General features: G+C 40.1%; 3 protein-coding genes across 4 annotated transcripts in view; 1 reads left to right on the top strand and 2 right to left on the bottom strand.

The window, feature by feature from the left end:
* Positions 1-26,423: 26,423 nt before the first annotated feature.
* On the top strand, positions 26,424-35,034 carry LOC135466836 (sodium-dependent glucose transporter 1-like). The gene is made up of 4 exons (XM_064744557.1): positions 26,424-26,516; positions 28,375-28,588; positions 29,066-29,351; positions 31,522-35,034. The coding sequence occupies exons 2-4, from the start codon at positions 28,448-28,450 to the stop codon at positions 33,345-33,347; spliced, it is 2,253 nt and encodes a 750-aa protein (XP_064600627.1). The 5' UTR covers positions 26,424-26,516; positions 28,375-28,447; the 3' UTR covers positions 33,348-35,034.
* Positions 35,035-37,735: 2,701 nt separating this feature from the next.
* Positions 37,736-64,276, bottom strand: LOC135466752 (kinesin-like protein KIF3B). 2 transcript variants are annotated; one of them, XM_064744413.1, is made up of 25 exons: positions 64,197-64,276; positions 62,356-62,439; positions 61,684-61,784; positions 61,114-61,221; positions 60,720-60,844; positions 59,740-59,864; positions 59,327-59,410; positions 58,888-58,967; positions 58,611-58,680; positions 57,743-57,835; positions 57,315-57,447; positions 56,743-56,830; positions 55,800-55,895; positions 55,000-55,079; positions 54,652-54,782; positions 49,272-49,364; positions 48,757-48,861; positions 48,359-48,478; positions 47,839-47,957; positions 46,921-47,034; positions 43,931-44,033; positions 43,370-43,509; positions 42,484-42,519; positions 41,290-41,355; positions 37,736-40,931 (listed from the first exon to the last, which is right to left on the bottom strand). In XM_064744413.1, exons 2-25 carry the CDS (start codon positions 62,356-62,358, stop codon positions 40,862-40,864), a joined length of 2,283 nt encoding a protein of 760 aa, XP_064600483.1. In that variant the 5' UTR covers positions 62,359-62,439; positions 64,197-64,276; the 3' UTR covers positions 37,736-40,861. The 2 variants fall into 2 exon arrangements, with proteins under 2 accessions (XP_064600483.1, XP_064600484.1); XM_064744414.1 differs by lacking the exon at positions 42,484-42,519.
* A 7,012-nt stretch (positions 64,277-71,288) lies between these two features.
* LOC135468174 (SAM pointed domain-containing Ets transcription factor-like) overlaps positions 71,289-72,089 on the bottom strand; it is a 2,897-nt gene continuing 2,096 nt past the window's right edge. The window contains exon 5 of the mRNA XM_064746263.1: positions 71,289-72,089. This exon is cut by the window's right edge and continues 311 nt beyond it. The gene's annotated coding sequence lies outside the window, so the exon portion shown is untranslated.

Here is a 72,089-nt window from a genome sequence, read left to right as displayed (position 1 = left end):
TATAATATATTCCTCATCGTCCCAAACATTCAAAGCTTCACACGGATGCTAATGTTTTAAGACATAAAGATCAAAACATAGACGCACATCGCATTTCTAGTTATCATAGTTTAATATTATACAATGTTTTGGAAGGGCAGATGGTTGGATTTTTTTTCTGATGAAAGATAAAGAAATTACAGTTTGACTGCTTATTACTAAAGCCGACTCGCTCCAGTGAGTGGGTATTTGATGATAAATGTACCAGAAAATCCGAATAGAATCCGAAGCTTGCACCTTCAAACATCATTATCAATTCCTTACATTTCATATTACACGGCAAAAACGCTCTTGACAAAGAACAAAGTCTGTGCTAATAACATGCTCTGTAAACGACCACTAACTATTAATATTTTTAGATGAATGGGAAAGGGGCCGGGTACCGTCATTTGATTTGGGATGATGTATGTGCCGAAGAGATTCTATGTGACTGACCGATCGTGTCGCTGGTCACGTGGTTTCCATCTCGAGCTAATCGCCACGTCATTTCTCGCCGGATTAGATCAAACTGTCTTAATCCCGGCCAGTAATTCAACTTCAGCTGATTAGGTTGTGAATACATTTTCTCGGTACGTGCTTTTTCTGAACCATTATATAGAGCCAGCAAACTGTATACCTGCATGAAACAGAGTGGCCTGTGAAAAAGAAGACTATGGCCAAAGCTGTTGGCTTAACATCAGCGTTGGTTATGGAAATGCTTCCCTTTCGTTGTCATCGGCTGTATCCATAGAAGACTCTTTAATCGCCCCTCTTGTTTACAGCCTCGCTGTCTAATTCCTGTGTCAGTTTTTCAAGCGAAAGAGTAAGAAAAATTGATGCAAAAAGCATAAGTAATTGGGGGTGGCTTTTTAGGAAGAAATGTACGGCTGCGAGTTATGCTGCTGGCGATGGATCTGTCACTTTTGTTCGTTGCCTATGAGCAGAAAGTAACAAGGCCTCTGACTTTGCGGTTGATGCGCAGACACAAAACAGCACGAGTTAATGGCGCAAGGGAACGATGACTGACATCAAAAGACGGGATGAAGTTAACGGTGATCCTTCCAGCCCCTGACTTTTGCCGAACACAACTTTTTCCGATTCATTGCTAGAAATGGCTCGGCGTATACGCCGATGCAGAATAGATGCTCATGTTCGCAATTTCCATAGCGTGATAACCGCATCAAAACTTTTATCTTTTATTTCCCTTGCCTTTTGTTACTCTGTGCCGAGTTAAGCAGAACTCGTACAGCGACAAGTGCCTGGTATTATATAGCTGAAGTAGCCTAACAAACTTACACTTCTTCTCAAGCTCTCTCCGATGTTCGCTAACGCGCCAAACACTTCAAATCAACTGCACATAAATTGAGTTAACTCCGAGGATTTGATATCAGAAACTTGAAATGGTATAACAGTTATATACAGGCTGCGATATAAGGATTTTTCCTTCAGCCATCTGATATCAGATTCGCGAGACGTTTGAATCCAGAATCTATATCAAGCGTGCATTTTAAGCAATTTCCTACATGTGAAAAATAATTTAAGAATAAATACTTTGCGATGAAATTTTAGGAACGCCGCGGTTTTGTTTAGCCTCAGTTTGAAGAAGTGCGTTGATGCGAAATTTTTGAATGCAAAATTAACAGCATGTATATAATGGACATAGTATGTATATGTATGTATGTATGTTTGGGGTTACAATTTTTCGGTCAGATGTCATTAGGTATACTTGATGCAAAGTTCCTTATAAAGTATACTTACCCCAAATACTCTCAGATCATATAGCAGACCTACCAAATGATATGGTTGCTGTATGGGTAATTTACGTGTAAAATACGCGTGCTAACCTGTAGAAAAAAATTTTGCAGCCTCATCACTTGATGCACTGGATAATCATCAATTCTCATTGCTTATATGTATACTCCCTGCATGGTACACTTGACAACACGGTTGTACACGTTAGCATACTGAGTGAATGTACACGCCTTAATCTCCATTACTTTCACAAACTGCCCATGCATATCTTTCCTACATCATATATAATTTTCCTGTATATATATACATCCATATTACTTCATCCAAGTATTTTCTAACTACACCCAGTTTCCTCATTGGTGTAGTACTCCCATACTGTTTATCTGTCAATATTACTTATTCTTGTACCATATAATACTTTGCTGGTTTCATCTCCGGTCGTACGTGGGTAGGTCTGCCAGCAACCTGCTCTGCCCGGTTTCCTCCCACCATCATGATGGCCGCCGTCGTATAAGTGGAATATTCTTGAGTACGACGTAAAACACCAATTAAATAAATAAAATAAGTAATTATAATACTTTTATAAATTCCCAATTTCCTGTTTGGTATAAAAATACTTTCATGCTACAGTGTACCCATCCATGTTATAGCTTATCCACTGTTATACTTTCACAACTTCCCATTTTCCTCCTTTATCAAAGTTACGGCATCCTTATATATTACTATATGCAGTAAATAGTACTTTTGTAACCTCCTTGGAAATATCTGCACGCCATACGGCATCGCTTCGTATTGCCCAATTTCATCTTTCGTAATATTTCCATTCGCTGGATAGGCCTATATCTTATTCACTATAACTTTCATAAATACGAGATGATCTTGTCCCCTCCTTGGTACTATTTCCATACTGTGCCTGGCCCAATTTCCTGCATGTTAATTTTTTATGCAACAGATTATTACGTTGTCTACCGTTACCTTAATGTATAAACACGTATATGACAACATCAGATGACGGTCGGTGTATGTACTGTACTCTGATTTCCGTGCAATACGCCATCCTTACACATATCTTGTCTAAACAATTTTTGAATCTGAGCCAAGATGCATCTTCCCATTATTATGAATACGTCATGATAATATTTCCCTTCATTTAACGTCATTTGTTTTACTTGAAGCACTTTTTTGCTTGTAGTATATATATTTCTTACAAAATCACTCTGAGAATAACATATACTGTACATGATATAACTTGATGTTAATTTGACTAAAACACACATTTCAACGGTTGTATTTCACATATATTATGTATGAACAGATGCTAGTTATCATAGTGTGCAACAATCAAATAATTATATTATGTGTGAACAGATGCTAGTTATCATAGTGTGCAACAATCAAATAACTAAATAAATAAATTAATAAACAAATAAATAACATACTGCATGTTGTTCTTGGTTTAGCATGGCTGACCTAGGATTGTACTTTTATTATTACCATGCAAGATATGAACACATAGATTAGATCTGCAGACGAAATTTGTCTTAAAAAGTACTGAAACATTTTAGACAATTCTTTTAAAACCATAGGTTAAACAGGTTTACAGAATGGTAATATTCAGTTAATGATCAATATAATAATAAATACGTGACATATAGTAGACAGGAAAACACAACTATTAAAAATGAAATTGCTTTGACACCCCAATACTACTTAGATCACTTTAATCGTCATACAACAGGCACCGCCCCCCCCCCCCCCCCCTCACATCCTCTACCTCAAATTGACAGCAAATATCTAAACAACACAATCTTGTGCACGGCAGTGTAACAAAACTCCTACATCACAATGTAAGTAACATGCCTGACAGTTGTAGAAATCCTACTTTGTATTTAATATACAGCTTCAACAAAAAATCTCAACATCCTGATAACCACTGTGTTTGGAACACCAATTTTGTATTTCATACAATGCATTGTGCACCTGCATGAACATATTCTTCACAATGACATTGTTGACACGCCTAAAAGACAATAGCCTAATTTCCCCGGGTTATGCGTTGGGTGGGAAAAGGTACCCCGCTGTATAGGTCAAGGCTGGTTGACATTTCACAACTTTTAATGCAATCGTAATTAATTCTAACTTTTGGTTTTTTCATTTCAAAACGAAATGCGACGCTAGTAAAAATGTGTACGTTATCCTTAAAGTCTGTATGTTAATTTTCATTCAGATTAAGTGTTAAAGAGAATAATTGTCAAGCGTTGTCACGAACAGTTATAAATACATAAAATGAACAAAATCCATTGCGCATTTGAATACAGATTATGGATAGTGTAATGGTTGGTGTGTTTTCATGGCCGTTAAGTGTGGGCCTACATCTGTATACGGGGTTCTACGAGGTGTTAACAGATGGTTGCCCGGATGTTAGCTGGTTTGTCTGGACACACTCGTTTGGGCAATGGAGGGAGCGAAATCTCGGTCAAACAGCCCGAGTTATTTTCTGCAATCATCAGTTTGGAAAAGTGACTTTTCCGGAGATTTAGCGATGCGTATTAGGGGGGACAACCGGCACAAATTGAGCAGGAGGTGAGGCAGAAAACAGGCGGTGTGAAGCTAACACCGCCCAGCCGTTTGTCACCGCAACGCCTCTAAAACAAATGGCAAATGTGATTATGCTTAACATTTTATATGTTCTGGCCGCGACACTAACAGTTTGGATGGACATGCTCCTACAACGATAAACAACGATCAGGGGTTTGAAATTGAAAGCCAAGCTTTAATTGCTGCCTTAGCGACAATTGTAGCATGTAATTGGCAATGTCCTAACGCAGATTATTTAAAAATGACTCTATCAAGTGAATTTAAACTTTCAAAATGTTCATCATAGTTTAAAGGCGAATTATATAGCATGATACTCGTTAAAGAACCAACAGATATATATGACAAAGAGTTAGTGAAAAACATATTTGTTGTTGGACGATAATGCTTTATAGTAGGGTGGATCGATTTGCTTGATTTTGATCCTATAGATATTTATTATGCACCCCTCATCGAATCTGGGAATGGGTATACTGGAATCAGCCTGTGCGTCAGACTGTGCTGATTTTGATGAACTCACCATTTTGTCTATCATCTGGATTTGTACTTCCTTAAGTGGTGAGCCTATGTCCATAAAACTTAGCATACATCTTCATTTAAACTTGTCGTCTATCACTCTAGATCCTGATCAACCTCTCAACTTACAGCATCATCCGAAACAGCGATCTAGAGACAGTTTGCTTCATAAATGGGTGCTGCGACAACGACGCATTAAGAATAACTACAAATAATACATATATAAAATTATATGAGGTTAGAAGATAAGTATTATTGTCATGCAAGATATGTTTATTTAATTTTTATTTTTCTATTTTACTTATTTGACTGTTGTTAACGCCATAATCAAGAACTTTGAAAATCACGGCTTACTTTCACCCGAAAACAGTGAAAGAATGGAACCTTTAACAAAGACTCAGAGCCCAATACGCAATGAAAATGGGAAAGGACACCCCACTCACTGTTTATTGTTCATATATCTCGCCATGAAACACCAAATACCTACACATAACATATACACGATGTTACTTGGAAGGACACCTCAATGCCCAATATTCATTATTCATATGCAATGACTGGTGCAAAAGGCAACTTAACTCATGTTCATTGTTCATACATCAATAAAAGGTGAAAAAGGCACCTCAGCCCAAAAGACGTCATTCAATGTCCATTTTTCATATGGAACGAAAAAAGGAAAGAACACCTCTCCCATGCATTGCTCATGGTTAATACATCAGTGAATGGTGGAAGGAGCATCTCATTCATTGTACAATGTCCATACAGCAGTGAATGGTGGAAAGAGCATCTCATCCACTGTATAATGTCCATGCAGCAGTGAATGGTGGAAGGAGCCTCTCATCCATTGTATAATGTCCATACAGCAGTGAATGGTGGAAGGAACCTCTCATCCATTGTACAATGTCCATATAGCAGTGAATGGTGGAAGGAGCATCTCATCCATTGTACAATGTCCATACAGCAGTGAATGGTGGAACGTGCCTCTCATCCATTGTACAATGTCCATACAGCAGTGAATGGTGGAAGGAGCATCTCATCCATTGTATAATGTCCATACAGCAGTGAATGGTGGAAGGAGCATCTCATCCATTGTATAATGTCCATACAGCAGTGAATGGTGGAAGGAGCCTATCATCCATTGTATAATGTCCATACAGCAGTGAATGGTGGAAAGAGCATCTCATCCATTGTACAATGTCCATAGAGCAATGAATGGTGGAAAGAGCATCTCATCCATTGTATAATGTCCATACAGCAGTGAATGGTGGAAGGAGCATCTCATCCATTGTACAATGTCCATACTGCAGTGAATGGTGGAAGGAGCATCTCATCCATTGTACAATGTCCATACTGCAGTGAATGGTGGAAAGAGCATCTCATTCATTGTACAATGTCCATACAGCAGTGAATGGTGGAAGGAGCATCTCATCCATTGTACAATGTCCATATAGCAGTGAATGGTGGAAGGAGCATCTCATCCATTGTACAATGTCCATGCAGCAGTGAATGGTGGAAGGAGCCTCTCATCCATTGTACAATGTCCATACTGCAGTGAATGGTGGAACGTGCCTCTCATCCATTGTATAATGTCCATACAGCAGTGAATGGTGGAAGGAGCATCTCATCCATTGTACAATGTCCATGCAGCAGTGAATGGTGGAAAGAGCATCTCATCCATTGTATAATGTCCATATAGCAGTGAATGGTGGAAGGAGCATCTCATCCATTGTACAATGTCCATGCAGCAGTGAATGGTGGAAGGAGCCTCTCATCCATTGTACAATGTCCATACAGCAGTGAATGGTGGAACGTGCCTCTCATCCATTGTATAATGTCCATACAGCAGTGAATGGTGGAAGGAGCATCTCATCCATTGTACAATGTCCATACAGCAGTGAATGGTGGAAGGAGCCTCTCATCCATTGTACAATATCCATACAGCAGTGAATGGTGGAAGGAGTATCTCATCCATTGTATAATGTCCATGCAGCAGTGAATGGTGGAAAGAGCATCTCATCCATTGTATAATGTCCATATAGCAGTGAATGGTGGAAGGAGCATCTCATCCATTGTACAATGTCCATGCAGCAGTGAATGGTGGAAGGAGCCTCTCATCCATTGTACAATGTCCATACAGCAGTGAATGGTGGAACGTGCCTCTCATCCATTGTATAATGTCCATACAGCAGTGAATGGTGGAAGGAGCATCTCATCCATTGTACAATGTCCATGCAGCAGTGAATGGTGGAAAGAGCATCTCATCCATTGTATAATGTCCATATAGCAGTGAATGGTGGAAGGAGCATCTCATCCATTGTACAATGTCCATGCAGCAGTGAATGGTGGAAGGAGCCTCTCATCCATTGTACAATGTCCATACAGCAGTGAATGGTGGAACGTGCCTCTCATCCATTGTATAATGTCCATACAGCAGTGAATGGTGGAAGGAGCATCTCATCCATTGTACAATGTCCATACAGCAGTGAATGGTGGAAGGAGCCTCTCATCCATTGTACAATATCCATACAGCAGTGAATGGTGGAAGGAGTATCTCATCCATTGTATAATGTCCATACAGCAGTGAATGGTGGAAGGAGCATCTCATCCATTGTACAATGTCCATACAGCAGTGAATGGTGGAAGGAGCCTCTCATCCATTGTACAATGTCCATACAGCATTGAATGGTGGAAGGAGCCTATCATCCATTGTACAATGTCCATACAGCAGTGAATGGTGGAAGGAGCATCTCATCCATTGTACAATGTCCATACAGCAGTGAATGGTGGAAGGAGCATCTCATCCATTGTACAATGTCCATGCAGCAGTGAATGATCCCAAAACTCAACCCCTCTCCCCCTCTCCCCGATGTTTAATTGTTGTCTTATAACTGACTTTCATTTCTAAAATTTGCAAATGTATAGCATACATACAGCAGTGAATGGTGGAAGGAGCATCTCATCCATTGTACAATGTCCATACAGCAGTGAAGCCTGATGACAAATCAACCAGCCAGTCAGTCAGTTCACCAAATAAACCGTTGGCAAGAAAAACAACTTTCAGGATGTAGCTCAACACTTCCCGACTAAACCTACCCTTAACTTAACCTCTGGCTTTACCCTAACCTAACCATAGCCTAACCATAGTCTAACCATAGCCTAACCCGGGGCCTCCGTGGCTCAGTCGGTTAGTGCGCTAGCGCAGCGTAATGACCCAGGAGCCTCTCACCAATGCGTTCGCTGTGAGTTCAAATCCAGCTCGTGCTGGATTCCTCTCCGGCCGTATGTGGGAAGGTCTGCCAGCAACCTGCGGATGGTCGTGGGTTTCCCCCGGGCACTGCCCGGTTTCCACCCGCCATAATGCTGGCCGCCGTCGTATAAGTGAAATATTCTTGAGTACGGCGTAAAACACCAATCAAATAAATAAATAAACATAGCCTAACCCTGATCTGAAACTGCAAGTTCGGGTTTGATTCAATAAAATAGACTCTTTGACCTGTACAATATTTGGCCGGCTTAGTCGTGAAAATCAGTTGTTCGTAAGTTTTCTCATAAATCACGAGTAACGCCAATAAAAGCAGGGCAGTGGAAATGGATTTTTGTGCTTTTAGACCAAGGGATGCATACGTATTACAAACAAAAGTCTTGTGAATAATTTTTTGACAGAAACAGGTGGGATTTTAGATCCCGCAATTGTAAGTTGCTCTTGTTATATGATAGGCCCCTATATCGTACGTGTCTTGTACATGATAATGTCATTTGTTGTGACGAATCTGCAACTAGGGCTTAAATGAAGGCAACTAGTGTAATTGCAGGGTGCATGGGTAAAGTGTGCTGCATTAAGTCTGGGACACCCGCACCGCGAACAAACCCCGTCTGTTGAGCATACCGCATTTGTGTAGACGAGTGGTTCGACTCACTGTTGTTGTTGCTCCCCCGCCGCTTCCGCCATTCTACCCCCTCGGCGTGTGTCAGCCGCGCATCTCGCAATGTCCCCACCCGCTCCCCCTGTCGTCATTCTCACCATGCTGATCAGTGCTTTAACTCTCCTCATTATAGATTTATTGCCTCGTGCGGGGCACGTTTTAGCGATATGATAAATAATAAGTTGCTTGAATGCGGCTTATTCGAGTCATCTCCTTGTCACGTGGCGTGCATACTTCCGTTTTTCAACCAACCCGTCATCAGGAGCTTTTATTGGAGACACATATACGGGTAAACCGTCACTCGACAATCTACTTAAAATTAACACGGATACACGATATTATGTTTTCTGAAAAAAGCTAAGTTGATTTGTGCTAATGAAGAGATTAATTGATCTCGTGAGGTCGAGGAGGTCAGACAGACACGTGGGTCATTTACCGGCAGGGACAAAGTCAGGGTGACAATCCCCAGGGTGGTGGTGTGGGTAGCTATAGACCCCTCAATATATTCGCACCTCCGGCCTACCACCCCGGTCATGACAGTAGAGGGGTCAAGAAAATATTATCCGGGAGAATTCAGATCGTCAAGGTTTCGGTTTTGTCGAAATAATGGTCTGTATTGATGAAGTAACGCCATAGAGATATCCACGGTGATGACATTGTGAACGATTAACTGACCGTGTACATGTTCTTCCGTGGATAATAATGAGTGTTAATTTAGATCAGGCCGAAATCTTCCAAATTACTTCTTTCCTTATTAGCATTCAAGGAGCACTTTTTTTCTTTGATTATCTAAGGTCTCATATAAGGAAGGTAGCAAATTACAAGAGATACATATATTACACTCACAAACACATTTCACTATAACAAGCAAATATACACACTTATTACATATTTATTGTGTAAATATATAATATATCTGACACATCTTAAAATAAGTTTTTTCAGAACATATGCCTTTTAACCAAATTTTACCTTGCTGTCAGGCATTTCGCCGAGTTATCTGTGGGGAAGTTTCTTCACCTGTCTGTGTTCACAAACACATTATATCCATTAACATCAAGAAAATATTTTGGGAAAGTCCAATGTTTTGCTCTGTTAACTACCTGTATAAGTGTAGTAAATCCCACATTAAGAAGTTTAAGAAGAAAGAAGTTAAGAAGAAATTATAACAGCCCTATATACAGTTTATCTCTTCAAGCAGGTCATGTCTTGGATAAATTAAGACCATCAAACTGTTTGTGCGCTACGGTGTGGAAGATCTTATAGTTCACTTTACTTTTAAAGTTACTTAACAATGATCCCAAAACTCTCCCCCTCTCCCCGATGTTTAATTGTTGTCTTATAACTGACTTTCATTTCTAAAATTTGCAAATATATAGCATGTTTCTAACAGACACAATTTTGCACAACAATGATCATCCCAAGTCAACCATGCAAAGATATAGTGTATACAATGCCTTTATAGCCTTTTGAATAGGTACTTGCTGCTGTCTGGGTTGGAGCAAGAAATAGGGCTGATTGGTCGAGTTTCAGCAAAATGCGACTGCATGGATGGGGTATCATACACCTGGTGTCTTCGGCACAATACTTCAGTGGCGTCATGGAATTGCTCTGCCACAAGAAGGCACATCATATGCACACGACGGAAGATTCGTCGTGGTTATATCATTGAAAGATTGTTACGTACGACGTTGAACTCCATGCTTATATACATATGCATATACAAGTGACCTTCGCTCCCTAAATGAGCTTCTCTTACTTGTTTTATCACCATTCACATTTTCACTATCTCATTGTGCAACTTTGCTGAAAATGATATACGGTATAAACATAACTGTCCTACTTACTGAATTAAAGGATATTTACTTTACCAAAATTCACTTGTTCGTTTCTTTTTTGGCACCCTACATATTGACAAACAATAAAATATCTTAAATTGACCTTTGAACGGAAATAATAGATGCAGTCATTGCTATTGTGAAAATGAGCGACTTCTCGAGCCTTAATACCATGATTGAATTAGGAACCGCCTATTTTTATTGCAATGATTGCCTATCTGTCAGTCAAAAATCAGAAGTATATATATTTATATATATTTATATATATATATACTTATCAAAATTGGCTGATACCAATTATACCTTAATGTGCATTACTTAGTTTACCCGGTGTGGATATATGCCGTTACCAAAAATGCTAAATGTTAATCTAAACGCCGTCTATAGAATTTGAAATATTGTTCACATCGGATGTATTGTCTAAAACTATAGCATTATCCTTTGAACCTGCCTGACTTGTCATTGTTGTGCCATTGCCTTATTTGCCGTGGACGTGATGGGGAGATATACATATAGAGCAATCACCATATATCCCGACACTTGAGATGCATCCATGATACGACTCATGTATAAAGAGGGCAATATGGTGGCGATAGAAAAAGTACCCGAATTGCTGTTATACCAGCATATAGCATCGGTCTGACAGAGTGAATCTCTGATCAGACCCGTTTATCGCCGGTCTAGCGAAAAATCCCATCATTCAAGACAATTTGAAATTTTCCGCTGTTGCCTCGCATCAGCAAAAGTCAGCGATCACCGGCCCGACCGTCAGTAATGCAAGGACTTTGGTTCCTGTAGAAGGCCAGACTCGTCCGCAGATTGAGAAAATGGTGAGGTTTTGTCTCGTGCTGTCAAAACACAACAAGGAACCCCATATTCAACCGCTACAGAGAAACAGCTTGCCAGACATTAAGCACATATATAGCCGTGTCAGTCAAACAATTATTATACCAGTGATATACATGTATATAGGGTGATGGATCCAAGAAATGCTTGTGCATATATACTAGTAATTACGAGCACAACTGCTTGCGCCATTACAAGTGCTCGTCTACACCGTCTACAGGGTAATATCACCGTTGTACAGTCTTAATTCTTTCATCAGCGGAAGTGAAACAAAAATAAACGATGCTTGTATCGGTTTTATCACAGAATATAACTACTTTCTGCACCCAGAAAACGGCTAACATTTATGGAACAATCCCTCAATAATATTTAACTTTGCAGAACTTTGCAATAATAGCCAAGCCAGACAATAGATAAAATATACATTTTAATCGACGTAGTAGTAAGACTTGGGATGCCATATTAATAGGCTCTTTCAATAAAATCCAAAATACGGATTGGTTTTATATTAATCCCACTTTTGTCCGTTTCCATACGTTCCTCTCGTAGTGGTTATTACCTATATAATTCTAACCGCGTAAGGAGCGTAAATGAGAAAATTAATACATTCAGGCACGTTTTAAAAAGATTAATAGAAGGCTTAGCCGGTTACTAACGAAAATTGATAAATGTTACAAGTATTCAAAAGCATTGTAAAAGTTTACAAAGATTTATAGTTTTAGCAAATATTTTGGCTGCTACTGCAAGGGACGAATATAAGCTCATTTCAGCCAAGGACCGAACTATTTTTACATTCTCACATTCTTGTTGGTAAATATGGTGACTACTGAGTTTAAATGATTATTACCTTGTAAACTAACATTAAACGATGAGTATATAACCTCAACACTTTCAAAATTGCTCTATGGGTTATTATTATTACCACTGAAAAGTTATGAAAATATTTTGAACAAATGCCCCTTACAGACAAATTTAAGTAACTGTAATATGCTGAGAATTACCACTGATGAAAGACTTTTGGACCATGGACATTGAACAATTTGCTGGTCGCAATTTTTGAAATGCATGATTTTAAAAATAACCAGCAATATTATTAAAATTCGAAGGACTTCTTTGTGGTAAAGTCTGTCGAGGCAGTGTTCATTATTTTCACAAATATTCTTTTTTTTTTCTTCCAGATGTGTGCCAACTCCGCCATTTCCATCTCCCGCCGAGTTCCGCGCCGACCTCAGAACTGCGAGTCTCGCGGGACGAGAGAGGACGATTAAACAACGACAGTGATGGCTACAAAATGCCGACAGTTGTAACACGGACATCTGCCCGATACCGGACCGTCCCCAGTAATTAGCAAACAGTAATGAGTAATTAACACAGGCTGTCATCTCTCTGTCATCGCCGCTACTCTTGGGGACCGGCTGTCAACCCTCCCGCCTACCTAATGCTTTAGGCTGTGTTTCTCGCGCCCCGAACACAGTGGGATTCTCTCCAGCACAGATCGGCCTGCTCAAATTCCCGCTAGTCTTCTCTCGATTAAAGCGATACTAACTGATCACGGCTCTAATCAGTTGTCATTGTGATATGTTAATCTGAAAGCGGCATAATGGCCTCAAATAGTTTGACATAACGTGCTTTTAGGCCTCGCCAAATGAGTCCATGCTGCTGTCTTTGATGGACAGGAGGTTTTAACGGAAAATATGGAATCTTTCCTTACATTCATGTCGCATCTTCACTTAGTCCGTTAACGAAAACCGTTGACAAAAGCTAGCGAACAACGGTTGCACAGTCAGAATCAAGTATGAAAATAAGAAGTAGTGGAACAAAATAATGGTTTATACACAGAATTTACATTCTGTATTATTTTTAATGTCCGTACCGTGCGAAAACGTAAAACTCAGTAGAAATTTTCAGATGTACCGGTAAATATATATTTCATCAAAGGGAATTGATGAAGACTGCATGCATACAGGATCCAGTATGCAGACTCGAACGACAGGATTTTACCTATTCACGACAGATTTCACGATGACACAATCACCTGCTGGTCAGCTCACACCTCATGTGCACCATTACTTCAAAGCCCAGATTCCTTTGTGGACTGTACAATATGGTTGACGGTGCATCCACGCCATTGTCTTGAGATGATTTTTTTTTCAATCTACCAATGAATATATCGTTGCAGACAATATTCTGCCCACATACTCTATTCAAGAATTCACGGGACAACTCTCGCACTTGACATTAGGAAATCTGCCAAATCTTCACAGTGCATGGAATGCTGTAACAACACAATTTATCAGAATTTGTGATGTTTCATCGAAAGACTTAAATGCGTCTGACACAGGACATTCTTTACAGAGTTTCAAACAAAATGAAATGCCATTCATATGATAATTTTCCATTGTTAAATGGCAGTAAGGTTTCCAAATTATCTCCACTAGCATCTGTACATACATGTATATCCAAATTGGCGTTTATTATACACATGGATAATGTGATATACACACTGCAATCATTTTCGGGAATCTTAACATTCTTTGGGGCTTGGGGGAGAGTGCAAAAGGTTTTAGAAAACTGCAAATTAAATCAAAACTGCAAATTTAGAAAACTTCAGCATTTTATGATTGAAAAGACCTGGACCCATGTGTTTACTTTGGGTCAGATTAAGACAGATGCACACTGATAAACTTTTGAATTCTTCCTAGTAGTAAAAGATGATCCATACGTGCTCCAGATAGGGTAACACCACCGTAAAATTTCACTTATATTTCACTTACCCGACGGATGCCAGCACTATGGTGGGGAAACAACGGGTCGATTCCAGGAGACCCCAAGACCATCCGCAGGGTGCAGACCTTTTATCGTACAATCTGTATAGTACATCTCCTTTGTATTAAACATAAGCATGTAACATCCTCATAACACTTCACCATCCAAGGTATACTCGCGTGGAAAATTCGACAAAGCGTCAACATTTCTGACAAACAGTTTAGAAATATACACGCATTTAAACCTTAAATAATACACATTATCTGTAACAACACCTATAAGCTCTGAAAAATTGATAAGTACCGCGTAAAACTAAGCACACAAACATACATACTATATACAGCAAATACAGATTTATGCAATTTTGCCTGCATGAAGCATTATTTTTGTTTTATACCCTTTCATCGTAGCTAAATGTAATATATCATCAACCAGTTTGATTGTTGTTGTCGGGACGTTATATGTCAAGTTCTTACATCACCAACAGACCAGATGTTGCACGTTGTTGTTGTCATAAGCCCGATCAAGACACATAATTTGGTTTCGATTCCCCCTCTTATACAGTATCACAAATGACTATGTTCCCAAATTTCTCAGCAAATTTACATGTTCTATATGTGCTGCACATGTATAGAGTGCTTGCGACTTCAGTCAAGGTATTACTATCAAAATGACTGTGTCCAGGATATTCCATTCATCGCTTTCACTGTTAATTTTCTGAAATGTTACTGTGAATACATAAGAGTGTGTACTATTGTAACATTTATTATATATATATCCTGTGCATTGCTATTTGCAGTTTAAATCATTATTTTCTTTTCTGATTTATTAAATTGTTAAACCAACCATTTGAGTGTTTGAGAGTGTTACTCTGTTTGACCCAGGTTAGTCTCGTTATCGGGAATTGATTTTGGATTATTATACCGATACCCTAACAGTACATATATATGGACATAGAGTTCTTACAACCTCAATCACCGCTTCACATATATAATTGCGCCGAGTTATACGCTTAACATCTCAAGACCTAAAGGGAGAGCATATATGCAGTGTTTTGAATGAGTTCGCTACAATGGATAGACAAACAGTTGCAATCAAAGCACAACTGTTTATTACCGACAAATTATAAAACTCTGGAATGATACACGATTTGGTTCCTAACAGAGATCATTGCCTGTGTCTATCTGGCATCATTAAAAACTGTTAACTTCTCTTTAAATGGCAGTGCTTCCCCAGGGCTCTGTCCACATTCCTCCCACCATAATGTTGACCACCGTCGTATAAGTGAAATATTCTGGCGTACGGCGTAAAACTCCAGTCAAAAATACAAATAAATTTAATGGCACAGTCCTATTTCATTACTTATTATTTTGTCCAATAGACCATACGTTAGATACCATTCTGTTGGGGTTATTTGTGAAGTTAACCTCTCTTCATCAGATATGATATCGCCGAAAGCTTCTAAGCAGATCAGAGGTCATGGCATTCAATACTTGACTCCTTCATGTGAGACTTCTGCGCGGAGAGTTGATGTACATAGAAACGACCATGGAGGGAGTCTTTGTTGTCCGTGTGAACTAAAGAAGTTCTTGACGGAAGTGAATTAACTTAGCTGACTGGGGAAGTGTCGAGTCCTGGCTAGTGGCAGCTTACCCCGGGATTGGAAGGTGATCTAAGTGACGGCTGCTGTAGCGGAGGTCAACATCGCCATCTTGACAATATGTTCGAAGTCTCTGAGTTTTAGCGCTCCGGGCTATAGATCGTTATAATTACAGTAGTGCAGCGTTTGCAGACATTGCAAGAGAAACTTTTGAAAATCATTGAAAAACTAGTCATCAATTAACCTGATTCACACACTATGAGGAGAAGGTTTCCTTTGAATACTTTCTTTATAAAATTCCATAAATCGAGACTCAAGTCTTAACGCAATATACTGACAGACCAGAAATCCACGGCCATTGTCTTTGTCTGTGTTAATAAATTTGAAGAGGTTAAACTAGCGGGGTGCTAGCAGATGCTGTCTGTCACATCGGCGAGGGAAGGCCACGGAACAATCACCGGTGTTTAGCGGCAGTCTGGCCGGCTGGGCAGGGACAGGCCTACCTGCCGGGGCTGTAATCTACCGTGGAATTAGCACTGCCACACTCACTTATAGTCTTATTCACCCAGTCTCGCTGTTAGACCTCGTAAATATTTTAATTGGAGTAATTCTTTAGCGGCAAGGTTTAGTGGGAGGAGGTTGGCCGACTCCCAGAGCTCCAGGGTTTCAGTTTTACTCTCACACCCACCTTGTTAAGTTGCTCCTCTTTTCTAATTTTATACAAGCGTGCTTCCCAGTGGAAGTCACAAAAACAAATCTCTTTCAAAAAGAAGAACAGACGGCGCCCATCTTGCAGCAGGTAATCACCAGCGACCCCACACGGCGCCCTCTATCACCGAAGCAGTCATGAATATATTGTTTAAGTGAAGTGAACATATTAGTCGTTGGAGTGGTATATGCCCTTCAGTGGGAAGGCCACTGGTTGGGAATGCCTCTTAAGGCTTACGAAGTTTAATATGATAACTCAGAATGCGTTATACTCTTCATCGACTCTAAATAAACGAAGCCATTTAGAGGAGTGCAGAGGCTCACATTTAGAGATTACTAACTCCATCAGGCAGATTAATCTCAAGCCACGTGTTTCCCACAGTCTTTGTGATTTTTCTGTGAACCCCCCCCTCCCTCACCTCGACTCTTGTCATTAACAAGATGGCCTAAACTTCACAACATCAACAATAACTAACAATAACATCAACACATTCGGCTTGAGCAGTCTTTTCATGGAATTCCTCTATTTTTTTTTTTTTTTGGCTCGTTAGACACATCTGGACAATGCTTATCATCTGTGCTCGGGTTAAATAGCCCCGATCTTTCCATGATCGGGCCACATAAATCTTTGATGAATTATTTATTGCGGCACCGACTTTGTTTTAGCACTATTTTACACTGCACCTGTACCGCTGAGCTGGGGTCGATCTGTATGGGCGAATTTCCATATCGTTACATTAACTTAGGTCATTTGTATTGTTCATGGTGCGGAGAAGTTGTTTATCTGAGGCTGACATCTCAGGAAGTGCTTTGCGTTTGCTCCCCGCCCGCCGTCAATAGACTGACTGACTTGTATACGTGTTCCTCCCTGAACACTCCCCGAACACTCCTCACAATACATCGTGCTCTTCAGGTGAGAAAGATCGCATCTTACAACTCCGTAGTGCTTTACAGGTGATGGCACTGCCTTATCACCTAATGAGATCACAGCATGGATTTCCGATAATTGGTCAGATAGATGGCGCAGGTGACACGATGTTCGAGCAGATAGCTGGAGATAGTTCGCTAACGATTTCTCTACTTGTGCCAGGAATAAGGGTGTGAGGACACGGGAGTAGCCAAGTGGAGTTTATGTCTTCCGCGGTTCCAAGTTCCGTTTGAAGGGCTGATTTATTGGGAGTTGAGAAACCTTGAGTATCCCCCAAAACGGCTGACTTTTGAGCAATAAAGTGTGTGATCATCGAAGCGAGGCCTAAGGACGATCGTCCAGCTGACTCAGCGCCTCGCCAATTCGTCATCTTGGTAGTCTCTTCGCGCTCCGACATTGCGTAAAATCTGAGCTGACCTTTGAGGGGGCGCTGTTTACTGTGCGGTCGCGCGCTCTCCATGGTAATAACTGCAGGAAGTGACATCAATGTTCGGCCAAGCTCTCCTGATCTACATGCTCCACTGCACACTTCTGATGGATGTCCATTTCACATTAATATGCTCGGGGGAATTGTTCGCTGTGCTGTGAGTAATACGTACAAACGCACAAGTCAAATTCACTGATCTTTATTACATCGTGATTAATTGCATAACGCGAGTAATTAAATTTGGTTAATTTCCATGAGCCTGAATAAAAATTGGAACATATATCACAAGCCCAAGACGCTGGAGTGACTTCAGTCAGCGATATTTGATTTATTTGATTTACTCTGAACTTCAATACCGTAACTATGGGATACTTGTCACCTGATACAACGTTGTGGGGTGCTGGTTGTTCTGTGAAAACTTGAGTAACAGTAGATTAGGTCTGCACAGGAAGAAAATCACATGGAATTTTATACCATTACCCAAAAGAACATCTTGAATAGCTTCACAACAATTTTGACAGAAACCTGTTTAATTGGGTGAAATGCCATTAATGGTTCATTACAAAATGATTAATTACAAAGGTTGCCCCGACTATGTGGGCCTACTGATATTCTATTCAACTCACGAGAAAGAAAAACATGAATACTGGTACAACTAATGGCGATGTCTTTTTATGTTACGACGTCCTTTTTACTCAGATATTGACTAAAACTCCGCATGGCCAAGAAGAGTGCCATATAGGTAATTTTTTATTATTATTATTATAGTAGTTAATAATACAAAAAGTATTGTGGCAAAGTGCGGAAAACATGCCCTCGAGCATTCACGATAATGCGTCTGATCAATATAACCGGCGAAGTATGGTCACCTGATCTTTCTTTTTCAGGTTTTATCCCAGAACTGTTTAAATTAATAGCTGCACTGGTCGTTCCATTCATAATAGGACTAGGAAAATTTGTCCTCTGGGTGGCTGGTAATATCTCAAGATGCTATGTCGTTATCAAAGGAATAAGGCACTTTGACCGGGCATCTCGAATTAAATTTAACACACGCTATGTGTTGAGGTTGTATGTATATGGCAGCCGCTGGGTGAGGCCAGCGTTAGTACTGTTCGTAAGTAGCGATGGTACCATGATCTTCGATTTGTACCATCAAGTCATCAGTTAGTGCCTTGGTCAGACTTTGGTCTTAACTGGTTTCCATCCATGCATAGCTTTAAGATCATCTACATATTTGTTCATTTTCAGTTTTGGCGGGAGACTGAGCAAGTACGATGTCCAAGTATCTGCTGGAAGTTTTCCAGAAGTCTGAGCTATTCATGAGAGCTATTTATTTGTATTCATTTCAGATTTTTAGGTCTTTATGTTGTTTAGAGGTATATTAAGTGTGCCATATTATTTCAATAAAAGAATTATGATTTAAATGCTATGCTTTCAATGAGGTAGTAACGTTTCTTTAACGGAATTTGAGAAACATAATATATTTGACATATTTTGCGGTTTTCTTGAAAGAAATTATTATATTGTTTGAAACATGAATGTAAATAAACACAGAATGTGTCAACGTATTAGCTAGGATAGGACACATAAAACATGCAGACTGAACAAAATGTATACTGTTTAAAACACAATGGCTAGGTTTCAGATTTGTACTTCTAACTTTACATCATATTTACAATATTCACAGAAGTTTATATGACATCGTGCAATATATATGTAATTACGAAAATAGTCACATAACAACTGTAGGCCTATAGTAGTATATGCGCAAGAAGTCGACGGGCGGATGTACATCAGTAGTTGTCCACAAGAAGTCGGGGAGTGGATGTACATCAGTAGTATATGCGCAAGAATTCGACGAGCGGATGTACATCAGTGGTTGTCCACAAGAAGTCGGCGAGCGGATGTACATCAGTATTTGTCCACAAAAAGTCGACGAGCCGATGTACATCAGAAGTATATCCGCAAGAAGTCGACAGGCGGATATACATCAGTGGTTGTCCACAAGAAGTCGGCGGGCGGATGTACATCAGTGGTTGTCCACAAGAAGTCGGCGGGCGGATGTACATCAGTGGTTGTCCACAAGAAGTCGACGAGCGGATGTACATCATTAGTATATCCGCAAGAAGTCGACAGGCGGATATACATCAGTGGTTGTCCACAAGAAGTCGACGGGCGGATGTACATCAGTGGTTGTCCACAAGAAGTCGGCGGGCGGATGTACATCAGTAGTATATCCGCAAAAAGTCGACGGGCGGATGTACATCAGAAGTTGTCGACAAGAAGTCGACGGGCGGATGTACATCAGTGGTTGTCCACAAGAAGTCGACGAGCGGATGTACATCAGTAGCATATCCGCAAGAAGTCGACGGGCGGATGTACATCGGTAGTATATCCGCAAACAGTCGACGGCCGGATGTACATCAGAAGTTGTCCACAATACGTCGACGGGCGGATGTACATCAGTGGTTGTCCACAATACGTCGGCGGGCGGATGTACATCAGTGGTTGTCTATAAGAAGTCGGCGAGCGGATGTACATCAGTGGTTGTCCACAAGAAGTCGGCGAGAGGATGTACATCAGTGGTTGTCCACAAGAAGCCGGGGAGTGGATATACATCAGTAGTATATGCGCGAGAAGTCGACGAGCGGATGTACATCAGTAGTATATGCGCGAGAAGTCGACGGGCGGATGTACATCAGTGGTTGTCCACAAAAAGTCGACGAGCGGATGTACATCAGTAGTATATCCGCAAGAAGTCGACGGGCGGATGTACATCAGTGGTTGTCCACAAGAAGTCGACGAGCGGATGTACATCAGTAGTATATGCGCGAGAAGTCGCTGAGCGGATGTACATCAGTGGTTGTCCACAAGAAGTCGACGAGCGGATGTAAATCAGTGGTTGTCCACAAGACGTCGGCGAGCGGATGTACATCAGTAGTTGTCCACAAGAAGTCGACGAGCGGATGTACATCAGTAGTATATGCGCGAGAAGTCGCTGAGCGGATGTACATCAGTGGTTGTCCACAAGAAGTCGGCGAGCGGATGTAAATCAGTGGTTGTCCACAAGAAGTCGGCGAGCGGATGTACATCAGTAGTTGTCCACAAGAAGTCCACGAGCGGATGTACATCAGTAGTATATGCGCGAGAAGTCGCTGAGCGGATGTACATCAGTGGTTGTCCACAAGAAGTCGACGGGTGGATGTACATCAGTAGTTGTCCACAAGAAGTCGGCGGGCGGATGTACATCAGTGCTTGTCCACAAGAAGTCGGCGGGCGGATGTACATAAGTAGTATATCCGCAAGAAGTCGACAGGCGGATGTACATCAGTGGTTGTCCACAAGAAGTCGACGGGTGGATGTACATCAGTGGTTGTCCACATGAAGTCGGCGGACGGATGTACACTAGTAGTTGTCCACAAGCAGTCGGCGGGCGGATGTACATCAGTGGTTGTCCACAAGAAGTCGACGGGCGGATGTACATCAGTGGTTGTCAACAAGAAGGCGACGGGTGGATGTACATCAGTAGTTGTCCACAAGAAGTCAACGGGCGGATGTACATCAGCGGTTGTCCACAAGAAGTCGGCGGGCGGATGTACACTAGTAGTTGTCCAAAAGAAGTCGACGGGCAGATGTACATCGATAGTTGTCTACAATACGTCGACGGACGGATATACATCAGCGTATGTCCACAAGAAGTCGGCGGGCGGATGTACATCAGTAGTTGTCCACAAGAAGTCGACGGGCGGATGTACATCAGTAGTTGTCCACAAGAAGTCGACGGGCGGATGTACATCAGTGCTTGTCCACAAGCAGTCGACGGGCGGATGTGCATCAGTAGTTGTCCACAAGACGTCGACAGACGGATGTACATCAGTAGTTGTCCACAATACGTTGACGGACGGATATACATCAGCGTATGTCCACAGGGAGTCGAAGGGCGGATGTACATCAGTAGTTGTCCACAAGACGTCGACGGACGGATATATATGAGCGTATGTCCAGAGGGAGTCGAAGGGCGGATGTACTTCAGTGTATGCTCACAAGAAGTCAACGGGAATAGTACTGGAATCTGTTATAATTAATTAATTACGAAGGTAGTCATAGAAAGTGTTTGGCCACAAGAAAGCGAAGGACGGATGAGAGGGTGTAGTGGAATCCGTTGTAATGACGAAATTACAAAAGTAGTCGTAACCAGTGTTTGTCCACAAGAAAGCGACAAACGATAGGTGTTTGGATTACAAACCAAATGTATATATCGCTTGTATAGCTATATATTTCACATCGCGATGTACACGCCCGAACCGATGGCACGATGGTACAAAGCGAAGATCATGGCAACATCGTGTCATCATTCCATCACTTCGTGCCATCATCGGGCGATATGATGATGAAGTTAGAGACGTGTGTCTTCAATCACGCAGTCATGCTCTTCTCGTAGACCAAGAAGGTCAAATGTGAGACAAGAACAGGCTTATTTTTCGACATCCAAGCGGTGACCATGCATGCATGCCTTATTTCTAAATGCAGAGCGGCAACAATTTTGGGGGTAAACCAATAAGCAGTCGATGTCATAACAGTTATAGATCAGATTTATCACACAGAACAAAGGAGCACAATTCCCAGTCCACGTCCACACTCATGGAGCAGTGTGTGGCTCAGTGGTCAGACGCATGCGTGACTGCTAAATTTAAACCACAGCAAAGAGCAAAGGCTATGAAAATATATATCCACTTTCTGTGGATTTTAAAGAAAACTACAGACTCTACAGGTGGTACATCTTATGTGAACTTATACGATAAGAGGGACTGTTGCAATTTTTTCCATTGTAAATTCTTTGAACATGGATAACAATATATTTATTTATTTATTGATTGGTGTTTTACGCCGTACTCAGAAATATTCTACTTATACGGCGCCTAGCACTGTGGTGGAAGGAAACCGGGAAGAACCTGGAGAAAATCCACGACCTTCCGTAGGTTGCTGGCAGACCGGATAACAATATATATCGATGGGTTCTTCATATACATGTATACGAATAGGGTGTGAAGGCCTGAATACATACTTCGCCATGTAGCATTTGTTAGACCCTATACGGTGTTGTGCACCTGTTTAAGTTAATGTCACAATTTATTACTGCAAAAACTAGTGCACCAGGGATATTCCATTAAACGCCTTAATTCACACTTACATTTAACAATGTGTACAGTTTTCTTGTCAGTAAATATGGACGGGGTACCAAGAATCTCTGTCACTTCATGAGTGAGTAATTCCGCTTAACTCGGTTCCGTATCTCCATCGTGTTTAATCAGATGGACACGTTGGATATATAAACATTTGCAATCAAAGCGCAATTAAGATAAATATTTTAATGACACTCAAAAAATTAATCTATTAATTTTAGCAGAAAGTCTGTTGTCTGAGTGATGCCAGAATTTTTTCTGTTATTCCAGCAGATTGTTCGGTTAAATATAATACAGATATTCTATTCATTCAACATAAAGATTCTGACGGGATATTATGGCAGACTCTACAGGCAGAAAATGACAGAATGTGGTTTTATAATAACAGAATACATTCTAGCATCTCTCAGACAACAGACTTTCTGTTAAAATTAATAGAATAACTTTTGGAGGGTAACAATATGGACGTTTTGGATACTTATTTTATACATTCGCCTACAACATTCTTTGGAGTTTACAGTCATCTTTGAAAACTGTTGACAATTTGTCTTCGCATGGATCCGACCTAATTTCTTACGTGATATTACACTGTCTTGTATTACACTATTCGTAATATTTTCATGCTAGACTAGGTCTTTGGTGCTTTGCGCTGAAGATTGTTTTGAAAATTGGCCTTGCTATGAATTACCCAGAACGTCCAATGTGGTTGATGGCTGATATTCGAATGTCCGATATGAATGAATGAATGCTTGGGGCTTAACGTAGTACTTAACAGTTTTTCACAATTTTTCAGTCATATGGGGACGAGGTGTCATTAGGTGTATATACATATACATATGTATTGTGTCTCCTTGTTGCACGGCAAGTCTATGTCGACAATGTCCGATATGAAGGGTGCATGTACGTGTAATGTGCCTCCTTGTTGCAGGACGGATTTCCACCGCTCTTTTATTTAGTGCTGCTTCAATGAGACGACTTACCGAAGCAAGCCGCCCCACCCGAGCCATTATACTGATACGGGTCAACCAGTCGTTGCGCTATCCCCTTCATGCTGAAGGCCAAGCGAGGAAGTTACATCCTTAAAGTCTTAGGTGTGACTTGATCAAGGATTGATCCTGGATCTACCGGTCCCGAAGCGGACGCTCTACCAACTGTCCTATTCGGGCCGGTCATAAATCAAGAGAATAACACCGCCAGAAACACCTACACTAACTGGTATTACTCCAGGTGGTAGTTCAATCCCAGCCAGAATGACTCACCCCGCTGACCTCGGGGTCTTGATGGCAAAAAGAAGTCGACAGCACTTGTGCTGGTTCGTCGGAGATCCCTAGGCTTTCACCAATATGGCGTACCACCGTATACTCAGTTCGCTCTGTCACCGGAAACCTTTGTATACTAGTACATGTGGGAACGTGTGAAGAACCGGACTATTAACTACTAGAGGTACAAGCGCTCTCTTCTTTAACACCCGACTGATTGGTGGACCGATTGACTTCATTTATGTATTTTTTTTTTGATTGGTGCTTTACGCCGTACTGATGTATATTTCACTTATACGCGGCGGCCAGCATTACATGGTGGGGGGAAACCTTGATTGACGTAATGACTTATTGTATAAAATCCCTGTATTATATAGGACTTCACTATGTTTTGCAAGGCCTACACTAAGTCCTGCTAGGCCTATATAATGAACAGATTTTATACAGTGAGTCATTAAGTCAATCAAGGTTTCCTCCCCCCTATAATGCTGATCACCTTCATTTAAGTGAAATATTCTTGAGTACGGAGTAAAACTCCAATCAATAAATAAATCTACAGAGAGGAGTAGCCCAATCAGCAATTTTGCTATAAAGATGCATCATTTGTTTTTACAGTGCTGTCCCACCTCGGGTGGGTGTGGTCAGTATATAGGCCTAACTCTAAAATGTGTTTTAATTTTTTTATGCCTCTCCAGCCGTAATTGGGAAGGTCTGTCAGCAACCTGCGGATGGTCGTGGGTTTCCGTCGGGCTCTGCCCGGTTTCCTCCTACCAAAATGCTGGCCGCCATCGTATAAGTGAAATATTCTTGAGTACGGCGTAAAACACCAATCAAATAAATAAATAAATGTTGTTTTTTTGTGCCAGTGAATAATAACAATAATAAGACAATAAATCCATCAACACCAGTCTTAAATCGTCATAAAATGTCTCTCGGAATGCTCCACATAGCGGGAAATTAAATCTGGAAAAAAAATTTCCGACGAGCATAAACCCCTTTACTCGACCATCCTATAAGCCGCTATGAAAGTAACAGATATGTCCTATAGTAACTATTCAGAACGCCTAGCCCAATACTTGAAATTCGAGTACTGATGGCGTCACACTCAACTCGATGGTCCAGTATCGACAGTTGCACTGAGGTTAAACAGCATCTGGCTGATTTTCAACTATTGTTCTAAAGTTAAAGGAAATGAGGACTTGAACTCACAGCGAGCACTTTGATGGGGGAGAGGGGGGGGGGGGGGGGTTCCGGAGTCATTGTGCTGCTTTAGCAGGTTAATACCCTCAGCCACGGAGGCCCCAAAAATGGTATAATGTTCCTCATCCGAAAGTCCATGGTAACCGTATCTACCAATATGTGTATAATATAAAGTGACCAGTGAAATACGTATCCTGTTCATTTGCCTCGTTTAGGATTTTATTCTAACTGTTCGTGTAAATGCTTATATAGTAGCAAATTACACGCCCCCTACCACCATATGGCTTTGTTGAGAATTAGTTGAGAAAAAAATTCAATGATTACAACTGCTATTTATCAGACGTCAAGTGGTATACAATTACTTAAAATGGTGTGTTGTCCTCACAGTTAACACACAGAAGGCCTAATACGAAAACAAAGCAAAGAGACCATTTTTAAATAATTTATTTATTTATTTATTTATTTATTACCATTGTTTTGAACCGAGAAAGGTGCAGTTACTGGTAAATGTTTAAATTTTAAGGTGGGCTTTAAAGGCCATACTTGCGGCGTGATTTTCTTTATCATAGTCGTGATTTTTAGATTTGAATGAGATAGTGCTTTTATCATTCGCTAAGTTATATCAAATATGATCCATAAAATTCACCTTACAACATAAATATTTAACTGCACTTCCACGTTATAAAAAGCCTTAGAGAATATAATGCTTTTTGGTTTTCTCCCCCTTTAGGGGATTTTGTGTCTCGAAAGAACGCGTGACAAGAATGAATGGTGCGTTCAAGGGGACAATACTCTGTCTACAACATGAAATTATTTTAGTTTTGAGAGTTACTGCCCTTATTGCGTAATGGGGCGCTGTTTGCTGGACACCTGCTAAAAGAACAACGTCAGTTTGATAGAAAAAACATAGCGATGTGGCACATACATGTGTTCAGATGAGGACGTGGAGAGTTTCTGGTAAATAGACAACAATTCGTAATAATGGAAATTCGTTTGATATGGTTCACTCAGCACAAGCTCATATACACGTTGTCCTCTGGCAAAGAGTGAAGGAGTTATTACAACAACAACAGTACTGTGATAATTGATATGTCAAAAATTATACTAAAAAGAACAGAATCGCGTGACGGTTGCACGTGAATAATCCGTAAATTTCGTAGAACATATTGTTCAAATTCACAGTGGAAAAGATGACATAGTTTTGAAGTTCCAAATATTTTAGAACTCAACAGTAGGAAATTCGTCTTAAATGAAAACTTGTTCAGATGTCCATCGCTGCTACGGCCACGGCTTAAAGTCAGGAGGTTTGTCCGGTAGGTAGTGAAGCGCGGTAGTGAACTTCGAGTACTCTGGTTTTCTCCTCAAAGTAAACGTTACTGCCGTCATATAAGTTAACAGTTCATTGGAACTGTTATACACATACAATACGTAAATGTCTTATTGAATGTACGTACATGTATGTTTGGGTTTTATGTCGTACAATTTTTCAGACATATGGCGATTTGGAATCATTAGGTGTGTGTACATTACCGTGTCTTCTTATGGCAGGGCAAGTCGACAAAGTTCTGCCAGCACTGAAGTATCATGCCTGAGACACCAGACATGACACATCACCCAGTCACATTATACTGACAATGGGGCAACCAGTCATATATCCTTGCTCAAACCTCACAGTGCTGAGCGCCAAGCGAGGCATCAACAAGTACCATTTTTAAAGTCTTTGGTATGACCCCACCCACATGTGACCCCCCACCTAGGGCTTTTGACTTCAAGGTGGACATTGTAACATGTCTAATCATGAGGCCATGGAAGCAGTCATTTTGATATTGAGGTGGCTGTATCAACTAATCATAAAGTATATATCTCATAGATTTTACTTTCCCTTCATAGTAAGGGATAGGCTTGATAGGTTTCATATCATAGAAACATGCATGTACTATTAAGTTGTGGATTTCTGTTATAAATTGTTTTGTTTACACAGTTATTAGTATATAACTTATAGAGGATATTGCACGGTGAAGGCTGAATATCATAAATATTTTTCGAGTGAGAGATGTGAAAATGATAATTATCTTATTATGATATCGGGTTATTTTTTCCATCTTTCACGAGAAAAATATTTATGATATTCAACTTTCAATGTGCAGTATTCTATTTATTGTTTATGTTTTGATAATAGCATGATTTTGTGTATTCGAACAAGTTTAAGCATTGTTTTAGCTGCAGACCTTCACACATTTGTGTATATAGCCTGACGTCGCACTTGACATCCTGTATGATGTCACGACTTGTTGCATGACATAAGAAATGTTAAGTGGACTGAACTTGTATTATGATGTCATTCTGCTAAGCTAGGATTAGAACGTCATAAAACAAAATGTTTCTTTGTGACGCCTTGGCGCCGGGGTGTGTAATAACAAAAGTGATATCTAACTCTTGTCATTGAGATATCACTTTTATCAGTGAAGGAAATTCTGACATCTCATCTTTATACAGATAATAAAATCATATTGTTCAGTGTATTTTTTGTCACAATCTTCTTGTATATTACTAATACCGAGGGCTATTAGAAGGCGGATACCAGCTATTTGTCTGCTACTTGTGTAGAAAACTGAGCAGAAAGCTGTTTACTTTGGCCCCTATTTTAGTATATTTAATTCTTTTTATCAGGTAGGTGACTACTTTTTCAGGGTAGCCTTGTGTCCAAAATGATAGTGAAAGCCGTGGAAATATTCTTTTGTGTTGTTTGAAAACTTTGATTATTATACGTAAATTATACGTTACACATAATTATAATGTGCAAATTCTGTTGCAGATATCCTGTTGCTGAGTGTCGTCTTACCTGATTCCCCTGTTGACATGGATTGACAGTAGGACAACTGAGCACCATGATGATGGCAGATGATGAGGACGAGGTCACATTTGACCAATCCACTCTTCTCACAAACAGGCTCAAACCGCAGTCACGTAAAAAATGGTGCCTCAAGCTCTTCAAAACAGCTGGGGTCTCGCTGGCATTTTTAGCTCTGGTTTGTAACCTATGTCACCATTTTCTCATTGGGTTAAGAACTCTTCACAAATTTATATTATGAATATATATATTATTGAATTGAGTTGTAATTTTTCTTTACCGCTTTACATTGAAAAAAACAAACAAAACAATACAGTTTCAAGAGGATTGAGGGGCATGGGTTGGAGGTGTAATGGTGCGTGGATCATTCTGGTTGTCTTTGCTCTAGAAATCCAAGTCCACAGACCCAAGCCAAGTTAAGGCCCTGAAATTATCATGATTACATTCTATTTATCTTGACATTATATTCAAAACATAAACATGTATGCACAAAGATGTATGAAAAGATATGGACAGGTCAAAGAGAAACAAAGAAGTTTTTGTTGTTTACCCGCATTAATCAGTTTGAGCCAGAAACAAATTTTGAGAATTTTCTGCTGTGATGAAATCAAGGAATTCTAGCTTACCAGCTTATACTGATGTTGTTTGTGTTCAGGGCCTGTGTATCGCTATCCCTGGCCCCACACTGCTTGACTTGATGGAGAGAGTGAATACAGACACACTACACATCACTTACATCTTCACTGCACGCTCTGGGGGCTACCTACTCGGATCCATCCTCGGAGGATTTCTCTTTGATCGCTTTGATCAACAACTTCTGCTCTGCGTGATCTTATTCTTCACCTCGATAGCGACAGCTGCTGCCCCCTGGTGTCAGACGCTTCTGGCTCTCGCAGTAATGATCTCCTTCCAAGGCATATCCATGGGATTTCTAGACACGGGTAAGTTTTACAATCATTCTATATTTATGTTATGATGCACTGACATGTTTATAGGGTCAGTAGAAGTAAATTAAGACATGATAGCCTTTCTGCAATGGTAGCCTTGTCACACATTTTGATAAAATGAAAAATTACCTAATAAGGCATTCCGCAAATTACAAAAAGGAAGAAAAACGTCAATATATATGGTTGACTCTCAGTTATGTATATAATAACACCAATTTAAAAGGGTGGTTTGCATTGTTTATGAAGCAATAACCATTATTAAGGTAGATTAGCTCAGGTTAGTAAACGTTCGTGTCTTTCATTACCTGTAATCTACAAGTCTGAAAACAACAATGTCAGAGCAAACCTTTGATGAGATTTTTTTGACTTTCCATCAAAAATACTCGTAATTGAAAGTTCCACCAAACACTAAGATTAAGGACTAAATTATTATGTTATACTTTATGCAGAGTGTAAATGTCTACTTTGCAGTTGGACAAAAAAAAGAACACTGTAGGAAGTGTACGTCAGACAAAATATTTTGTTTTCAAACTCTTACAACCTATTTAATTGCCTTTAAAACACAGGATTCTTGAGTCCCCTTTTCTGACCATATGGTGAACAGTGACGTCACGTAAGGTTTTTGCCACGTGATGCAGGCTGCTAAATTACTATATTAAATAGCACAAACATACTTGTATAGAGCCATAAGTGCATTAACTGAATAGACCCTAAAGCAACTCATTACTTAATGGATATGTCATTTGTTGATGAATTCACTACTATGCAAATGGAGCAGACAGGCGCCATTCATTGTTTTGCTGATGACTCTGAAAATTTCAACAATGTTTTCTCAAAAACTGCTAGTTTAGTAGTATTTTTAGCATGACAGAGACTTGACTACTATCCAAAGCTACTTGTGATTAACCTGTAACTATAACTTGTAGATTTTCTAGGGATACTCCAACTACTTCCAGAGTGTTCAACCCAGCTGTTCAATAATTTGAAGATATTCCCTCTTTAAAGATGACATTGTGCCCGTACTCTCTTCCAACAGTAAAACAGGCAAAGATGTTTCAAGGATTATCATGTAGATGCAGTTGCTCCCTGATGGACAAAAAAAACACGAACATCCTGTCCAGTTTGATTAGCTCGATGCAGATGGCAGCAGACTTAGAACAGCAATCCAAACACTTGACCAAAGGATCCTACACAAGACAGACCTAGGTGCTGCAGTCGTGTGTTAGAAGCTCTAGATTGTACACCAGCATGAGTCTTCTTCCAGAAATAGGGGTGTTAATCTATAATCATTCATTTGTTCCTCCAGAAGTAGTGCAAGGGAGGAACAAAAGCTGACTAGAAGTTAATGAAAACGTACACTAAAAAACTCTTCCAATAAGGAATGTTCTTCTAAATCAAAAAGTGCTGCTCTTGACAGATGTACATGTAACATCAAGGTCAAAACGTCAACAAACAATCATGTTTCAGAGTGAGTTGGATGAATCACTTTACTTTGTTTTTTGGAAGAGAAGAGTAGTCTTCTCCTTTATCCAGACAACTTGACTATACAACAAACCAGTGACTGCCAACACCCAGGGTTCTGTAATTAAAGCCATCATGCAATTAAGACATCAAATTAAGGTGCAAGATGTTGATTAAACATCAACAGCACACGCTCACAGATAAATGAGAGTGTGAATGTCTCTCTGAAAGACTCAAAAGTCATGTAGTTTCTTTTGGTGTTTGTGGCCGTGGTATTAGTTAAGGAAATATTCCTACAGGTGAACCCTCTGTTCCAAAGTTGACTGGGGGCTCAAATAGCACTGTTATTTTGTGACTGTTGGCGACATATGAGTTAGCAAATTGAACAATGAGTATGTTTATTAAAAGGGACATAACCTATATAAAGCTACCCATCTGCTAAGGCTATTATATGAAAACATGAACTAAAGATCTGGCCACCCTGAGTGGTACCAATCTGTGAAATGTTGGGCCTTGACCCATGGACTATTTGACATTAGGTAGTTTAGAGGTCTTGTCATGAACAAAGTCATGTTACTTTGGATCTGTTTTCTGCTAAGCAGTTCAAAGGGCCAAGTAGAGTGCATTTAAACCAAGGTCATTGTCCTAAAATGTTTGTTTGTTTATAATGAAGAATTTCCACCTTTTTTGTATCTTTACCCAGGTGGAAACATCTACTGTATCCAGATCTGGGGGAAGAACAGTGGACCTTACATGCAGACACTCCACTTCTGTTTTGGGGTTGGGGCATTCATCGCCCCTCTGCTGGCCAAACCCTTCCTGTCAGCAGTGGCGGTGGACTCCTCTCTGAACGCCACGAGTTCGGGGATCTTACACATCCAGGGAGGAAATATCCCACTAGTGATGCCTCAGTATGGCCAGCCAGATGGGGAGGAGGAGGGGAACAGAGACCCTCGGAGCCTGCCCTGGAATCTGGAACACATTATTGCCAGACGGGAGGTTGAGGTGAACCTAACAGGCAGCTCCAGCCCCATGCTAACAACAACGCTGAAGTTTGTCCCGACAACTGTTAAGCCAAAGAAACCCATAGCCAGTGACGATGTTCTACGTGGTGACACTGCCGAAGAGGATCCCACCAAGCACCTGCGAGAGCCAGATGTACTGTCCAGCTCGTCAGCTGCCTCACCCACCCTACCTCCTCAGCCAAGTTTTGAGCCCACATCGGTGCCTAACGCCAACCAAACAGACAACAACACAGCCTCACAAGGCCAGAATATAACAGGGTCTGCACCTTTACTTAACACATCATCTCAGGCTAATATAGGCTCAGCCAACCCAGAGACATCTACAGTGATTCTCACTACACCCGGTTCAACCACAGCCAGCAAAGCACCAGTCACCACACCATCCACCCACACCCCTACATCAAGCAAAGCACAGTCATCACAGTCTACAGCCACTGTGCTTAGTCAAACAAGTACAAGTACTCAGAAGACAAGTGACAACTCCAGTATCAGTGTCCTGCCTAACATGACAGTTACCCCAGCAGAGAGCACAGTGCATCCCCACAAGCCCCTCAAGGCTGTCGGGGATATCGTGCAGAGCACGCTGGAGGCCATTAAACACATGTCAAAGATCCAGTTTGCATACCTGATCATTGCGGTTTTCCTCCTGCTGTCAAGCGTTCTGTTCATCACGCTGTACTGCTGGGAGAAGCGTGAGTCTGTGCTGACCAGCGTGGGAACTGACGAGGACCGAGGGGAGATAACTGAGTCACGGGGTTTTCGCTTCCAGATGCTCATCCTCCTCTTCATCTTTTACTTCATGTATGTCGGCATGGAGGTCACTTATGGAGGCTTTGTCATGACATTTGCCGTTCAGGCGATTGCTTGGTCCAAAGACCGTGGGACCATAGTGACGGCCATTTTCTGGGGTGCCATGGCCGCTGGACGAGGCATGGCTATTTTTGTGGCACGGTGTTGCCGCCCCTCTGTCATGTTAATCATACACCTTGTGCTGACCCTGGTGGCATCGGTGATTCTGAGCTTTGGGGTGAGTCACTACCATTACCTGCTGTGGGCAGGCACCCTGATTCTAGGCCTAGGGCTGTCTGCCATTTTCCCCACTGGGCTCTCCTGGGCAGAGCGCTACATGAAACTGACGGGTAAAGCCACAGCAGTCATGGTTGTGGGGTCTGCCCTCGGGGAAATGTGCGTGCCGGTCATTACGGGTTACTTTTTCACTCGGATAAGCCTCATGTCTTTAATGTACATAATACTGGCCATGAGCACAGTTGCCAGTGTACTGTTTGTGATTATGCAAAACTTGGCCTCTAATCGAGGAGACCGGTACAGTGTGAGTAAGTTCCTCAAACTGGACGAGGGCGAGTCCATGGAAATGGTGAGTCAGGGTGACGATGTGGAGATATTTAGCAGAGAAAATAACAGTTCTAAACGAAAGAGAGTGAAGTTTAACCTGGACATGAATGGCACTAGCTATAAACCACTGCGCTCCAGTGAGGAGGAGTAAGTGGTCAGCTGTCCTGTAATGGGAATAAGTCCTGACACTCTACACAACATTGTTGCTACTGTACCGAGAGTATCCCAGTGAACTGCTATGATAGAATATAGAGGGTACATGTATATCTGTGATCAGTTCATGATATTAACATGGTTGTATTGGTTTGGTGAGATGTGTATTGACCTCCTGTGCAGTGCATTGTGGGATTTTAGGTTTGATAAAAGGTAAATTGTTAATAATGGTGACATTCACAAGCTGATCTACGGAAATGACAAACTAACTTTAGTGATCCACTTTGTCCTGCAAATATTAAAATATATTTTACTCTGAAGGTTCACTCACTTCCAACAAAAATAAAGCAAAGAAAGTACTATCAAAATTTCCACGGAAATCTTCAGTGGACCCTCGCGGAGCCTCTAAATAAGGACTCTTCTCCTAAAGGATATTTTGGAAGATGTTTTCTTTTTTTAAAATTTTACTCTTACTGTTAATTTGTTTACAACCCCTATATTTTTCATTAGCCAAAGTAAAAAACAATACATAATCCCCTGCCAACCTGCCCTAGGATAATCTAAATGTGGTCAGAGAAATCAGTTTTTAGCCAAACAGAAAAAGTTGGTTCAATGCCAACACGAGTAGGACACCATACGGTTAGTATTAGAACCTACCATGATGTACCAGTCAATCCTTACCCCACTTAAACTCCCATAATGAAATGTGTGATGTCGTTATGTAATTGGTGTATTTGTGTACATCCGTCCCTGACTCAATCTCAAGTTATTGGCACAGTATAGTGGGAGACACCCTGTATTGTGGTTTTACAAGCACAAAAATATACAGGTCTGTTATAATGAATAAATTACTACAAACTATACAATTATAAACATACACAAATACAAGTGCAGCATGAAATTTGTTGGACTTTTATGAGAAAGAGAGTTGAGAAAGAAAGTTGATCTTACTGCCAAACTTAGGGTTAATAAACCATGTAGGCAGGCAAGGGAGAGAACTCTTGTGGACATAGATCGAACCATGTCTATCCTAATGTAAATACTCGTATAGTGGATATTAAACGGCAGTAGTCCTGTTATGTTTTCATACGTCACATATAGAGAGATACGCAGTGAGTGTAATTTTCCATCATAATGCAATTTTTCCACTCTGGCATGATAGTGTGAACATGTTACGATTTTAACAGTCAGTGTCTGCATTAAAACTGATTTGTTTTTATTGTGAATTTTTCTGGATGGGGAGTTTTATATGAACCTTTAGCTTTTGCCATATATGTTCATATGTTGGTGTTTAAGTCTTAAAACTGCATATCTGCCAATTATGTAAGTTTCTGTGTAAAAGAAGAATTGTACATGTATTATATCATCATCAAAATTGTTCGTATCAAATATGTAATTGTGTCAATTTACACCTGTTAGTTGTGTGGTGGAGAGATGCTTTATTCATACTGTGCAACATTTTGATCAATTGTACATGTAATTCTAGCTTGCTGCCAATGCTTGAAGAGCTAAACATGTTTATGGGATCTTTACAGTGATTGGGTGATCCAGTACATAATTTATTATGCACAAGCTAACCATGTCGTTTAGCTTTTGGTTTGTATTGAAATATGGATTTTTTAGAAGAAAGATTTTAGAAGAAATTCACACATAAAAGCACATCAAGAAATTACGACCATGAATAATTGTTTTTTAAGCTTTTGATTACTCTGTATGGTGAGCAATTTATGTTAGCATGATTTGTGGATGCTCTTGTCAACAAATGCACAGATTTTGCATTTTACTGTCTAAATGATTTTAGTGCTTTATCTTTTATGCATGGTTAAGGAAAACTTGAAACTTACATAATGTTTTCAAACATTTGTGTTGGAAACACTACATGCAACAGTTCCTTTTACACAGACGTATGACTGACTAGTAAATGCAATAACATTCTTGTGTTTATGTAGGAATCAATAAACGACATGTTAATAATCAGAATCAGACTTTCAGGAGTTTAGAAACAGACACAAATCAGTCCTCCAAGGAGAATTAGTGTACTGTCATTAGCAGTAACTAGAAATCTAAGGTAACTAACATGATTTTAAGTTGTTTACCAAAAAACTTCCCTGCGGACATGGAACTAGATATTGCTGACTCGTGGCTTTGAGCCAGCGGCGTTATTAAATCCCTACCATTAACAGAGGGGACTAGTATATAGTTTTACTCCTCCTCTGTGTGTCAGGAATCAGTTTTCTGAGCCCTTTTGTTCAAAACGGTTCATCGTGTGAAATGAAAACTTAGTAAAGGTGAAGCTCACCTTTGAGCTATTTTGTTTAATTTCAACAGGTCCATTTTTGTTCTCTAATAGACTTTGACGGGATTCAATACCTGCATTTTTTTATTGGGAGTACTTGGATATTATCAATTAGAATCTGCTATGTGCATGTAGAGAGACAAGTGAAAGACTTAGGTGTTATTGTTCTGTTGTGGACTTGGATGTCACAGAGGGCATGTATTACTTTTGCCGTACATGTTCTTCCATTATGCTTGTTTCCAATTTGTGCTACTGACAAAGCCCCTAAGGATGGATTCATTTCATCGGTTAACACCACACTCAAGAATTTTTCACTTATAAGATTGCTGTCAGCTTAGTACACCACCGATTTAGCGAGGTACATGTACCTGACAAACTCCCTTCAATCTCACTGACTGTGGCAAGACCATTGCTGACTAATCTCGCTGTATTTCACTAATCCAGCAAGACTAGTGCTGTATTCGACTAATCCAGCAAGGACCAGTGCTGTATTGGACTAATCCAGCAAGACTAGTGCTGTATTGGACTAATCCAGGAAAACTAGTGCTGTATTCGACTAATCCAGGAAGACTAGTGCTGTATTCGACTAGTCCAGCAAGGACCAGTGCTGTATTCAACTAATCCAGCAAGACTAGTGCTGTATTCGACTAATCCAGCAAGGGCCTCGTCTGAAGATTGGAGCTAAACAGAGTGCAAATTAACAACACTGTTTCTATGTACAGCTATAGAACTATGTGCCAGGTTCATGAATGAACTGGTGAAGAAGACATCATAGTATCAGTGTTGTTTGAGAATGGGCAGTGGAATATTTATTTTTATGCCGTACTCAAGAATATTTCACTTCTATTATGGCAGCCTGCATTTTGGTTGGAAGAACATCAGACAGGGCCCGGGTGAAACCCACGACCATCTGCAGGTTGCTGAAAAACCATTCCACGGACAACCAGAAAGGAAACCAGCATGAGCTAGACATGAACTCACACCAGTAGCATTGGTGATAGCCTCCTGGGTCATTGTTCTGTTAATTGCCAGGCTGTGGAGGCCTTGAAAGCAGAAAAAGTTTGCTTTGTCCAGTCATCATCCCGTTATTAATATGGTATGGCTATTCGCTAAGTTAATTGTACTGATAGATGGGAATTACCTGTCCTGAAAACTTGACACTGTCCAAAATCACCAATCATATTGCCTGCTTGGACCTACTCTGAGATCGGTTGACAATGTTCCCAGCTTAGCTTCCACATTAATACATTTCTGACAGCTGAGCTAGGAAGAATGAAACAGATCTCAGATCTAGCTTGGACCAAGCTCTTGCCAGTTTGACTGTACGTACATCTAAGTCAGAAGATTGGTCAGAAACCTGCCAAAGGGCAGTGGTTTTCTGTTTTCTTTCCCCAGACTTCTCCACCAACAAATCTGAGATATAGTGTATATAGGCCAATTATAGTTACATGCAAACTTTGTTGCTAATTGGGCTTATAATATGCTTCAGTTACTGAGAGCAGTCTTAGTGTGCAGCACTATGGTCATACACATATATCATCATGATGGCTGTACGCTACACCTGATTAGCACCATGGTAGTACACCAGCATGAACCTAGTACACCAGGCCCCAGGATCTCGAAGCCATTTTAGACTTTAGTCAAAATATATTTATTTGATTGTTGTTTCACGCCGTATTCAAGAATATTTCACTTGTATGACAGCCAGCATTACGGTGGGAGGAAACTGGGTAGAGCCCAGGGGAAACCCACGACCATCCGCAGGTGGATGCCAGACCTACCCACGTACAGCCGAAGAGGACTTCAGTCAAAAGTTCAAATCACTTAAAAATTGTTATTTCCCATGTGGCATGGTCAAAATATTGCTTGACAACGTAAATTATGGGTAAGTCATTGTATAACAAATTTCTGCTAAAATAACAGAAAGGAACACACCAAATTTAATGATTAAAATTCTGACTTAGGCCTAAGATCGCATCGTGATCCCGGGCCAGCATTACATCTTAACAGTGGTTAAGACTTTCTAGTGCAGGCTATGAAAATTATCCAGGTCAGCTAGGAAGTCAGTTGCTATTTAACAGAAGGCAGAGTAGAAGGCATGGCATTTATTCAGAGCTGTTCTGACGTATACAAAGGGTTGCATCATCTGTTATGTTGATCTTCATCAAATAAATAGTGAATTACAACTGATACAACTTGACAATTCCACAGCATTACTTACGTGCATAAAGTTCGCCATCAAATGTATAAGAGTACATAATATTTATAAGGGGTTTGTGCAAATGGTCAGTTGGACCCACTGTGGATACATTAAGCATGGACTATACCAAGGAATAATTTATCCCACATTGTATACATATACATCAACAATACCAGTCTGACCAGTTCCATTTTCATTCTAAGCCAGGTAAGAAAGGTTCCCTGCAAGCCAATTCCCTGTATTACCATTCCATTAAAAGCATATCCACAGAGACACATGACCAAAAAAAAAAAGTCTTCCAGAGAGAAAAATTTGAGTGTTCATCGGTAGGAAGTATGTGTACATGTAGCTTATATAGTACCTGTGATGACCGGAAAATGGTGTGTGTTGATTCACACCTGATTTGGTAACGTTGTCTAGTATATAGCTCGTTGCAAATACTGGTCCACCAACAATAAAGAAGTTCATTATCAGTGGATAATCACTCAGATCTGAGAGGAATTCTGGTACAGAACCAACTGTGTATTTCCACATAACATACTAAGCATTGGCCTAAATCCACACTCAGCTGTTACATACTGTGGACAAACTTCGTCCACTATTCATACCCATTACAATGCCACAATTAATGTTAACATGTTTAGCAGGAAATCAAAATTTTATAAGCTTCTTGCTGGTTTGGTGTGTCCTGGGTGATATTCTGGGCAAACCGTTTTGTCCTCACAGCTTTGCATTCCTCCACTAAAATTAGAATACATATACTTTCATCATGCAAAACAGCCATAAGGAAATTATGATTAAGTGCGACATAAAAAGGTGAGAACAATGGCCAGGCTGACAAAAAAGGTGAGAACAATGGCCAGGCTGACAAAAAAGGTGAGAACAATGGCCAGGCTGACAAAAAATGCTGACCAATTTTCCATAATTAAATACAAATCAGCAATGAATTAACAGTGTATACATGTACTTATAAAAGATGGACTTTTACAGATTAGATTCACCAGATAAGTTTATTGAATCAAATTTTAAAGCCTTTGTCATCACACAGAGATCATGTTAGTTTTACGCACCAGGTCAAATCAAATTATTCTATGAATACAACACTTGATATGGAAAACCTAGAGTGCCCAGAGACATAAATAATAAAAGTAAAATAAAAATATCACACAGCAAAACTCAGCCAAGAAATACTGACAACTAAGGACGGAATTATCACAGTAAAACCTTATATTAAAGCATGCAATAGACAAAAAAAAATAAAGTCAAAATGTAAATGTACAAAGGAATAAAGATGATGTCTGTAGTATGCTGGACAGATTCTTCACATACTGGATATTTACGGGTATGACCCTATAAATACTTGTAGACAATGCCATACAAACCAACATTTACATTCACAGACTTACCAAATGAGCGCAATGACATTTCACTTACTAAATGGCGAGGAAAAAATTTAATGAGATTCAAACACTTTCCAAATACATCTGTACTAACATTCTGAATAACCCTGATCTAGTCCACTTATGAATGTTTGTTGTAGAAGTTTATGGTGTATGTGTATATCACAGGCCCATGCCATCATTTTGTGTTGTGGGACGTTGATGGTTGACAAGGTTACAAGGGCTTATATTGTCTCCCGACCATAACCACCCTAATACATTAAATTTTTAGGACAGATATTAGTAGTGCTGAAAGCAAAGAATTCCACTTCTCTCCTAGTTTTTTTGGAAAAGTAAAGATAGGAATATGTTATCCATTAGATGGTCTAACCATGTAATAAAAAGAAACTAAATACCCTACTTCAATTACATGTATACTGGCTAGAAAGAGCACACCAGGTGTCCCAAAAATGACAAGAATTGGGGTAATGACATATACAGAGGCTGCAGAATCATTTGCATGGCAGGATAACTATAGCCAGAAACAGCCCTCATTCACACTCGTCTACTAGCACTTGAGCATAGACTGACATTCAGCTGTGGGTAACAAATGTCTACAATGTGACATTTACAAGTAGATAAAGTCACACATTATCATTTGTTCAATTCTTCACTAGTAAACACAGTGTGAAATGCAGTACAACTTAGGCCTACACAACAAATAAGTGTGACCACAGAAAAGTCACGGTATAAATAGCTATAAATACATGTACATGCATTACTATTACATGTTTACACGTTGATCTTATCATGTGAACTGAAACACAAGAACAGAATGCTTCAGCAAGGCCTGTGACTATAAAGCTCATGTGGCACTCTCATGCAGGTAAATGGCTTTGTGACACCTAGAAATGAAGCAGTGTTTTTGTAAATCACTATAACTGGGAATCAGGTAAGGAAAAATGACTGGATCTAGTAACAGGCAGGTAGTAGGTAATCAGCAGTATTTTAATGAAGAGATGTACGGTGAAAGTACCCTAGATGACAGGTTATGCATGTATATCCACGTTGTCTGACAAAGAATGGGGAAAAATTGTTCAGACAGGGTTATAGCATGTCAGAACAAGATTAGTTGCATTCAACACAGACACTATGTACCTGAATGTCCGAAGGTCAAAGTGAGGGAATGAACACTGTTTAACCAACAGCCCTGTCCACCACTGTACAGCAGGGGATGGCCGACCATATGCCACTTGCTATGTGATGTTCGCCCTCACACAAATATAAATGTACATATATACAATGAGAAAATGTGAATGTAAAATTGGAAATAGAGAGCAATGCAGCCATGGTGATGGCCTTCGACCACACAGCTCATTGTGCTCCTATTTGTCTGAGTCTAAGTCAGGGGTACTCAGGTTGAGCACACCATATGTGCCAGCCCTGTTTCTGCTAGTATTCGAAGTTAGACAGCGCAGCAGCTGTAAATGGAAGGTTCAAAACTGACTAAAACTACACATAAGCGTTCACACGGCAGTCTCCATGTAAGCAGTCTCCACAGCTTGGGGAGTATCACGTTGCCCCTTCAGCACTATGTCTGGTTATAGGTCAGTCTCAGGTTGGATAGGGACTCAGCCTTATTTAGGCACTAGGCCTCTGGAGGATGGGTACAACTGTGACCCCCCAGTCTTCTTCCCAGTCCTAGGTCTGAAAACAAAAGATCATTAGATATCAAATCTGTACACAAATTCACCTTTTTGCCTCGGTGACTATATATATTGATTATCAAGTCTCTCCACAAGTCTGACATTGTACGTAGATTTGAATACCGGTAGTATAAACACTGCAATCTGGAGGTGACCAATAGGTTATATTTTTCACCTTTCAAAAGAGAAGTATTTATGATACTCTAGTTTCACACTGAAACACTTTATTATTAGCAATCATCAACGTTTTTGTCTGAATAATACAAAATAAGATGCTGGTCAAATGTCAATGCACATGTAGTACACTCAGGCATGTAATATCAGATACAATACAACATAGTATGTGATTTACGCCTTACCTGGCTGATGGCTCAGTAGACTTCTTCTTTGCCTTCTGCTTAGATTTGCCATTAAACACAGAGGGACTGAAAAACAAAAAACGTTTTCACTGTTACATGCATGCCTTGTGGAAATATCTCCACACAATAAAATACTGGTCCTCAAGTAAATTGTGATGTTGTCATGTCTGATGAACAGTATGTTCTACTTGCACAAAACTATCGCAAAATCAAAGGCATCTTGTATTTTAACTTACAAAATATTAATACCTTCCACAGAATCCTACCAAGGTCTCCAACTTTTATCTGATAAAAACTATGAAAGTCTAACAACAAAGTGTAACATGGTGATGGTAAAACTGGAATTCATAGGAATTTTGTAACTTTAAAAACAGGGTATTATAAAAAGTAACAAACCAAACAGAGAGCCAGATAATGTGTCTCACTCCCTTTTGCTCACATTACACATGTATTATAATTAAAAACAGGTCTCATAACAATTCTAAGTTGAAGTGTCAGTTTGACAGCATACAAGCCTTCTCCAACAACTGTTTGAATCCAGAAACATATAAATTCTAATTTACATGACCAAGGCTGACATGCAAATGTCCTTAGATGACCAATTCCAAATTATAAATGAATACATATACATGCACTACAGACTGCACTGTGACCATTCCAGCTGATGAAAGGAAAGCACACTGCACAGGTCCACAGCCTCCTCTACTGATTCACTAATGGATAATTTTTTTTCTTTATTTATCTCATTGGGGTGTTACATTCAACACTTTGTTTTTACACAATAATATTAAAAACAGTCAGTTTTATAAGTGGAGAAAACCAGGCTCTCCTAGACAATCACTCCCAAGTACCAGTGCTGAAAAAGCATCTGAACATAATTCGGCAAGCAGGATTTCAGCACACAACCTCAATAGTCAAACACCTGTCATTTCCAGCAAGACTTGAACTTTAGAAATTCATCTAACAGGTAAATTTCCAATGTTTTGTGCTAATGTTATCAGTAGTTAAACATATGATGCAGATGCGACACAAACACACACAAACATGGCATTTCATAACCAGATACAATCACTGCACAATTCAGGCAAAAAGTTCATTATCCCAGAAACAAGTTAAATAAAGATGGACATAGGAAAGATCTTCATGACAAACACATGAGAGCAAGCTAGAAGTCCCTGGAGCTCCAGCACTTACTAAGGTTTCGTGTCTATATTTATTGTCGTCTGTGTTCTGATAAAGCCAAGGATATAGAAGGTAGAAGTCACACAGTAAAGAGATCAGCGAAGCTGTTACATGTTGCACACAATTTAAGTGTGTGACAAGACACAATGGAAGCATAGAGGAGTGACAGCAGAGAAAACTCATTAAACATAATTTCTACATAATCAAGAGGGCTTGCACTAAAAGCCAATTAGTACTTTTTCTGCGTGGGGCATAGCATAGTTTTCAACTTCATTCTGGTTCAGCTGAAGTGTCTGTTCTCAGTGTAGTTCATTCAATCTGTTCTTGAACACCATGCCAAGGACACAAGACAAAACGTCTCACAAAGTCCACTATCCTGACACCTGACTCATTTTTGGTTTATCTCCATGTACCCTATCAAACAAAATATCATGACTGACAAATTTACACCTACGTATGACTGAACCCATATAGGGTTAATACCTGATAAGTGCTGTACAGTGACCAAACTCTCCTAAATACATGTACTCTCCTTTGCACTATCACATCACTTTCACTACATGTGAGGTCCCAGACACTATAAGTCTAAGCAGCTGATGATGTTAGCATGGCCATCTGTACAGTCTACCATTCGTTGAGGATCAATGGTCTTCCTCCACCATCACAATGTGTATATCTTCACGTCACATGTGGGATAGTTTGTCGATAACTTGCTCAAGGTCCATGGTTAACACCAGGCACAGCCGTTCCTGCCACCCACAAAACTGACTATGGTACCTATTTGTATAAGTGAAACATTTTAAGTACCTGGCTTTAAACAACACTTGAACAAATAGATATTGTCAAATCATAACCCAGGTAGAGTGACTGGACAATGCCTCCAGTACTGACTGCTCACCTGCCGTCAATATCTAAGTCCTCCTCATCTTGTAGTGCAGCATCAAGGGCTGCCTGAACACGCGGAGCTACTGTAGGACCTTCATAGTCCCGGGTCGTCCGGTTTGGCATGTCCAACTCAATATTTACAATGTTTTCACCCTGTTTGTGACAAAAATGACATATAAATATCACAGCATCTCATACCGAGACCAACTGTTGATTCAGGTCTACTTTACACACGTGTATGCATATTAAAATAAACAAATTTTTGTCCCTCTCCCAAGAAATTAATGTCTGCTACGAATATTTTTAGAATTATAATAACCAAATACATATTACAGCACCTTGTACATTCATCTTTGTTAAGCCCAAGGCATATATTTATAACTCTAACCCTTATTCAAAGCATCACAATAATTTCAAACAGGGGAAACTGTCAATATTAGAGAACATAAATTTAGGATGCCAAGCAATCAGACCTTAATGCTGTTTATAGGTCAAACTTCATGTCACACCATATGATTTTTACCTACCTGGGTGATGTTTAGGTGAAGTTTTTAAAGCTAGAGGAGTTATTTACCTTGAACCTGGGATTCCCCCCAGCAGCGGCCACCCTGGCAAACTGGGATATGGGTCTCCTGTTGCCTAGAGCTGAGACTGGCCTCTTGGCCATTGTGGTTGTGCTGTAAATCACCACACCAATAAAAGTTAGTACGACTTGTCTTAACATCTATCTAAATGCTCAGAGAAAATGTCATTATTTTGTACGAAACCAGGTATATCATATGTGCACGTTCAGAACTCATAACTCACCCCAGCCACAACTTTGATCCAAATGTCAACAGGTTTACAATAATCTCACTTAAATGTAGGATTCACAAGGATTATGGCCACTCTTCAAACTTAGCGTACAATGTATTATGTAATGCACTGTTTGGCCTACAATGATATACACTTCTAAAATCATCCAATACGCACACACACACAAGTTGAAACATGGGAGAGTCACATAGGCCAACAAAAAATTAGGTCTGCATAATCGAGTAAATCAATACGTTTAAGCCACTGTGATAAAGTGCAAGCCAGTGGTGTGTGATCAAGGGAGATAACTCTGTCATTAACTATCATTTGTGTGACTTGAACAGTTGCTTTGGTGACATACACGCAAGTTACGAGTGCAAAATTAAAAGATGGCTCTTTCGAAGAAAATACTAATTACCTCATATTTTCAAACGAAAACTGTTGCTACAACTCTGACATGCACTGTGAGGACGATAATAGATGGTGTTATTAACAAAGTCTTGTCGCAATGTGAACAGAAAAGTGAAGCAAAGCACGCTGGAACAGAATTATCCGAATAGACGCAAGTGACATGGCTTAACAACTATCTGTTAGTCGTCAGCCAGGATGATCACGAGGTTAGTACAGAATAAGAAGACTAATCAGAAACGGGAAGACTTTTATCAGCCAGAGACTATTCTGCAGGAGACATGTGAGATAGAAAAACAATCACATGATATAGCCAAGGAAGGATCGCCAAATATTCAGATGTCAACTATTAAGAAACACAAGGGTAGTTCTGATCACTGCTAGGAAACTAGGCCGTCACTGAAACGAGCTGCCACTGAAATGAACTGTCACTGAAACAAGCTGCCACTGAAACAGGCTGCCACTGAAACAGGCTGCCACAAGCGATATGTCGAGCAGTGAGAATGATGATACTGAAACTGAACAAGTACAAAGTACAGATTCAGTGGTAATTTGATGTGTATTCTATTGTACAAAAGTGAACCTAGCAAGTGACAAAGTCAACAGTTTGTTTTTGAGTTTAAATGGAATACACATTCCCTACAAAAATCGGTCTTGGGATACAATTTTGGATATTCAAGTACAGCCATGGTGCTCACAAAGGATCTTGTGCGCAAAATAAAACCCCCTCAGTACTTTTCCATTATGATTAGCGAGTCCCAGGGTGTAGCTGTAAATAAACAGCTCCCTATCTGTGTCAGGAATGTTGACTGTAATGGTCTGTGTCTACAGAGTTCTTGTGCAATCTGAAGGTTGATATAGAAAGGCCCACATAATCACAAACCATTTGTATCAAGAACTGTCATGCCTTAAACTAAACATAAATAGACGTCAGTTTAGGAAGTGACAGGGCTTCAGTCAGGATGAGGCGTAAGGCTTGAGTTGGTGTTCTGGTCAGTCAAAATACTCAGCATTTCTAACTCATAGCCACTGCATTGCCTGCATGTGGAGATTCACTGAAGAATATTTCAGTGCTTGAAAATTTCAGATCAAAGTTCAATTCACTGTTTCGCCTAATCAATAACTCTGTCATCAAGACAAGAAAGCCGGAAAAAATTCAAGAGTTGCTTGATGATCCAGCTTTCAAAGTTAACAAGCCACACACTGTAAGATGGCTTAGCATTAGGAATACTGTAAATGCTGTGTATATGTGCTCCCCTCTGTTGTTGCAGCATTGTCAGAAATGGGAGAATTAGATCCAGCAGCCCAGGTACTGCACAAGTGCCTTTGCCAGTTCAAAACTGCATTAATGACAGCTTACATGCTTGTTGTACATACAAAATTAGCTATCCCACGCAGTGAATTGCAAAACAAAGATTTGGTGTTAACTGAAGTGAAACCACTCCTGGACGGCACCTTAGCTAAACTCCGAGAATTGAGTAAAGGCAGTGATCGATTTGAGAAATGAAAGTGTATCTGGGTGAGGAGTCCGCATTAAAGGGCATCAATCTTAAAGAACTGAATGAAAAAGAATCCTGCGATTTGGCTTCCATGATGGAAAAGTATATAAACAATCTTTAGGAAAGTATCAATGGCAGATTGTCTGCAACAGGTGATATGTTGCGTGACTTTGACTATATTCTAGAACAGTCAGTTTTCTCATAATGAACAAGAGCGAGACATGGCAGCAAAAAAAGCTGGGTGATATCTATGGTACAGAGAAAACAACAAAATAGTATGACAGTGACAATGAGACTGCTACAGAAACAACAGTGGTTCCTCTTCTAAACAGAAAGGATTTTGCAAATAGGGGAGTTACAAAAAACTTGGGACTAAACAACTGTCGAAGGATTCTGGTGATACACAGTCAAATCATGCCAAATGTTGCCAAGTTAATCGCGATTGGCTTGTGTTTATGCCTCACAAATGTGGAATGTGAACCTGCCATTTAGTACACAGAATAATTACCCCTTTGAGAGCCTCTATGAAAGCAGAGATGCTACATCTTTTGATGAAAATTTGTATCTGTATGATCCAAGTAAGGCAGTAAATCACTGACATTCTCTCAAAGTTAGACGGTTAGGTAGGCTAGCTACACCATACAGGCCAACTCGGCCAAAAAAGAAAAAGCCAACCACTGCTCAATTTTCAAGGAGATGAATTCATCTCTAAATAGTTCCATGAAAGATTCATGTGTATCAGCAAATAAACGTACTCAACTGAGGTTTGCTGAAAAAAAAATAAGGGAATTAAGTGTATGTGGGAGATTGTGAGAATATAGAATTTCAACGTATCAGTGGATGTGACATAAATATAACTTACTTTGATTTAGTCAGAGGTTGTAATTTCCAGGAATCCTCTTCATCATCAAAGTATGACCTGTTCATGATCTTATTCTTCTCCTCAGGTGGAATAAAGTTCTCAATGATCAACATCCTGTAAATAAAGACATTAGGGTGCCTTCACAATGGAACAATGGTATGTTAATATGAAATGCTTAACAGTTACCTCCCCTTGACCAAGAGAGTCCATTTCAATGGTACTGTACTATACATGCTGACATAATTAAAGCACCATTCAAATTGTGGGAAAAGAGCAACAAATGTCATCACATAGTTCTGATTGAAAACATGGAAAGTTCTAAATCTATCCACCTAAATTTGATCAAATCTTTTTGAAATAATTTCTCACATTTATCACTGTTTGTACTATTATGAGTTTGACATCTCTCAACAGACACAATGTGAAAGAAAGCGGCTGGGGTCGGGGATAGGAGTGGAGGGAATGACCTATAAGTCAACACAATAGGATAGGATGTTTTCACTTGAGTATAAGCAGGTGGTATGACCTGTAAGTGAATGCAGCAGGTCAGGGGTATGATCTGAGGGGTATATGAGGGTGGTATGACCTGTAAGTGAATACAGCAGGTGAGGGGTATATGAAGGTGGTATGATCTAAAGGGGTTTATGAGGGTGGTACGACCTGTAAGTGAATACAACAGGTGAAGGGTATGATCTGAAGGGGTTTATGAAGGTGGTACGACCTGTAAGTGAATACAGCAGGTGAGGGGTATGATCTGAAGGGGTTTATGAAGGTGGTATGACCTGTAAGTGAATACAGTAGGTGAGGGTTATGATCAGAGGGGTATATGAGGGGTATATGAGGGTGGTATGATCTGAAGGGGTTTATGAGGGTGGTATGACCTGTATGAGAATACAGGTACACAGTTTATGATCTCACTTGAGTTTCAGTTCGCGTGTCAGCTCCATTTGGGTCTGCTCCAGCTCCTGCCTCTCCTTACTGTGCTCCTCCTGGAGGTCCTGGATCTCCTGCTTTGTCATCTGCAGCTTGGCAAACAGCTGACAACAGATATATCACAATGTTAGAGGAGAGTGTATCATGGACACACAGTGTCCTCGGCTGACAGTGTGTCATCAGCTGACAACACACACAACACTGTCCCTGTGTACGTATGCTTGAGTTCTTATGCAGTACTTAACAGCTTTTCTGTCATATGACAACAAGAAGTCATTAGGAGTGCGTACATATCAAAAGACAGCACATCATGAGAAAACAGCTCACAACAGATACAACAGAGTGTCAGATGATACAAGGATCTCAAGTGATCCTTAGCCAGCTGTCATACATATCATATATTTGAAAATTTAAAAACCTTTTCAACTGACAACATAACTTACTCCATAATTTCCAAACAACTATCCATGTATATGTGTGTAGATATATATGTATGCAAAGTTACCTTCTTCAGCTTTTTGGTTTTGATGTCAACCTCCTGCTGTAAGGATGCATAGGTGGTTTGAAGTTCTAAAGCAGTTTCTTCTTTTTTCTCCAGTTTCTGTTCTATCTCACGTTCTCTTTTCTGAAAGATTAAAATTGTATCTGTGTCAACTGCTGAAGCTAATACAGATTTAAATCTGGAGACAATTTCACACTTAAAATCATTTGTTATTGGCAGGAATGAGCAGTACAGGAGAATTACATTCAGATTTACAGTTGTCACTGCAAGATACACTATGTTGCAAGCTTTCCATTAATTTATAAAAGCAAAAAAAATGCTGCAATGCTGAAATTTATTTTTAGTGATTGAACAGATCCAAAGACTCTGCAAACAGTAAAGCCCACACAGGTGAGTCTCACCTTCTGTTCAGCAATCTCCTGTCTGCGCATGTCTAGGGCTCTCTGTTGCTCATTCGTGTGGTCCACAATGTTCTTCCCTCCCATCAACAGTTTACTCTCCATAGCCTAGAAAAAAGATGTCAGGCATACAAGCATAATAGACAGACGATTTCTTTTTGAACTTATGCAATGCCCAAATTTCAGTAAATGAATGACAGGTAGAGGTAAAACTTTAACTAATCTTCTGTCACAGGGTGTTAGTACATTACTCTAAATGAATTTGGAGCCTGGGTGACAAATAGCAATCATAGATGATGCTGTGGCTGTTACTTGCTCAGTCTACTGTTCAAAGGAGACCACTTTCACCAATATAGTGTACATATCTTTATGCCATACACGGGAAAGTTTGACAGTAACATGCCAAAAGTTGACAGTTTTACAAGGGCACTCTTCTTTCCCCACCAGTACAAGTGAAAAATTCTTCATTATGACATTAAACAACAATAAAAAAAATCACATGAAATACATTTGCTGACCTTAATCTTTGAAGCCATTGCATCTCTAGCATGTTGTTCTTTTTGGAGCTTTTCCTCTTTAAACTGGAGTTCTTGAAGGTATCGTTGTTTTTCCTGTTTGAAAGTATAACAGGTCATGAAAAGATCTTTACACACATCAGGGTGGTAAGACTATACCAAAAACAAAGAATCTTTAGTGTGTGATTACATAATCCTTCACAAACCCAAACTCTCTGGAACATTTGTCAATTCTGAGCCAAGACTAGTGTAATCCAATTGAACCACATTTATGTATGTACTCTTTTAAGTTTACAATATCTAAAAATATTTTGGATATACTTTAATCATATGGATGAGTGAGAAAAATATTTCAGCTATTCCAGTCACCTTACTAAAGGTATAATACTAAGTTACCTCCATTTTCTCAACTAAGCAGCTTTGGGGGGGGAGGGGGGGTGAATGCACTAGCTAGATGGAGCACCAAGGCTCCCAGCGCGTTCTCAGCAGCGGGGGGTGAATGTAACAGTCAAATCGGGTCACTGAGGCTCCCAGCAGGCTTCCCGTGAACTCTGATGTGATGGCCGTGATGGCCCACCACCCTTGCTGGCCTGTCCTGTTATGTCAGACATCGCCCCTCGACTAGACTCCTATTTTCATGCTTCGAACTACCACCGAAGTTCTGTTAGAGATAGCCTATACCTTAGGTATACACTACAGGCATACAGTGTGTCAGCAGGACCCTTGCATCCTGTTTATAGAGAGACTGTATCCAGGTTTGACAATGTGCACACAAAACATCCTGTTTGAGTGTTTTCAGTGGGAGCTTTAACGGGCCAGATAAATGTAGCACGCATTGTATACATATTTCATATACCCACAAGACATATGATTGCACAACAGTCGTGAATTTTATTTTGTATTCAAAGTATTCGTTCTAGAGCAAAACTAACGTGATTTTAAGAATCAGCGTGGCTTCTTCCATACATGTAGATTGCATTTCAGCTATTAGATTCCGCGATGACAAGTATATGCAGACAAGACATCGACAATTTCACTCTTGCAAGTGGCCCGACCTGGTTGTCTCAATCTGCTAACGCTCATGGCTTCACTGTCATGACATAGAGAGTGTCTGCTAGCGAAAAATCTGGATTTAGCGCTCTATGTTATTCCAGTGAAGGCAGCTTGACTCACTTTTAGGAATCTCTGCAACTTTCAACGGCAGAGAGACCCATCAGGGGTGATGTCAAGACATCATAGGCGTTAGCCGATACCATGGTACCCCCTATGGGATGAGTCGCCAAGATAAATCCAGATTATCACCCCCGGGGGATTACTGTGGGAAAATGAGACAATCAGACCAGGATTTTGCTAAGTGACGGTTCGATCCCCACCCCAGGCACATTTTTATTCTTCCTTTACAGGGTCCCTGTAGAGATACGCGACTAGGCTTTGCTGGGTGGGGGTTCAATTCCCATTTCATCACATTTTTTTTTTGTTGTATCCATCCTCTGCAGGGTCCATTGACCTGCGGTGGAATCCTAGCATGTTTTCCGGAGCTGTCAGTGTGAAGGAGTCCTCATCCACGATCGTTGGGTACAGGCCCATAGTGCATATTATATAGTGGCGGCAATTATGTCTAAATCTTTAGCTTCTTTAGTTTATCTGCTACAACTCTTTAGCTTCTTTAGCTTCAGCTTCTATAACTTTTATAGCTTTAGCTTTTTAGCTTCTTTGCTACGACGCATCGAAACAGATGATGATCCCCCCAAAGAGTTTGCCGGAGTGGCCCACGGGGCTGGTACCTGCGCAAGTGCTGAAGAGCAGTGCGAAAATGGGTTGGCGTGGGTGCCGGTAGTGTATCTAGAGTGCATCGCTGCTGGTATGCTGCTGTCTGCCGGCATCTATCTCCACCGGGCTGTCCTGATGATGGCACTGACCAATACTAAGCACTGTTCATCTGGACACAGGTGTCCTCAAATATATATCGTCTGATGATCAACAAGATGAGCAGACAGAGACTATTATGGAGAAACAACAACAGGAAGAGGAGAAGAGAGTGACAGCGGCGAACAGTAGCAGTGACAAACGTGCCAAAAATCCAAGAAAAGTCACTGCAGGACGGGCTGGTGCTGCAGCGTCAAGGCAGAATAGCACATGGATGAACTTCGCGAACTTTGCGAAGCTAAAGCTTCTTTGCTACACAGCGGAACGGCCGATGATCCCCCCAAAGAGTTTGCCTCCGTACAGGATGTCGGTGCACAACAGTAGGAGGAGGAGAGGGTGAATGAGCCAAGACGCCAAGGGTGGCAGCATCATAGATGCTCTACTGGGCACTGCTGATTATCACCAGTGGCCTTGGAGTGCTAGTGTTCCTACACCGAGGGCATAACGAAGTCACTAGCATTATAAAGCCTCTTCTTATGACAAACCCGCAAATTCTCAGACTAGGCATTTAAAGATTCAGTCCGACCCTTTGTATATCCAGTAACGATGTCTTCTCCCATCTGTGATGGAAAGGTGATGGCTAACGTGGGCTTCCACACAGCAGCAGTCAGTCTAATGGCTTCTGGGTACACTCATCTAGGCAAGATGTTCTTAAAAGCACTCATCCCAAAGCTAGACACAACAGCCCATGGGAATGGTCCTTGTTGATGTCGGCCTGGCTACGTGAACGAGAGACGTATTAATTTAACAGAGGATCCTTCCCCCGGATATTATGAAGTGACAATGGCCTCAACTGCGATGGTGATGGGCAGCGCACTCGTAAACGCTCGCGCCTTTTCAGAGTCAAACTATCTCTTCTCGCTGGTAAGGGCTGCCTATGTGGATGAGGAGCGCAAGCACCACGACAAGGCAGTAGAACAGCTCCAAACCGCCCAGGAACCATGGGCCCGAAAATGAGCTGAGCGCTTAGATTGGATCAACAAAGAGCTCCGGTGGCAGGGCCATGCCGTCCAAACTTTCTGGGATGTTGACGCTGCAATCCGCAGGTGCGTGCAATCCACTGTACCGAAACCACAGCTCTCCGATTTCTATATGCCGTCAGAAGACCAAAAGCACCGCGAGATTACCTTCGTCATCCTGGGAATGTCTCAGGACCAAGAGGGCACCTTTGAGGGGCACCAACCAGAGTGCTGCTTTGTCGGGTGTCGCGCACAAGTAAATCTAGCTCTCCCTGGTCGGTGACAAGCCTTCATTCTTTTTCCATCCAGCTGGCTGCCCTGGGTGAATATGCCTATGACTGGTCTCGGTTGCCGGGCAGGCACTTTGAGGGTTTTCAGGAGCCCCGACTCTACCAGGTATGCCAAGGGTGGACACTGTGAACTCACACCAGATGACCTCTGCAAAATTGTTGCCAATGTCTTTGGGGAGAGGACCGTTGATGGCTACACGAGTCATCCTGTGGGTTGGAAGCCCGAAATGTTCGACATACTGCTTGGCCTCAGCTTCTCCCTTGGAAAGAAGCTGGGTAACAGGCCTTCATGTCAATGATGACAACATCCCTTGTGGCGTAATCCATGGAGTTCCATGGCCGTGCTCAACGCAGGCCTTCTGGACATCATCGATGAGGCTGGCTGGCATTGGTTAGGCCTACTGCGTTCCTTGTCCATGATGCTGGCTGCATGGTCGATCCCGAAGCTTCTGTCGGCTAACGTCTCGTCGCCCAGAATCCTTCAAGTTTCTCGGAGCCTACTGTGGGCCTCCGCCATTCTGTAGGTATGGCCGCCCTTAAGTACCAGCTGGTCAACGGTTACGTTGACCCTTGACTTGTCCGCCAAGGAGCCAGTGTGCTTTTGGTTCGTTCTGGGTTGCTTACTGGAAGGCCTGCCAGATGTCTCCCTCGTAGATGTGGACCTCTCTGCTCTGGGAGAAGTGGAGATCTTTGGACCATGCGTGGCCGTTGTGGCATATGAGCTCTACTTTATCTCTGATGCCATTGCCACCAAACGTGTACTTGCCACTGTTATAGATGTCCTTGTCTGCGATGTCCCGCAGGATGGTTGCCCTTCTGAGGGTAGTCTCTAAGTCGGCGATGTCATTGACCGCGGCATCCGTTTCATGCACCCTCTCTTGGATTTTTTTACCCCCTAAGGGTACCTTTGAAGTGCTCCATGACCCTCAGAGCCACGCAGCTGAGGTCCCCGTCCCTGAGAGGAGCAAAGTTGGCCGAGTCTGTCAATCCCAGTGAGAGCACCTGGCGATGTGTCTCAGGATATTTCAAAGACTACATGGCCCTTCTTTCTCTCTGTTTTGACCGGGTCCAATTTATCTTCAACCACTTAGTCGCCTTTGTCCTTATCACGCAAGAACTTGACCTTCATGATAAACTTGCCCTTTGGGAGGGCTTTGAAGAGCTGTGCTGCCCTTGTATCCTTCAATGCAAGGGTTCATGGCCAGTGGGCCGCCTCTGACATGCATACCGTCAGCGATCTCAATGTCGCCGATGTCAAATGGGTCCCCTGATTCTACCTTCCATGTAGAGAAGACCACGATGGTGCCGTCGACTTCATACTCGTCTTTGGCCTCCTTCAGGGTCACAACCCACGACTCGTCGGCTGGGAACCTTACCAGGGGAGGGACCTTGTCATACAGGTCCACAAAGTTTGGGGCTGAGTGAAATACATCGCATTCAATGGCTGCGGGTCTTCTAAACTCAGCTTCAAAGGCCATTTGATTCTTGATAGCTTTGGCCGTTTCATACTGGTCCTGGGATGTTTTATACCTGTCGAGAACCTCCTGCAAGTCTTCCAAAGCATTGCGGGATCTGGGGTATTTGGGTCACACACCTGTGACCACCTCAAACTCTTCCCGTAATGCACGTGCTCTTTGCCAATGTTTGGATGGGTATACCTTACATCCACCAATCTCTAAATGGTAATTTCAATGGCGGCCAGATGTGCTAACCCCTTTCGGTAAGCCCTAATAAGTATTTGATTGTCCCTATTTGCACTTTTGTGGTACCCACATGCTTTGCAGAATTGATACTCGTTTCTGACGCCTATTCCACACACTTAACACTGCTGTGTACCAGGGCTTTTCCTTAACCCGGCTAAGTGCACCTTGCAGTAATCCTTTATACAGTTCTGACCACAGAGGTCGAAAGAGCCACACTTCAGCCACTTGCAAGTATACTTACCTCTCATTGCGCTTCGGTATACCTAAGGTATAGGCTATCTCTAACAGAGCTTCAGAGGTAGATCAGAGCCGTTTTCAGCCGATTCAGCAGGTCTGTCTGGAAATCCTGTTCAGAGCCTTGGTGGAGCGAAATAGGAGTCTGGTTGAACTATCCTAGCTCAAGACTATGTTGCTGAACATAGCTCTCTTCTCATCCTAGCCTCCATACTGCAGATGTCAGGTATTTACCCCATTATCTGAACTACCTGTATTCCAGTGTATTTACCTCAGCTATCATGGTTTTGTTGCTCAGGATAGCTCTCTTCTCTTCCTCCAGTTTCTCCTCCTGCTCTCTGAGATATGCCTCCTCATCTCCTTCACTGCCCTCCTCGTCATCACTCTCCTCAATCAACTCACCTGGGGAAAATACCAGATCACAATAAACATAAATTACAACAATCAACGCTCGTCAATTTAATATGTAGTCAAATCTACAACATGACAGAAAGATGAACTTGGATCACGGCAATACAAATCAATGAATCCAGATACATGTATGGCAACCCTACTAAATGTTTGAATAACTGGTAATTGACTTAAGTGATATTCATTATTGCCATCAGAGAAGACATACCAGCAGCATTTCTTCGTGTTTTCTTCCTCTTCTCTCTTGGCCTCTTCGGCCCACCTTTCCCATCTAACTGTTGTTTTAACCTGGTCAAAAATATTAACCATAAACAATGCATACAAATACGTAAAATAACTTGTACTAAAACCCCCTGAATTTAGCTATTAAAAGATGCTCTTTCAAAGTAACATATGCATTGCTGTATGTTTTGGCATTGTGCCTTTAACAGAGAATTCAAAATTTGGCTTTGATTTTGTTGCTGAGGATAGCCCTCAACTTCCAGCCCTCAACTTCCATACAACAATTAAGATCAAGGGTAAAACTGTTTCACAACATGGCTTTAGTAATATCTAATTTTGAATACACTATACTCTAGTATCACAATTAATTACGACTATTTGTGTTGAATTTGTGTTGTTCATCAAGACATTGTATTTATGCACCAGTCTCAATACTGAGCATGTACACTAGCTTTGAACAGATTTGTTTATTTATGTTTCACACTGCACTCAAGAACATTTCACCTTATGATATGCAGCCAGCATTATGGTGGAAGGACAACTGCCTCAAACTCATAACCATTCGCAGGTTGCTGGAAGACTGTCTCACATACGACCGAAGAGGAAGCCAGCATAAGCTGGACTTGAACACACAATGACTGCACTGGTTTGTGGCTCCTCAGACATTGTGCTGCGCAAGCCTGCTTACCGCTCGGCCACAGCCATGCACAGTGTCACTGCCTAACAATCTATGTGATCATGTGCAGTGTCAGCACACAACGTCACTGATCTGTGACAATGTGTTACCTTGCAATCTCCTCCTGGAATTCTCTGAGCAGGGCATCTTTGGGATCTTCATTGATCTTAGGCTTGTTTTTAATATCCTTGGCTCTGTTAGCATACCTGACAAAAGTGGAAAACACACATTTTTATGAGCTGTTGAAATTCCCTACAGTAGATAGCATTGATATATTTATATATTTATACATCAGACACTCAAAAGTCCATGTTCATGTTTCTGTGTTAAATAGTTCATCTGGTTACTACAAACCACCTTCCTCCAGAAGCAGACAAAAATACACAGATTATTTGGTGATGATTTCAATTATTTATTCATTTGATAGGTGTTTAGTGTCATACTCAGACAATTTTCACTTAATTGATGGCAGTCAAGTTTATAGGAAAGCACCTGGATCACCCTTTGTTAAGTACATTTATCTGAAAAATTTAAATTCAAGTTTAAGTGTCAAATCTTACAAACCTCACAACTTACAGAATTCAACAATGACCAATTAGATGAATTTATCGCCAATGACCTGTTCCTTGGAATGGTCATTAGGATTATGAAATCTCCCACCAAATCTAGACTAGCAAATGGAGGTTCATATTAAATGTTACCTATAGTCATGAGCCAAGTGAAATCCAGGTACATTTTCTTGGGACTTTGCCTTGCAACTTAACTCTTGCAGTGAAGCCATCATAAATTCATATATTTCAGTAATTTTCAGGACACACATATTCCATTTACAAGCTAGAACTATCTCCAATTTCACAGCTTCTGAGCAGGTCTGCACGCATGGTTTTTAGCTTCTGCTCTATTTAGGTGTATTGGTTGGGTTAACTGCACCAAACAATTTCATAATGACCGCCTCATTTGTCCATGATAGCTACAGTAAGCCTGTTCATTATTTAACCGTCAGAGCCAGAGAATCCCAGTTTGGTTTTTAACCTCGGATCTAGCTCTCCCTACCTGAGAGTGGACAAAGACTCTTCATAGTTGTAACTGGCTGGTCCAATGTTTGCAACCATCACTGTCTTAGCATTGCCACCAAGTGAATCTATAAAAAAATATTATGAACGTTAGTACACATATGTATTACATGTCTGTTCTGACAGAGGTTAACAAAGAACAACAAATTGCAAGCCTTCTTTTGTTACATAACAGGCTACATTTACCTGGAGAAATGATAACCGTATTTATTTGCTTGACTGGTGTATTACGTCCTAATCAGATAAACTTATTATCCTGTATCTGTTTCCTTATTATTTTACTTATATTTCTAACTTACACTATTCTGCACAAAGATTTTGCTTAATTTAATGTGCAAACAATTGATATTTCAGTATACAAACTCTTTTCTCAAAAAATATGAAGCTGAAAACTGTACAGTTTCACAAAAATAATACACAATAAAAAAATAACATCAAAATGGCTGGCTCAGGAAAACTCCAGAGTCTAAGATGATCTACGAACAGCCTATGCCTGACTGAAGTAAAATCTATATTAAAGCTGTTCAGTGAACCAAAAATCTTCCTCCTTACCTTGTAAGAGCCTGGTCAGTTTGGAATCCCGATAAGGAATGTGTGTGCTCTTCCCATCCACTAATGCAGATATGACATTACCTAAAGCTGACAGAGACAGGTTGATCTTGGTCGCTTCCTTTAGCCGTTCCCCCTACAACAGTAAACCAAGTCACTTCAATTGTAATCAATACATGTACATGCTAAGCTTTATAACCATTAAAACAATACATAGGTCTAATTTACTTGGGTGCATCACAGTGTAATGTAAGCAATATACTTATTTGCCACATCTTATGCAGGGTAAAGTCATGAATGTGACTACTCACACTACATTTCAATTAACTTACCATCTGTAATTAAATCTATAACAAATATGTTTTATCATCATGTAAATGCATTACTCTCCTTAAATCTCACATATATGTGTCTATCAAGGCAAAACTTACTGTGGCTCCAGTTTTAGCTTGCCTCTCACTCCCTGCCAAGTCTACCAAGTTTAGACGTCCAACTCGTATGTGATTGTCTCCATCTGCTCCAATCTGTGACATACATGTACACTATCATTGTTAAATGCAATAACCCAATTGCCTTTAGTCCTGAACATTTGTACAGTGTAAAGATTACTTCAGATTGTACGGGATGTGAAATTATTTCTAAATTTGAACAGTTAATAGGAATATTTATTCCAAGACCTATACAAATCTTACCAGCATTTTAATTGTTCAATTGTAAGAGGCCCATCTTTGTACAGGTTAAAGTGTTTCAGGATGTACATTTGTAAAGGTATCCTTCACACAGATTATTATTTATTTGATTGGTGTCTTACGCCGTACTCCAGAACATTTCACGTATATGATGGCGGCCAGCATTATGGTGGATTGAAACCAGGCAGAACCCGGGGCGAACCCATGACCATCCACAGGTTATTGTGGATTTGAAAGTCATAGCGCTCGCATTGGTTAGAGGTTCTTGGGTGATAGTGTTGCACTACTTTATGAGACACTGTTTTAAGCTTGCAAATACAAGACATCTAACCTCGCCTATTGAAGTATACTGATCATGTCAAGATAGAGACAGCTAATTGCAAGGCAGCGAAATCTAAACAAAAACAAAAAAAAAGCAGTCAGAGAAAGTTGCAGAAATGTTGATAGACCTTAAATTAAGTCGATGTTTTCAGTGTAAGTAAAATATGCACTTCAGATTCGAGTTTGCCAAGGCATTTTCAGATGTCCTACCTAACCACAATATTCTCCTATAAATAGGAGATTTTCCTCTGGGGAGGTTCTTTGGTGCGATCCTATTAGTATTACTTACCTCACTACATTCTACTGTTATCACAAATATAGCATGTGAGCGTGAGCTGTGTTCATTCATGTTGGTCGCCCTGGAATCAAAGAATTTTATTAAAGAGTTTTCAGAGCAACAATTCTTCAGTGGATGTCAATAGGTAGCTCCTATCACCTTAAGTTACCACATACAATATACCTCACGGTTATTTAAAAATGTCAAATTAAACAACACAAATGTATATGCTTTTCTGCAAGAAATTTATGTAGAATAACCTATAAAAGTACTAAAATTGTCCACTTACCCAACCACTCTGTTTTGGTTTCCCACATTCATCACATGTTCAATTTCCTTCACGCTCTTAGTGACAAATGAAGACAAGTCCTGGAAAATAATTGTTGGATAGTTTATTATGTGGTCCTCATCATGGACTGATTTATTTATTTATATAAATGATGTTTAATGCCACACTCAAGAAAGTTTAGAACATTCACAATACTTATCAGCAATTGTCTTTTTATGGCAACTCTTGACAACATATATGAGAAATATATAAATAGGCAGGAGCGTATGTCAGGATTATTACACAATGAAAAGAACATGCAATGTACTTTCAAAAACAGATGTGAAACCGTAAGACAACATCTAAAGACTGCTAGTTAACTTTTCAGTACTGGTAATTTCAGCATAGGAAAATCAAGCTAAATAAATATACAACAACATAACTTATATAAAGAGCTGACCTTAACATAAACACCAGTATCAGGTCTCTCCTTAAGTTCCAATGTTTTATGCTGGTCCTTGGACAGCAGATCTCTTATCTCTTCCTGTAAAACAATGTATACACGTTCATGTATGCTGCATACACTGCTGAACGCAGCAAACAATGAGATAAGGGCGTGTGTCAGCGTGAGCACCTGCTAGATCTGATGTCTGTGAGGTAAATAAGTTTGCTAATGTCCTGGATCTTATCCAGAGACATTTTAGTTCCGCTTTTCCACTTAAGTCAGAGATAACAGACACATCAATATCTCTAATAATACCCTATTAACGATAAGGCGGTGAAGCGAATTTCTATTAATGCTGTTGGTGAAAAGGCATCTGTCGTACTTAGCACACAGCCAGCTGACCACAATAAAAAAGTGTGATTATTTACCATGTAGATCTCCAGGTATGAGGCTCGCACCAAATATTGCTGGTTCTCACTACGAGAGATATGTTGGAATATGTGTTCAAAAGAGTTAGGGATCACTCCTCTGAGATCAGTGTTATTTTTCTCACCTGTATAAAAAAAATGAAAGGAAACTATCAAGTTTTCTTCAAAATTTTACAAATTTAAAATTTGAAAGTTTCCAACTGCAGTGTGTTATACATAATAAATGTCATCATTGAGATGCAGCCAGACCATTTGCCACAAAGCATCAGCAGCTGCCTTCATCTAACCATCCAGCCATCCAGCCTTGGTAGCCTGCTCAAGAGGATTAATACTACAAATAAAATAACCCAGAGACACATCTACAATGTATGTGAAATGTTACCTTTTTTCTAACAATTCTGATCCATGGATATGATACTTCTCCCACAGTTATATGACAAAGTTAAATGAACAACACGGTTTCCTTTGTACACATTCCTCAATGTAGCAACCTTGACAAGCAAGAAAGCAGCATTGATCAAATAAAACTTACCCATAATCTATTAGAATGTTTCTTGTTTGACCTTTAGTATGTTGAAGGTCAATTACCACTCAAATATTGGATCTATTTACATCTTACTGAACTGCCAGAGTTTTTGCCCTTAGACAGGCCAGTTTCAATGCGCTATTAAAGGCAACAAGTTTGACCTGCGACATGGAGTTACACAAATGTGTACAGTGTCTATACAGTCTACACAGGCAACACGCTTGACCTGCGACATGGAGTTACACATATGTGTACAGTGTCTATACAGTCCATACAGGCAACAAGCTTGACCTGCGACATGGAGTTACACATATGTGTACAGTGTCTATACAGTCCATACAGGCTACAAGCTTGACCTGCGACATGGAGTTACACATATGTGTACATTGTCTGTACAGTACTGATCGTATTTTCCCATATGCCCCACCTCACTTGATGTAAAGTACAGACTTACCTTGCATGGTGAAGGTTTTTCCCGTGCCTGTTTGCCCATAAGCAAATATTGTACCATTGAAACCCTCAAGGACCGAATCCACAAGACCACGGAATGTCTCATCGTACAAGTCCAACTGTTTGGAACTGGATGACAAATAATTGCATGCGTACAGATGTACATTCAACAATGTTTTCCTTATTTGATTGGAGTTTACATGCAACTGTAAAGTTTCGGACCGTCATTCAAATCTAGACTCAATACAACAATACTTACGACTTACAAACCAACCTGATGAAGGCTTTGGCAAAAGCATGAAATAGTAAACTCATATGGTATTGAGATTTCATTAGAAAAACAGGACTAGATCATGTTATGCATTCTGCATACAACTACTGAACTATCGTAGACTCACTTCCAGTCATACACAGAATCATATGTGAAGGTCTTGGGTGGTTCGCTTGATACCCCCTTAGGGTTCCTGATTTCAATAACACCCCTCTTCGGATACATTTCAATGATCCTGTAACAGAGAGCAGAGACAGTAGTAATGTTAATCATATTTCACACAATGATGATGGTAAAGACATCCAACCAATTCACTGATGACTGTATCAATGAAAACAATATCACATTTTCTGCTTTATAGAATAACTAATCAGTTCATTTTATACAACTATATTTATTTTACATGTTTTCCAAAAAAACTATGAGGTACATGACGCATATCAGGGGGCTTATTAGAAGGCAGTTACCAGTTATATGCAGCCTGCTATTTCAGCAAAATGTTGAGCAGTTAATCCTCTACTTTCACCAAAATTCGTGTTTTACTTCATTCAATTTCTTTGCCGTGTTGCTGGCTACTTTCCCAGGCATCAGATACAGATGGACAGAGACAAAATCATGATAGTATAAATCTGATAATACAAGTCACTTAAAGACAGGCACATCTGAAAACGCATAATTTAAGCTACTGAAATTATACCTTTCATGGCCATCTCTCGTTTCCTTTTCATTCATTGGCCGGCAACGAACAACAACCCGCACACATTCTGATTTAGATGAAATAACAGGTGCTTTGCCAGACTGCAACAAGATTTGAAAATAAACAGTCATCACAAAGATTAGCATTGGTATTTGTATATGTTACATACCATAGAACATAGAAATGACAAAATAGCCAAATCAAGTGTGTACATGCTTACCCTCTGTTAACCAAATGTGACTAATTTATGAAATATTAACAATTTACAATAATCAAGTCAGTTGGATTTGATGGACCAAAAATGGAATTGTAAACACATATTAAGAAACAAACAGACCAAAAATGTAAGTAACATCAGCAAAACATGGTCAATGATCATGCTCTAATACTAAGATGGCATTGTTATTTAAAAAAAAAAAAAGAAAATGTATCTTTTTATGTATAATTCTTAATTGTATCTTAATATGTATAATAAAATATCTGTATATGACAAGCATTAAGGTGTACACTCAGAAGACACTGAATTCACCTGAAAATCTATTAATAAAAGAAGTCTTGCAGGTCTTGAAGTATATCAATTACCTTTCAACATGAAGCTGATCCAGCTCCAGTTATTTAATATTTGCATGTTCGCTGGAGGAAATATAAGTCCTAAGTAAAGATGTTACTCACCATTTTCGTATTTTTTTTCAGCTGGCCAACAAATAATGACTTCACTCAATTCCCATTAAATACATTATAGTCTTCAATCCTGACCTTGAAAACAGAAAGACTCAATATAAGATCTACTCTGCCACCACAATCATGACATTTATTACAATATATTATTCCATACTGCCATGTTTTAAGACAGACTTATACAAAGCAAGTTGATAAATTCAACTGAAATATTCGACCTACATGTTTAAGTATCTATGTATATATGCTTGGGGTTTTATGTCATACTTAACACTTTTTCAGTTATATGACGACAAGGAGTCACGAGGTGTGTGCACATACACTGACACTGTGTTTTCTTGTGGCAGGGCGAGTCCATGCCGCCAAAGTGCTGCTGCCACTGAAGTATCACACTGAAGACACCAGACATGACACCTCACCCAGTCACATTATACTGACACCGAGATAACCAGTCCTGTTTCCTTGCTCTTACCTCTCAGTGTTGAATGCCAAGCTAGGCAGCAAAAAGTACCATTTTCAAAACTACAGATTTAAATAAATAAATAAATGCATTCATGTACCCATTTTCAAAAGAAGTTGTCTTTGTCCCTGAATTTGAGACAAGTGTACGGACAACGATAACAGTACTGTGGTAAATGACCTTAAATTTCGTTCTATGTAGCTCATTTGGCTTGATTTTTAGAATTCTATTGGTCTTAGAAAGGGGTTTTGAGGATTGTTGGGAAAGTATGGCGATATCATAAATTAGAAACATGTCTGTCTCAGCTCAACAAGTCATATTTTAGGACATTTATTTCCCTCTAAAAATGTTGGGAGGGGTGTAAGTACTTAACTGAAAGTCAACTGTTATCTCCCACAGGACAATTACATGTAATTTCAACTTCTTTCTTTCAATGCATGTTACTTGAACACATCTCTTCCATGTAAGAAAGTTTCATGTAGAATAATCGGGGCTAACTTTATTAAGAACATTTAAAATCTTACAGATCTGTGCTCACATTCAGTCAAATGATGAGTTTGTATATGTTTTCATTCTTGTATTGGTGGTAATGAGATTCATTAATGTGGGGCAGTGCAGCTATCAGGATGCAAAAGTAAACAGACTAAAATGTCTTTTGAAATCTCTGTGCAGAAGAGTTCACTTGACCTTGCTTAACCAGTGCAAAAGGCAGAAAAAAAGAGACGACATGAAAATCTAAGACTGCTTGTGGAATTTTTCATAGTTATAAGTACTCAACTACACACGTACAATTACCAGTGAGAGTCATAGATAGCGTCACTTTCATTTGAAGAAATCACACACTGAAATACATAGACATGATGGAGAAAGGCCTATTCAGTAACACAAAATCATATTTGACAAATTCTTTGTTTCCCTTTTCAGCTACAATAACGCCTGAAGTAAATCAGTTATGAAATTTGCTTATTTCATACACGTGCGTACATACATTACGTTCGGTAGGTGTTGCCTATTTAATATTAGACTGGATTGATTTGATTCCAACACTACTACTACTGGAGATTGAGCCTTCGTTATCTGATTACTATGAATATATTTTTTACAAATTTACAAAGTTACCAAAAGGCAATGACTGATCCCAAAAAGTCAAGATCAAAAACCGATGAGCTGCATGTGTATCACATCTAGGGTATGACAGTGACAACAGTAAACAGTTTTCAACATGCCACAATTAATCATACCGACCTCAGTTTTCGTCACATAACGTGGACAAGCAAGGTTCTGTCACGCGATTTATTAAATAAATTGTCAGTTAAGCACAAGAGACGATACCTTGGGATTATTATACACATTTGGTAATGCCGTAAATACTCACCAAATTCCGTGTTACAAAGCGTTCATGAGAAGATCCAAAGCTTTGGTTACACTATGACAACACACTGACAATTTCTGCTTAAATATGTCGCACATGCGCAGTGCCCAGTTCCTTCTATGCACATGTTCGGCAGCCTTGGCTTCATGTGGGAGCCACAAAAACGTGGAGCGCACATGTATGGCAGTTTGACGGAGACATTGAAATTGAAATTCGATTCTACGTCATGACGAAAACAAAAGTAAAACGAGCTCTGCAGACGAGACCTCTAGGTTTATCTTCTAAAGAATAACAGAAACATTTGAAGCCTAGTGACATAACAGGTGATGCAAGCCGCAAATAAATTCTAGCTTCAGTTCCGTAGTTGTTTTTCCGATAGGCCTATAGGGCCTGCATGTTTGAATATTTTAGCAACCCTGCGTAGTGCTGAACAGTCAATGGAACGGCGTCGGCGTTCAACACGTTTAATTTCCAACATTCACTAATTCAGCATTGGTGGTTAATTAGGCCTACTCCAAGAACGTAATTAGGCCTAAACGGTACCGCCGTCATATAAGTGAACAAATCTTAAGCTCGACGTTAAAGCCTGCGCCAGTCTCAAAAATTACTATAGACCTACTGCATTTGTTCAGCTCAAATTTGAATAACTGTAAAGCGAAATGGCAAGAGGGGGTGTTCCATCGTTGGTACAAATATAATGCATATTAATCACGATACCATAAATTATAAAATAAATATATGCCAAACTTGAGTTCAGTATGAATTATTTCTGGAGTGGAAATTGAAATACATGTAAGTGAAGTAAGATCAAAATTTGAGTTCACGCATACACGTTTGTATGCAAATTTAATTTCCATTACAAGAGCAAACCGCTCCTAAAAGGCGTTAGATCGACGAACATGCAGTCCAACCAATCACTCTGGGAATGAAAGAATGTTTTGAGAGTAGAGCCCGTAGTCGACCTAGTAGAGTGTGTTACGAAATTTAGTCATGCTTCAGCAACATTTCGTATAGTAGTTGAAAAGTTTGGACCAAAGTTAATGGACTGTGGAGTTTATGCAGGGGGCGAACATTCTGACTGAAGTTCTCAACCCATCACTGATCACGGGGATCCAGGCTTTATTTTGTCATAGCTGAAGTTTATCGAATCACTTTCAATAATATTTTTGTCATATCACCACGATGTCAACTTATTCCTTTACATATTTATTATTTTATGGTTCTTTTATAATGCCAGGTTGAAGAATATGTCACTTGTATATTTTTCCATATATATAACGTTGCTGGTCAGCACACAAAGACATACATATAATTGCAAAGGAGCTTCCCCAGTTGCCCGTCAGCAACTTTATGATCTGTCTGTCTGGCTGGCTTTCAAAAATTTCACCAGAAAATCTGTCGACGTACTTTAACAAAATTCATTACTATTATATTTTGGGGTAACACGGCCTGGATTCATGGTTTTTTTAAACCCGTCTTTCATCGTTTGAAAAATTCCGGGATCCTTATCTAGATCCGGATAATCACGAAAATTTAATAGACTGGTGCCTTGACCAAGGGCAAGCAGTGCATAAATTTCAACCATATTCGTCCATATTCGTTTTTCGTAAAGTTACCGAAAAGCGGATAAACTGACTGACTGACTGACTGACGGACGGACAGATATACAGACACTCCAGCAAAAACATAACAGCTCCCTTCCCGGAGATACCCCAATAAATTCTTATTCAGCCCAGAGAAAACTTGGTCGAAGTTACTTATATATGACTTTTGTATGTCAGACGGGGGACGACGCAAAATTGATTAGTGTAGATACATCCTGTTTACACTGTGCATGAACGTAATCCTTTTGCTGAAGTTTGTAACTAATTTCTTTTCCGAATTATCTTGTAGTAGCCTACAATCTCGTATGTTGCCACTTACTGAACTTTGAGGTAGGAATATACATGTGTAAACCATGTCGAGTGCGAATTGATCTTTTATCCACGCCATCTTTTGCGTTAACGGTAATTACATGGCAACGCCATGATTGAAATCATGCATAATTCCGATGACTTTGTGGTTAAATACAATATATAGGTCGACATAGTCCTATACTGTAAATAGTAGGGTATAGTAGATATTGTTGATGGTATTAGCTGTTAACAAACACACGTCTGTTCAAATATATATGTGTAAATGTAAGAAGGGAAGTGGACGAGAAAAGGCTAAAATCATGCCTTGTTCAAAGTCGACGCCAAATGTGCGTATATGTACAGCTGTCGTACGTGGGAAGGTCTTCCAGCAACCTGCGGCTCTACCCGGTTTCCTCCCACCATAATGTTGGCCGCAGTCGTATAAGTGAAATATTCTTGAGTACGGCGTAAGACACCAATCAAATAAATAAATAATCCGTCTGAAGGATGCCTTCACAAATGTACAACCTGAAACACTTTAACCTGTACAAAGACTGGCCACTTACAATTACACAAATAAAATACTGGTATTTGTATTTGTATTGGTCTTGGAATAAATAATTAACTGTTCAAATTTAGAAATAATTTCACATCCCGTACAATCTGAAGTAATCTTTACACTGTACAAATGTTCAGGAATAAAGACAATTGGATTATTGCATTTAACAATAATAGTATACATGTATGTCACAGATTAGAGCAGATACATATATATATATATATATAAATTAATTAATTAAACAGGTATATATATATTTATTAAACAGGTATATATATATATATATATATATATATATATATATATATATATATATATATATATATATATACCTACCTGTTTAATTTCCTTAATTAGCTAACTGTGCATGCCACCAAGTAGCACGAGGAAATGCTTAAAACTTGCGGTTAGGTCACGTGCAGGATAATGTTAAAGAAAATTAACCAACCGAGGACGACAACAGATAGGAGACCCGAGGTGACAATCGGAATATAGCTGCTGGCCGTGGTGCTTGTTTCACGTTATCACCAAAATCGTATTCATTTATTAATACACGGTTTTTTGTTAAACATTGTAGGGTGTTATTGTTGTAAAGAAAAAAAAGATTTGTTTAGCCTTATGTAATACACAAAACTGAGTGATGAGGCGGGTATGTGAAGTGAAGGTGAACAAGGAAAACACATACAGGCTTAGGCCTTTACAATACTGCACCATTAATATCTATATGTTCCGATATATACGGTTGTATATATACGGTCTTGCACAGGGAAATTGAAGCTTCACTCATTCTCACTTTACGTTAAATTGGGCCTTATCTATGCGGTCGATGATGTTCCTCTGCGTTTGCACAGGCTAATTAACGCTGGGGACCACGGGTTTTCCAAAGGCAAAGATGGTGGGCATTTCTGTAGGTTTATAAATAATAAGTACGTCAGTAACTTCCCGAGTATAGCTTTAAGCAACAATCAAATATATACACCTGCCGCTCTGTTTTTCTCCACTCATAAAATGGATCGCCATCATATAAGTGGAATATTTTTGATTATAACAATTAAATAGATAAATATGTAAATAGTGCATTTTTGCATGTGTGTACATGACTCGGCAGTGAGGGCTAAGGGTGGAGGAAATCGTCTATGTGAAAACCCGCAGGAGAAACTTTCACACCTTGCTATGCATCTGACACACACCCTGATGAGCGTTGGATTCGAACTCTTGATCCATATTGGTGTGTGATATATAACTCTGGCTGCTTGGTGTTTAACGGCAGTTTCTAGCCATATATCAAGATTGTGTTTACTAGCTGGCTATATAGTCCCAATGTAGGCCGACACTTAAATTATTGTGACTCGCCATTCATACACAATACACTGGCAATGGATAGAAGACTATAACTGACAGCTATCCTCATGCATGTATCATCATCGGTAGATGACTGAAGGTAACGATGAACAATAAATAGTGCTTTCCACAATTCCCGTGCTATGTTAACCAGTTCTCTTATCTCGAGAGCTAGGAACAATCAGGAATCAAGATTGACAACTTCAAAGTCTTAAGTATGACGCAATTTGGAATTGAACCCTGGCCTCCAGTAAAAGAACTGAACGCTTAACCGCTAGGATGCCGCAGTGCGGTCATTACAACGTTATATGTAAGATAAGGACTGAGCATGATTCATGCAGGCGGTTGCTGAGGGATGGAAAGGTCATAGGTGCGATCATTTATATACAGGCCTATTTACTTATTGTGTTGGTGATTGACGCCATATACTAAAGAATTTTGCACAAAGTAAACGATGGGTGAAGCCCAGATCGAGAACCGCCGCGCCTTATAATTGTGTCAGTGGTATCTGCTGTCTGAAAGCCACAGTCGATTCATCGGGAGCTGGAACAGTGATGTGAAGCTAGTATACAATAACACTTATACTCCCTGATAATGATACCATATATACTCCATCATGTATGACAGTCAGGTTACTTCTAAAGCTATAACAGCCTTCACCGTCAGAAATGCCCGTGAAATTCGTTTGCGCTCTCATATTGAAACAAATCGCAATTAATAATTGGGTTAAATTATAATTTCAGTTATTTACACCGGCGGGGCGTGACGTCACAGATCTCAAACAGAACGTCTGGGTGACAGGCGACCAACCATGATCGTGATTGAGTGCGCAAACTGAGGTGTGGCCCCTCCTTCTACACCTAGCCTCATACTTGTGGCTTGTGGTTACACTCAGCTCTGTAGCAGCCTGATATAGATTGCGGAAATGGTTTCCATCAGCTGTGTAATATACGGTAATAGCCACACGACGTCATGGTGTATAATTATACTTTCGGGCTTTTGGCCTTGAAGACGGAAGATTTCATTGGTGAAATGGAAACACGGTCAAATACATGAAGGCCTTACGTGCGTGTTAAAATGATTTGCCGATTGTATTACATTTAATTCAGGTTTGAGTGGCCGTTGTGCCCAATCCAGACACGACCAATTGTTGTGTCTTTCACATACAACTAGGGACCTACCTATAATAGATATCGGATAGCCTTATCTTACACGAAAAGCTGCTATGGCTGTTACAAACGTTGTGTTGAAAGTTCACCGATTCAGGTTAGCTCAAGTACATGTGGTACATATATAGGTAAACCGAGCAACTGCGCGATAACAACGTTTCACAGCATATATACTGAAGTCACACCCTATAGCCGAATGTTAATTACACAATAAACAGAGAAAAATATGTCACAATACGTGTATTTGTAAAGCTTCCAGCATGTGGCAGAGTAACGCTAAGCCTGCACACTGGAAAACCCTGCTCGATATACAAGTAAAGCGATTTTGTTCACCATGCATTGGTTGATATGTATAGTTATTCACATTTCGTTGGTTATATATGTAGGCTGTGGCCCAACATGTGTCAGTTAATATCAAATGTTGTATGTTAATATTCAACTTTAATGACATATTTTTTTAAGGCTTGGTTAAAAAATACACCTCATGCAGAAGAGAATAAGACATGTAAATGCCTTATAGATATAAACTAAAACGATATGTTTTATAGACATTGATTGATACCTCATTGATTTATAGGTCTATGTTAGATTATACATATTTAACAGAGGTTTCCAACTCAACTCGACTGTTTCGTCGGGTCCTAAGAGCTCGTGTATGCAAAATAACGACGCAACCGCAACAAGAAATTTCTTGATTTCGAGAAAGACAAATGTAATTTCAACTGTTACATTAGTCTATATACACATATATACTAATCAAAGTTAGCATTTTTTAGAAAACGGTCCATATGTCCAGTAATAAAGACACCTTTTTAGTGTATAGGCCTATATGTGATATTAATAGAGGTCTTCTGGGAACGCAACATGCTTAATTCTTCACATACACTCATGCACTGAACAGTAACTTCTTTCTTCATACACAATGATGCTGTGAACGGTAGCTTCTTTCTTCATACACAATGATGCTGTGAAAGGTAACTACTTTCTTTATATGCACTGATCGGTAGTTTAATTCCTCATTCCTGTAAGGTGCTGCGAAGTATCTGGGATACAGTATGATATTCACGCGTTGTATCCCATGTAGAATGGAACTCGATACCAGGATAAGTATTCGCGTTTCGCTGAACCGACATTTGGCGGTTGGGATTCCTTTGTATTTGCCTTTTTCAAGTTATGTTTGACCCAATCGAAGCAGGTCAAATTGTACTCCAGTAAGGGGTTTCCGCAGAAAGTGCTCCACGGCCCTTATCATACTGTGATATTCGAGGCACATTAGGCTGTCTCGTGGAACAATGTATCTGTTCTCCTATCCTTACAGTTTTGGGGGTGATTTTCGATTTTGGTACTATTTTTAGGTTCGCTCATTGCTCTTAAATCAATCAGGAAATTTGTGTGACAGAGGGCGTCATTCTGCATAAAGTTCTCATACTGATAATAGGTATGTTTTCAGGAGAAATTGTGGCGTGCTTTGACTGGATCCCGGCTCATGTCGGAGTTTTAGTAAATGAAGATGCTGGTTAAAGAGGAATTGTTTACTCCATGATTTGTCTTCACATTGATGACTTGATTGTCTCCTGTACTAAGAATTACTTTGCCTCTTCATGCCAGGAAGGCTGGGGTGCAGCAAGTGGTCTGATCTGATTATGCTTCGCAACTCTCTGTAAGACTTTTATTCAGCTTAAAGTTGCTATGCTGCTTTTGCCTGGAAATAACCATTGCATTACAGCCTATAGGCCTACAGGGCTATGTGGCCTTTACCACTTGGAAAAGTCACCACTTCTTACTCAGATAGTTCTGATTTAAGCTGCAACTATGGATAGCCCCATTTGGTGATAAACACCATACATAATGCACGACTGGCTTGTCCCAGAGAAAAGCAGGGCCAGAATATCCCTGCTGGTTCCAGAGTTTGTTCTGTCTCCCTGAAGAGTGTAAGTTGTGGTTGTGGTTTTAATCAGTCCCATCCGGGGTCGGCACACGCCAATATCCCAAACACCAACAACCCAGTAAAAACTTCGAACCATGCTTTATTTCTGGTTGAAGTGTTCTTCCAATATTTCCGGCATCGAATTGAGTTCTCAGGGCCTTTACTTTCGGGCAAAATTTTAACAAACCAAATCAAGTCGATATTTATAAAAAAAAGGATGAAATCATGGTTTATTATAAAAGTACAAGAATATTTCAAAATAGCACCACGGAGGGTATCACAAAACAACTCCAGATTTTGGCTCCCGTAAAAGGACTGTGACCAATGCCTATTTACAAAATGGAATAGGTAATGCTAGTTGTAGTGAAGTGTTGAGAGTAACATGTGACCAATGCCAATATTCTTTAAGGAATCTTTGGACCGCTTTTTTTGTTCAGTCAATTAAGTAAAATTAATGGTAACAACAAAGAATAAAATCTGTACAAAGACTGACAACATACATATGGTCTGAATAAGCGTATTGTGTATAAATGGTTGTCCCAAGTCAACAATGAGATCACAAAATTGGGATCATCCTTAATTCTGCGCATTATGAAGATGTTATAGTTGGCTAGTTAGGAGTTGGCATTTCACCTCCTGATTTTGGAGGTACATCGTTAGCAAACTCTGACTAGTTCGCCTCTGAACAGTGCGACAGTCATCTAATTTCGCCTTCTAAAAGTATAACATTGACAAACTCAGATGCTGACATCAGGATTCTTCATCCTTTAATGGCCCCAACACAATTACTTTGGCACTTTTGCTGTATAGTTTGGCTTTCTTTATTCCTACCAACCAAGACTTTCAAATCTTTCAAAAAGTTACTAACTTATATGCATACATCATTTTGTAAACTGTTTCATATTCTATATATCGTGTGGAACGTCTTTCAGTCAGGAAAACCAACAGCCACATGTGTTGACATCCAACCAATCAGAAACTCTTAGATGTTCTGATTAGTTTGTT

Source organism: Liolophura sinensis, chromosome 6 (genome assembly GCF_032854445.1).
Source record: "Liolophura sinensis isolate JHLJ2023 chromosome 6, CUHK_Ljap_v2, whole genome shotgun sequence".
Taxonomy (NCBI): domain Eukaryota; kingdom Metazoa; phylum Mollusca; class Polyplacophora; order Chitonida; family Chitonidae; genus Liolophura; species Liolophura sinensis.
This window is presented reverse-complemented; position numbering and strand designations above follow the sequence as displayed.

Bases quoted from the DNA above. Each gene is read 5' to 3' on its own strand.
- LOC135466752 (XM_064744413.1), bottom strand. The intron at 49,365-54,651 runs GTAAATACACTG...ACTTTCAAACAG, and splicing joins ACAAAACCATGATAGCTGAG to GAAAAACAACGATACCTTCA. The intron at 47,958-48,358 runs GTAACTTTGCAT...ATCTGTTGTCAG, and splicing joins AAACCAAAAAGCTGAAGAAG to CTGTTTGCCAAGCTGCAGAT.
- LOC135466836 (XM_064744557.1), top strand. From the start codon at position 28,448: ATGATGATGGCAGATGATGAGGACGAGGTCACATTTGACCAATCCACT. The intron at 28,589-29,065 runs GTTTGTAACCTA...GTTTGTGTTCAG, and splicing joins CGCTGGCATTTTTAGCTCTG to GGCCTGTGTATCGCTATCCC. The intron at 29,352-31,521 runs GTAAGTTTTACA...ATCTTTACCCAG, and splicing joins CATGGGATTTCTAGACACGG to GTGGAAACATCTACTGTATC.